We start from the raw sequence: 62,686 nt of genomic DNA on the forward strand, positions 1-62,686 counted from the left end.
TAGTGCCCACTCTTTGCTATCCTACACTTGCTGCCTATGTTGTACTGAAGAGAAAGGAAGTTTCCTGCCTTAATCTCCGAGTCAAAACTGAGTTTTGAATGATGACAGAGGTTTTGTAAGTGTATATGTTCTTTCAGAAAGGTGTGATCTTGTTGCCAAAATATTGGGACATTTTGTGTATTTTGCTGCCATATGGGGGAAATGGGATAAAATATTTGAAAGGGGACTATTCAAGAAAATACACAGAGTCACTGTACTTAGACACATGCAGATGAGCCTAATTTTCTCTATCACTCATCACTCAGATTCTATTTTCAGAAGGAATTCGCAATAAGCCTTAGACAGGACCATATAGAGGGTGTCGCTAGCTTAGTCTCTGACACAGGTGAGCATCTGAGATGGTCTTTTTCTCCATATGAGATTAGGTGTCAAATGAAACTAGGGAATAGGGGAGTTAAAAGGGTTAAGGAAATGGCCTATCACTTAAGCAGTTCCTTTGAGGGCAGTACACTTAACTACTTTATTAATGAAAATCCTGACAATGGAGTCTATTACGGACCTACAGGTGTTGGACTCTTGATTCTAATTAAGCCCCCAAAATAACGTAAGTTTCCAGAGCACTTTCCAGAAGGGAATAATAGGCCTCATGTTTCTTAGTGTGTGTGTTTTTTTTTAAACATCCTTATTAGACTATAATTGCTTTACAATGGTGTGTTAGTTTCTGCTTTATAACAAAGTGAATCTGTTACACATATACATATGTCCCCATATCTCTTCCTTCTTGCATCTCCCTCCCTCCCACCCCTCTAGGTGGTCACAAAGCACCGAACTGATCTCCTTGAGCTATGTGGCTGCTTCCCACTAGCTATCTATTTTACCTTTGGTAGTGTATATATGTCCATGCCACTCTCTCACTTTGTTCCAGTTTACCCTTCCCCCTCCCCGTATCCTCAAGTCCATTCTCTAGTAGGTCTGTGTCTTTATTCCCGTCTTGCCCCTAGGTTCTTCTGACTAATTTTTTTTTCTTTTCTTAGATTCCATATATATGTGTTAGCATACGGTATTTGTTTTTCTCTTTCTGACTTACTTCACTCTGTATGACAGTCTCTAGGTCCATCCACCTCACTACAAATAACTCAGTTTCGTTCCTTTTTATGGCTGAGTAACATTCCATTGTATATATGTGCCACATCTTCTTTATCCATTCATCTGTCGATGGACACTTAGGTTGCTTCCATGTCCGGGCTATTGTAAATAGAGCTGCAATGAACATTTTGGTACATGACTCTTTTTGAATTATGGTTTTCTCAGGGTATATGCCCAGTAGTGGGATTGCTGGGTCATATGGTAGTTCTAGTTTTAGTTTTTTAAGGAACCTCCATACTGTTCTCCATAGTGGCTGTATCAATTTACATTCCCACCAACAGTGCTAGACGGTTCCCTTTTCTCCACACCCTCTCCAGCATTTATTGTTTGTAGATTTTTTGATGATGGCCATTCTGATTGGTGTGAGATGATATCTCATTGTAGTTTTGATTTGCATTTCTCTAATGATTAATCATGTTGAGCATTCTTTCATGTGTTTGTTGGCAATCTGTATATCTTCTTTGGAGAAATGTCTATTTAGGTCTTCTGCCCATTTTTGGATTGGGTTGTTTGTTTTTTTGATATTGAGCTGCATGAGTTGCTTGTATGTTTTAGAGATTAATCCTTTGTCAGTTGCTTCATTTGCAAATATTTTCTCCCATTCTGAGGGTTGTCTTTTCATCTTGTTTATGATTTCCTTTGCTGTGCAAAAGCTTTTAAGTTTCATTAGGTCCCATTTGTTTATTTTTGTTTTTATTTCCATTCCTCTAGGAAGTGGATCAAAAAGGATCTTGCTGTGATTTATGTCACAGAGTGTTCTGCCTATGTTTTCCTCTAAGAGTTTGATGGTGTCTGGCCTTACATTTAGGTCTTTAATCCATTATGGGTATATTTTTGTGTATGGTATTAGGGAGTGTTCTAATTTCATTCTTTTATATGTAGCTGTCCAGTTTTCCCAGCACCACTTATTGAAGAGGCTGTCTTTTCTCCACTGTATATTCTTGTCTCCTTTATCAAAGATAAGGTGACCATATGTGCATGGGTTTATCTCTGGGCTTTCTATCCTGTTCCATTGATCTATATTTCTTTTTTTGTACAAGTACCATATTGTCTTGATTACTGTACCTTTGTAGTATAGTCTGAAGTCAGGGAGCCTGATTCCTCCAGCTCCATTTTTCTTTCTCAAAATTGCTTTGACTATTCGGGGTCTTTTGTGTTTCCTTACAAATTGTGAAATTTTTTGTTCTAGTTCTGTGAAAGATGCCAGTGGTAGTTTGATAGGGATTGAATCTGTAGATTGCTTTAGGTAGTAGAGTCATTTTCACAATGTTGATTCTTCCAATCCAAGAACATGGTATATCTCTCCATCTATTTGTATCATCTTTAATTTCTTTCATCAGTGTCTTATAATTTTCTGCATACAGGTCTTTTGTCTCCTTAGGTAGGTTTATTCCTAGATATTTTATTCTTTTAGTTGCAATGGTAAATGGGAGTGTTTTCTTAATTTCACTTTCAGATTTTTCATCATTAGTGTATAGGAATGCAAGATCAATTTTGACAGCCCTCCATGGATGGAAATACCTTTTAGGAAATCAGGAGTCCAGTGGAGAGAGTCCAACACCTCATTCAAACAAACAAAGAAAAAAAAGAAAAATCCATGAATAGATGCACTGAAGAGGGTAAGAAAAACAGTTTCACTTTACCCATGTCACTCCTTCCCAAAGGCAGCATAGCTTAGTGCCAGTAGGGACCCTCTCAGCCTGTGATTTCTCCTATGGGGGAAAGTGAGGGTGGAATGAGCATTCTGATTTCCCAGGCTTATAAGACATTGACCAAGAGGCCCACTTCTGCCTCACCCCATCCAAGTCACTGAGGTAATTGGCACAGCTGAATAGGTTGGGGGAGCTGGGAACAGAGAAAAGGGGTGGACACTCATGTCATCCACCATATAGATCTCAAAAACCACCTGCAGATCCTACTAGCTAGTTTGTGGACTCCACCAAGAGGGTTACCCATGAACACCATGGGACTCCTCACCTGTAGGTCACCCCCCCTCAACGGATTGACACATGCCCCCAGTACCTCACATACGCCCTGAGATGGTGCATGTACACCTCTGCAGATGGCAAGTGAAAGCCTCTTCAGACAGCTTGTAGATAGCAGCTGGCTCAACTATGTGGGAATGGGAGAAGGAACACAATCTTGAATGCTCCAGGGAAAATAAACAAGCGGCTCTCAGCACCCAGACTGACTTTGTGGGATTAAGAGAAGGCACAAAATTCCAAGCTCTCCTCAAGAGAGAACAAGAAGATAGAGGTGAGTGCACCCATTGGAAAGACCTGAAAGAACCCCAAAATCTTTACCTGGGCTGATTGGTGAAGATCTTTCACTTGTGAAGCCAGTCAGTAAAGACTGGAAGAGGAGGCTGCTTCTTTAAATAAAAAGACTACAATGCAAGAATTCAAGGAACATGAAGAATCAAGGAAACATTACACCACCAAAGGAACAAAATAAAGCTCCAGTGATGGATCGCAAAGCAGTGGAGATCTATGGGTTGTATAACAAACAATTCCAAACCGTTCTATTAAAGAATCTTGGTAAGCCACAAGAGAACATGGACAACTAATGGAAATCAGGAAAACAGCACCTGAACAAAATAAGTTCAACAAAGAAATAAAAATTATAAAAAAGAACCAAACAGAAACTCCGGAGCTGAAGAATACAATGACTGTACTGAAAAATTCAGTAGAGAGCTTCAACAGCAGACTTGATCAAGCAGAAGAGAGAATGATTGAACTTGAAGAAAAACAGTTTGAAATTCAGAGGAATAAAAAGAAAAAAAGAATGCAGAAGAGTGAAGAACATCTATGTGACTTATGGGACACCATCAAATGACATAATATGGGCATTTTGAGAGCCCCAGAAGGAACAGGGAAAGCAAAAAGGGTAGAAAGCTTATTTAATGAAATAATGACAGAAAACTTCCCAAATTAACATCTAGGGAAATTAACATCTCGGTCCATGATGCTCAAAAATTCCAAGGAGGCTGAACATCAAGAAATCTTCACTGAGACATTATAATCAAATTGTCTAAATTCAAAGACAAATAGAATTTGGAAAGCAGCAAGAAAAATCCCAAAAGACTATCAGGGGATTTCTCAGCAGACACCTTGTAGGCCAGGAGGGAGTAGGATGATATAATCAAAGTATTAAAAGAAGAAAACCTGCTAACGAAGAATATTTACCTGGCAGAGCTACTTTTCAGAAATAAAGTGGAGATAAAGACTTTCCCAGACAAACAAAACCTTGGTCACCACTGGACTTGGCATACAACAAATGGTAAAGGGAGTTCTTCAAGTTGAAAGGATATTAAACAGCAGAATGAAAACATAAGTAAGTATAAATCTCACTGGAAAAGGCAGGTATATAGTCAAATTCAGAATACTTTAATACTGTAGGGGTGGTGCTTAAATCACTTTTAATGCTAGTATAAAAGTTAAAACAAAAAATATTAAAAGTAACTATAGCTGCAATAATTTTTTAATGGATACATATTATAGAAAGGTGTAAATAGTGACATTAGTAACATAAAATGTGAGGGAGGGGTGAAAAAAATGTAGAGTTTTTGTATGCAGTTGCAGTTGTTATCAACTTTAAAAAGACATACTATAGGATGTTTTATGTAAGCCTCATGGTAACCATAAACCTCTAGTAGATACACAAAAGATAAAGAAAAAGGAATCAAAGCATACTGTTACAAAATTTCAACAAATCACAAAAGAAGACAGCAAAAGAGGAAAAAAGAAACTACAAAATAGAATGCAACAACATGGTAATGGTAATTATTGATAGTTACATATTAATAATTAAGTGTAAATAGATTAAATTCTCCAATCAAACAGAGGGGCTAAATGGATTAAAACAATCCAACTATATGCTATCTACAAGAGACCTTTAGCTTTAAGGACACACATAGGCTGAAAGTAAAGGGATGGAGAAAGATATTCCATGCAAATGGTAAACAAAGGAGAGCAGGACTAGCTATATTTATATCAGACAAAACAGATTTTCGGTCAAAAACTGTAAACTTTGTCATATAAGACAAAGAAGGTCATTATATAATGAAAGGAGTCAATTCATCAAGATGACATGACAGTTGTAAATATATATGCACCCAACGTTGAAGCACCTAAATATATATAGCATATATAAGCAGAACTGAAGGGAGAAACAGACAGCAATATTAATAAGAGCAGACCTCAAACCCCATATTCAATAATGAATAGATCATACAGGCAGAGGTATGAAGGACGTAACAGACTCGAATAGCATTATAGACAAAATGGATCTAACAGACATATACAAAACATTGCATCCAATAGCAGCAAAATACACATCCTTGTCAAGTACACACAGAATATTCTCCAGAAGAGATCATATGTTGGGCCACAAAACAAGTCTTAACAAACTTAAGACGATTGATAGCATATCATGTATCTTTTCCTACCACAATGGTATTAAACTGGAAATCAGTAACAGGAGGAAATTCTTAAAATTCAACAACATGTGGAAATTAAACAACACACTCCTAAACAACTAATATGTCTTTCTTTGAAGGACTTAAATAAATAAAAATATAAATTAAAAAGAAGTTATTACTTCTGATACCACAAGAATACAAAGATTGTAAGAGACTGCTATGAACAATTGTATGCCCCCAAAAGTGGATATCTTAGAAGAAATGGATAAATTCCTAAAATATACAACCTACTAAGACTGAATCATGAAGAAATAGAAAATATGAACAGACCAATAATGAGTAAGAAGATTAAATCAGTAATCGAAAACCTCCCTGCAAAGAAAAGCTGAGATCCAGATGGCTTCACAGGTGAATTCTACCAGACATTTAAAGAATTAACACCAATCCTCAAACTCTTCCAAAAAGTTGAATAGGAGGGTACACTCTCAAACTCACTTTATGAGGCCAACATTGCTCTCATACCAAGTCCAGATAAGGATACTACAAGAAAAGAAATTACAGGCCAATATTCCTGATGAACATAGATGTAAAAATCCTCAACTAAATACTAGAAAACTGAATTCAGTAGCACATTAAAAGGATCATACACCATGATCAAGTGGGATATATCCCTGAGATGCAAAGATGATTCTACAAATCCATATCAGTAAATGTGATATACCACATTAACAAAATGAAGGATAAAAATCATATAATGTTCTAAATAGATGCAGAAAAATAATTTGATAAAGTTCAATATCCATTCAAGATAAAAACTCTCAACAATTAGGTATAGAAGAAAGTTACCTCACTATAATAAAGGCTGTATATGACGAGCCCACAGCCAACATCATACTCGGTGGAAAACTGAAAGCTTTTCCTCTAGGGTTAGAAAAAGACAGGGAATTTCACTGTAACATTCCTATTCAACAGGATACTGGAAATCCTAACCAGAGCAATTAGGCAACAGAAATAAAAGGCATCCAAATTGGTGTGGTCTATGCACTTTCCTATTGAACTCTCAGAAACTCCAATATCTACTATTTTCTTCTCATAGTTCCGTAATTGTCCAGAAGAGAATTCATATTCTTAGAACTGGTTTCTACCTTCCCTCAAGTTTCAGGCTTCTCAATTCCTCACGGGCTCTCAGACTCGAGGCACAGTTAATCATTATGAGCACCTTAATAAGATGTGCAGCCTAGAAACCTTAGAAGACGCTTTTAACTCTTTCTTCCTGAATTCCTATAAACTCTGACGTCAAAACATCTCCTGCATACTTCAAAAACTCAAGCCAAGATTTGGTTCATTTTCTGAAGTTTTCCTGACTCATAAGCTCACAGCAAGCCTACCTTTCTTTTCTGATTTTATAGATAATATTGCCTGGGTCTCATATTCAGTCTCAAGCAGCAGATTCTGGCCCTTCTCTCCACCCCAGGGCAAGGAAAGCTTGGTTTTGGGCCTCTGGCCTTGATTTATTGCTACATTGTAGAGGACATAAGGACTTCTTAGAGAAAGTTGGCTTTGGGATAAATAAATGTCCCTTGGTTTTATACACAACTAACTCCTAGAGGAATTTCAGATTGATGCCCACCCTCTCATTAGAATAACAAATATTTCCTTTTGTTCCTTCCATTAAGGAGAGAGGATACATGAAAGTCCCAACCTTCCCCAACCAGGAAATAGGTGCAGCCATAGGAGGGATGGGAGACAGGGGACCCTGATTCTTCTCCCATAGAGAATATCCAATCTAAGGACTTTTGAAGGTCATCATTAGCTCCATTTACCTTATCTGCTGCCTGGAGGTCCTTCCTGCCTTTTGTTCTTGATCCCGGAAGACATGCTGTGCCATTTGCCCTTGAACAGAAACCAGAGACTCTGGAGGTGAAGATGGAGATAGCTCCACGTCCTGGGGAAGCATAAATGAGTAGGGGAAGAGGGCAGGTGGATGGTGAGAAGAGAAGTACTTATCTGTTGGTGAACTACCAGGACACATGTCTCAGTAGTTCAGGAAGCATCTGTGTATTGAATGGGGTCAGTGTGTTTGTGTGAGTGTGTGTGTCTGTGTGTGCATATGTGTAAAGAAAGACAAGGGTGAGAGGAAGGAAGTGTGTTTGCCCCAGGTAAAGTCTCCCGTCATCTTTTTTCAGTAAGGACCGAAATTCCAGTGAGAAGGTGGGTGGAAAAAATAAAAGAGAAACTAAGTAAAAAAATCATAGCTGGCTGGGATTGGGGGTAGGGAGTTGGCCAGAGGCTCCTTGAGGTGAAGGTGGGCCCTAAGGCAAGGATAGGAAGTAGTGTATACTGAATTCAAGACTGGAAATTTCCCTATCCCAGCCTACCTCACGGTCAGAATCTTCATGGTCAACTAAGGGTAGCACTACAGGCTGGAGGTCTGTGAGCTCCAGTCTTCAAGTGCTTTGTAGGGAAGAGGAAAACCCCACAGCTGATACTGTCAAAAACACATGGGGCTGAGAGGTCAAATCAGTGGCCCAGACAGAGATAAATCCTCCTTTGAGAAGTTACTTCCCAGTTCCCTGCTCCCATCCTTCCCCATCTCCAAACCCTAGTCAGGAACTAGGCCAATTACGTCCAGAAACTTACCCAACTGGGCTCCTCAAATCGCTCTTCTCCCCACCCCTACCCCCCTAGAATTTCTCCTCCTTGAGCCCCATCTCACAACAGCCTCATCTCATCTGCTCTACTATTAACCTAGTCCTTTTCAACTCTTCTGTGACCTCAGCTGTGACCTCATAGATCTGAGACAACTGGCTCTCTCCTCCCACCCTCAGCCCAGGCTTTGATAGTGATAAAATAGTGAGATAATATTGTGAAATTTTAATTTTAATTTCTGGGAATTTTGTTGCATCATTGACCTCCACCCATTGCCTTAGACTTCTGAGACAGTAGGAATGAGCCCAGAAGAAGAATCCATTTTTTATTTTGAATTTCAAAACAGGGTCTAAAAAGTTTGGCTTTTGATTTCAAGAACTAAGTCCTTGAGGGAAATGGTTTTGTTTTGAATTCCGAAAGTCTTTGACTTGAAGGATCAGCAAAGATTGATGAATTATTGTGGCTATAAAGTTTTAGAGGGAATGAAAACAGTTTCTGCAGGAAAAAAAATGGATATCTGCATCTATAGACGTTAAAAATAGGTGTAATATTGCCAAAAAGAAGGCAGAAAGTGAATATTAGAGAAAAGTTAGATGTAGGTGTGCAACTTTGAGTGGGACCTGCTACTTTTTGGTGGTAGTACATGTAAAATCCCCCAATATGTATAGAAATCTGAGAACAGAAGGGACCAAGGACCTACTTCCTCCCTGCAACTGGAACCATAGGAAGAACAGCCTCAGAGAGGGTGCTGTGCCAACAGGAGGAGACTGTGGTAAAATGGGACTTGTAGTGTGGTGTGTTAAGGCAGACAGGGCCTAACATATTACCTTCCAGTTCCCTACATCCTGCCCAGGTGGTGGTGGAAAAGATCCAGATTATCACTCATGCAGAAGTACAGAGTGAAGAAGGAGAGGTCTGAAATATGAAGAGGTCTCACAATGTATGAGCTCTGTAGCAAAAGGCCATGGTAGGTTCATGGATAAAGGCATGGACATTTGCTTGCTCCCTCCACCTGTTCTCAGCAGTATTTAAGGGAAGATACACTACCCACCCCTGGTTTTGAAGGGAGTTTTAGAGTTTCAAGTGCTGCTAGTGAGATGACCATAGACCTTCTCTGAACACCACCTTCTTACTATTATGAACTGCTTAAAAGATTGGTCACCAGAAGAGGTGATTAGACCGCTGATTAGAGGTTACTCTCTCCCTCCCTCTAAGAGGCCACTGGGGCCATTCCCATCATGACCGGCCTCCCTATTTGCCTCAGTTTCCACAGAAAGTCTAAGCTCCTCCCTCCATTAATCCCTCATTACAGGAACTTTTATCCTTTTTTGTCCAGATACATACCATAATCTAACTCAAGTTCCTACTTCTCTCCAACCACCCCAAATCTTTCACTGTCCAAAACTGAATTCTTGATTCTACCCAACTTGAAAACCACCATATTATATAGTGCCACCATTTATCCAGTTGCTTAATTCAAAAACCTTGGAATCATCAAGTCCTCTCTTTTTCTATTTCACATCAGAAAATCCTATTGGCTGCACCTTCAAAGTTGTATCTTGAATCTGATCACTTCTCATCCAGGCCAAGCAATATCATTTACCTTTTGGACTACTGCTGAAGCCTCCTAATTGGTCCATTATTGTCCTGTGGCAGCCAAAATGATCATTAAAAAAATTATTTTTAAACTTTTTATTTTATATTAGAGTATAGTTGATTAACAATGTTGTGTTAGTTTCAGGTGTACAACAAAGTGACTCAGTTATACACACACATGTATCTATTCTTTTTCAAATTCTTTTCCCATTTAGATTGTTATATAATATTGAGCAGAGTTCCCTGTGCTACACAGTAGGTCCGTGTTTGTTATCCATTTTAAATATAGCAGTGTGTACATGTCAATCCAAAAATCCTTAACTATCACCCCCCTGGTAACCATAAGTTGGTTCTCTAAGTCTGTGAGTCTGTTTCTGTTTTGTAAATAAGTTCATTTGTATCATTTTTTTTAGCTTCCACATATAAGAGACATCATACGATATTTCTCTGTCTGACTTACTTCACTTAGTATGACAATCTCTAGGTCCATCCATATTGCTGCAAATGGCATTATTTCATTCTTTTTAATGGCTGAGTAATATTCTGTTGTATATATGTACCGCATCTTCTTTATGCATTCCTCTGTCCATGGACATTTATGTTGCTTCCATGTCTTGACTATTATAAACAGTGCTGCAATGAACATTGGGGTGCATGTATCCCTTTGGACCATGGTTTTCTCTGGATATATGCCCAGGAGTGGGATTGCAGGATCATATGGTAGCACTATTTTAGTTTTTTAAGGAACCTCCATACTGTTCTCCACAGTGGCTGTACCAATTTACATTCCCACCAACAGTGTAGGAGGGTTCCCTTCTCTCCACACCCTCTCCAGCATTTATTGTTTGTGGATTTTTTGATGATAGCCATTCTGACTGGTGTGCAGTGATAATCTCATTGTAGTTTTGATTTGCATTTCTCTAATAATTAACGATGTTGAACATCTTTTCATGTGCCTTGTGGCTATCTGTATGTCTTCTTTGGAGAAATGTCTATTTAGGTCTTCTGCCCATTTTTTGACTGGGTTGTTTGTTTTGATGATATTAAGCCACGTGAGCTTAAACACAACTCTAAAGATGGTCATCAAACCACAAGAGAAGAGAATAAAAGAGGAAGGGAAGAAAAAAGACCTACAAAAACAAACCCAAAACAATTAAGAAAATGACAGTAGGAACATACTTATCGATAATAACCTTAAATATAAATGGATTAAATGGTCCAACCAAAAGACATAGACTGGTTGAATGGATATGAAAACAAGACCTGTATATATCTGTTTACAAGAGCAGTGCTTGAGACCTAGGGTCACATACAGACTGAAAGTGAGGGGGTGGAAAAAGGTATTCCATGCAAATGCAAATCAAAAGAAAGCTGGAGTAGCAATACTCATATCAGGCCAAATAGACTTTAAAACAAAGACTGTTATAAAAGAAAAAGAAGGATACTACATAATGATCAAGGGATTAATCCAAGAAGATATAACAGTTCTAAATATATATGCACCCAACATATGAGCACCTCAATATATAAGGCAAATGCTAACAGCGATAAAGGGAGAAATTGACAGTGACACAATAATAGTGGGGGACTTAACACCCCACTTTCATCAATGGACAGATCATCCAGACAGAAAATCCAAAAGGAAACACAAGCCTTAAATGACACATTAGACCAGAGGGACTTAACTGATATTTACAGAGCATTCCATCCAAAAGCAGCAGAATACACATTCTTCTCATGTGTACATGGAACATTCTTCAGGATTGACCACATGCTGGGCCACAAAGCAAGCTTCAGTAAATTTAAGAAAATTGAAATTATATCAAGCACCTTTTCTGACCAAAACGCTATGAGATTAGAAATAAACTAAGAGAAAAAAAAAGTAAAAAACCCAAACACATGGAGGCTAAACAATATGCTACTAAACAACCAATGGATCACTGAAAATATCAAAGAAGAAGTAAAAAATACCTAGAGACAAGTGAAATGAAAGCATGGCGATCCAAACCTATGGGATGCAGCAAAAGAATTTCTAAGAGGGAAGTTTATCACAATACAATCTTACCTCAGGAAACAAGAAAAATCTCAAATAAACAACCTAACCTTACACCTAAAGCAACTAGAGGAAGAAGAATAAACAAAGCCTAAAGTTAGGAGAAGGAAAGAAATCATAAAGATCAGAGCAGAAATAAATGAAATAGAGATGAGAAAAACAAAAACAAGATCAATGAAACTAAAAGCTGGTTCTTTGAAAAGGTAAAAAAAAATTGATAAACCTTTAGCCAGACTCATCAAGAAAAAGAGGGAGAGGACTCAAATCAATAGAATTAGAAATGAAAAAGGAGAAGCTACAATGGACACCACAGAAATACAAAGGATCATAAGAGATTACCACAAGCAACTATATGCCAATAAAATGGACAACCTGGAAGAAATGGACAAATTCTTAGAAAGGTACAATCTCCCAAGACTGAACCAGGGAGAAATAGAAAATATAAACAGACCAATCACAAGTACTAACATTGAAACTGTGATTAAAAAACTCCCCCAAAACAAAAGTCCAGGACCAGATGGCTTTACAGGTGAATTCTATCAAACATTTAGAGAAGAGCTAAGAACTATCCTTCTCAAACTATTCCAAAAAATTGCAGAGGGAGGAACACTCCCAAACCCATTCTATGAGGCCACCATCACCCTGATACCAAAACCAGGCAAAGATATCACAAAAAAGAAAATTACAGGCCAATATCACTGATGAACATAGATGCAAAAGTCCTCAACAAAATGCTAGCAGTCAAATCCAACAATACATTAAAAGGATCATACACCATGATCAAGTGGGATTTATCCCAAGGATGCAAGGATTTTTATACCCGCAAATCAATCAGTGTGATACACCATATCAACAAATTGAAGAATAAAAACCACATATCATCTCAATAGATACAGAAAAAGCTTTTGACAAAATTCAACACCCATTTATAATAAAAACTCTCCAGAAAGTGGGCATAGAGGGAAACTACCTCAACATAATAAAGGCCATATACTACAAACCTACAGCTAACCTCATACTCAATGGTGAAAATCTGAAAGTATTTCCTCTAAGATCAGGAACAAGACAAGGATGTCCACTCTCACCACTTTTATTCAACATAGTTTTGGAAGTCCTAGCTATGGCAATCAGAGAAGAAAAAGATATAAAAGGAATCCAAATTGGAAGAGAAGTTAAACTGTCACTGTACATATCACATGATACTTTACATAGAAAATCCTAAGGACACTACCAGAAAACTACTAGAGCTCATCAATGAATTTGGTAAAGTTTCAGGTTACAAAATTAATACACAGAAATCTGTTGCATTTCTATATACCAACAACGAAAGATCAGAGAGACAAATTCAAGAAATAATCCCATTTACCATCGCAAAAAAAAAAGAATAAAATACCTAGGAATAAACCTACCTAAGGAGACAAAATACCTGTACAAAATACCTGTACTCCAAAAACTATAAGACACTTATGAAAGAAATGGAAGATGGCACAAACAGATGGAAAGATATACCATGTTGTTGGACTGGAAGAATCAATATTGTGAAAATGACTATACTACCCAAAGCAATCTGCAGATTGAATGCAATCCCTATCAAATTACCAATGATGTTCTTCTCACAACTAGAACAAAAAACCTTAAAATTTGTATAGAGACACAAAAGACCCTGAATAGCCAAAGCAATCTTGAGAAAGAAAAATGGAGCTGGAGGAATCAGGCTCCCTGACTTCAGACTATACTACAAAACTACAGTAATCAAGACAGTATGGTACTGGCACAAAAACAGAAATATAGATCAATGAAACAAAATAGAAAGCCCAGAAATAAACCCACACACCTATGGTCAATTAATCTTCAATAAAGGAAGCAGGAGTGTACAATGGAGGACAGACAGTATTGTCAATAAATGGTTCTGGGAAAACTGGACAGCTACATGTAAAAAAATGAAATTAGTTCATTCTTTAACACCATACACAAAAATAAACTCAAAATGGATTAAAGACCTAAATATAAGACCAGACACTATAACACTCTTAGAGGAAAACTTTGGCAGAACACTCTGACATAAATCGCAGCAATGTTATTTCAATACGTCTCCCAGAGTAATGGAAATAAAAACAAAAATTAACAAATGGGACCTAACTAAACTCAAAAGCTTTTGCACAGCTAAGGAAACCATAAACAAAATGAAAAGACAACCCACAGAATGGGAAGAAATATTTGCAAATGATGTGACAAGGAATTAGTCTCCAAAATTTACAAAATGATAAATGCATACAGATCACATCACTTCCTTTCTCAAAACCCTGTGTTCCCTTTGCATCATGCTTTGAACAAAGCCCACAGTCCTTCCAAGTCAAGCCTGCCCCATAGACATCATTTCCTATGCACCTCTGTCCTGCTCATTCTGCTCCAGTCACGCTGGCTTCCTTGCTTTTCAAGTGTGCCCAGCACGTGTCATTCTCAGGGTTTCCGTACCTGCTGTCCCTTCTTCCCAGAACACTCTTCTCCCAAACATTTGTTTGGCAATCTCAGTTGCTTCATGTCTCCACACAGATGTTTCCTCAGAGAGATCTTCCTACATCTCTCTAAGATGTAGGCAGCAGCTGCTGCCACTGACTAGCCCTTTATTTTGATTTACATTTACTTTAATCATCACTGGACATTATAACATAAAATCCTATTAGTTTTGTTTGTTTATATGTTTCATCTCATAGAATGTAAGCTCCATGAAAGCTTTTGTCTTATTAAGTATTTATTGTATCTACAGTGCCAAGAACCGTGTCTGCAATATAGAGGCAACTCAAATGTATGTTGAATGAATAGCCAATCAACAGTACAGAGACTTCTCCCAGAGACATGGGTGAAAGCCATTGAAGATGATGCAAGAGGCATCCCACAGAGGAGAGGCACCCCTCTTCTGCCATGATATCACCTTCTCCTGCAAACAGAAGTCACCTAGAGTGAGAAGGAGAAAATTAACTAAGTTGTCAGTGTTTAATACACACTCTCTCACACACACACAAAGATTAAATTCAGACTAAATTAAATTCAGATTAAATTTTTGAGAACTTTATTGAGCTGTAATTGACACACAATAAACAGCACATATTTGATAAATTTGGGCTTATGTGTACATCCATGAAGTCGTCAACAAAAGCAAGGTAATGAGCATGTCCATGACTCAAAAGGTTTCCTTATGCCCCTTTGTAATGCTTTATCATGCTCCTCTCTGCCATCTTCACTTCTTCCATCCTCAAGCAACCACTGATATGCTTTCTCTCATTATAGTATGTATTTTCTAGAATTTTATATAAATAGAATTATACAATATGTACTTTTTTGCGTGAACTCTTGCTCAGAATTTTATTTTGAGATTCATTCAATGTTATTGTTTATTTCAGTAGTTCATTCCTTATTATTCAGCCATAAAAAAGAAAGGAATCCTGCCATTTGTGGTAGCAAGGATGACCCATGAGAGCATTGTGCTAAATGAAGTAAGTCAAACAGAGAAAGACAGATACTGTGTGATTTTACTTATATGTGGAATCTAAAAATCCAACATCAAAGAAACAGAGAATACAATGGTGGTTGCCAGGGTCTGGGGGTGGGGGGACGGGGTGATGTTGGTCAAAGGGTACAAACTTCCAGTTAGAAGATGAATAAATTCTGGAGGTCTAATGTACAGCATGGAGACTATAGCCAACAATACTGTACTGTACGCTTCAAAGCTGCTAAGAGAGTAGATCTTACATGTTGCCACCAGACACACAAAAAAGGTAACTATGCGAGGCAAAGGATGTGTTACCTAACTGTATTTTGGTAATCTTTTCACTATATATATATATATATATATATATATATATATATATATATATATATATATAGTCATCATGTTGTACACCTTAAATGTACACAATGTTATGTGTGAATTTCATCTCAATAAACCTGGAAAAATAGTTCATTTATTTTGATTGCTAAGCAGTATTCTGTTGTATGATATATTAGTTTCTTAGGGCTACCGTAACAAATTACCATAAACTTGATGGCATAAAACAACAGAAATTTGTTCTTTCAAAGTTCTGGAGCCCAGAAGTCTGAAGTCAATGTGCTGGCAGAGTTCTTTCCTTCCAGAGGCTCTGCGGAAGAATCAGTTCCATGCCTTTCTCTTAGTTTTTGGTGGCTGCCAGCAATCCCTGGAGTTCCTTGGCTTATAGATGCATCACTCCAATCTCTGCCTTCATCTTCACATGACCCTTTCCTCTGATGTCTGTCTCTCCATTTCTTGCCTATGGACACTTGTCATTGGATTTAGAGCCCACCCTAATCTAGAATGAGGTCATCTTGAGATACATAATTATATCTGCGAAGACCCTTTTTCACATTTACAAGTTTTGAGTGGACTTATCTTTTGGTGGTGGGGGGGCACCATTCAACCCCCTAATATGGATATACCACAATTTGTTTATCCATTTTCTGGCTGATGGACATTTGAATTATTTTCCCTTTGTTTCAGTCAATGTTCCCATAGATTTCCCTTTGTTTGTTTTGTATTTCAGTGATATCTGCTATAATCTTTATTATTGCTTTCTCCTACCTACTTTGGATTTTATTTGCTTTTTCTAACTTCTTAAGGTGGACACTGAGGTCATCAATTTTAGACCTTTTTTTGGACATTTTTTTATACCTTTTTTTCATGAACATGTAATGCTATAAATTTCCCTCTAATTACTGATTTAATTTTATCCCATAAATGTTGAAATATTGCACTTTCATTTTCATCTACTTCAAAACACTTTCTAATTTCCCTTTTTGATTTCTTCTTTGATCCTTGGGTTATCAGGATGTGTGTTAGTTTCCAAATTTTGGAACTGTTCCAGATATCTTTTTGCCATTGATTTCTAACTTAATTTTCTTATAGTTAGACAAAATAATTTTATGACTTGAATATTTTGTTTTTGTTTTCCAGTTGTATTGAGATATAATTGACATACATTACTGTATAAGTCTAAGGTGTACAGCATAATAGTTTGACTTACATATATTGTGAAATGATTACCACTATAATTTTAGTTAGCATCCATCATCTCATATAGATACAATAAAAAGAGGAGGCATGAAAAAAAAAATTTTTTTTTCCTTGTGGTGAGAACTCTTAGGATTTACTTTTTTAAACAATTTTCATATATATTGTACACCAGTGTTAACTATAGTCATCATATTATACACTAATTTATCTTATAACTGGAAGCGTGTATCTTTTGACCATCTGTCTCCTATTCCCTCTCCCCCTGTCCACGTTTGCCTCTGCTAACCACAAATCTGATCCCTTTTTCTATGAGTTTGATTTTTTGTTGTTCTTATTTTTTTGGTTTTGTTTTGTTTTTAGATTCCACATATAAATGAGATCATACAGTATTTGTTTTTACTTTCTGACAAATGGCAGGGTTTCCTTGTTTTTTTGTTTTTGTTTTGGCTGAATAATATTTCTCTGTGTTTGTGTGTGTGTGTACAACTTCTTATCCATTCATTTGTCCATGAACATTTATGTTTTCCAGTCTTGGCTATCATAAATAATGTTGCCAAGAACATGGGGGTGCATATATCTTTTTGAGTTAGTGTTTCTATTTCCTTTGGATATATTCCCAGAAGTGGAATTGCTGAATCATATGATAGTTATATTTTTAATTTTTTGAGTATCCTCCACACTGTTTTTCATAGTGGCTGTACCAGTTTACAATTCCACCAACAGTGCACAAGAGTTCCCTTCTCTCCCCATCCTCACCGGCATTTATTATCTCATGTCTTTGTGATCATGGCCATTCTAACAGACATCAGAGGTTAAACTCACTATGGTTTTGATTTACATTTCCCTAATGACTAGTGGAGTTGAGCATCTTTTCATGTACCTGTTGGCCTTTCATATATATCTTTTTTAGAGAATGTCTATTCATGTCTTTTGCCCATTTAAAAATAGGATTATTTGGTTTTTGCTATTATTACATGAATTCTTTATATATATATATATATATATATATATATATATATATATATGTATATATATATATATATATATATAAAATATATTTTGGATATTAGCCCCTTATCAGATTTTTTTCCATTCCATAGGTGGTCTTTTTATTTTGCTGACTGTTTCTTTTGCTGCGCAGAAGCTTTTTAGTTTGATGTAGTCCCACTTTTTAATTTTTAATTTTGTTGCTTGTGCTTTAGGTGTCATATCAAAAAAATTATTGCCAGGTCCTATGTATAACCTGAATTTTTAAAAAAATATATTGAGATGTGTTTTGTGGCCCAGAATGTGGTCTCTATTGGAAAATGCTCTATGTGCACTTGAAAAGAGTGTGTACATTATGCTGTTGTTGGGTGGAGTGTATACAAATTTGTTAGGTCAAGTTGATTCATAGGGTTTTCCAAGTCTTTTATATACTTACTGATTTTCATTCTACTTGTTCTATCAGTTATTGAGAGAGGGTATTGAAATCTCTAACAATATTTGTCAGTTTGTTTGTTTATCCTTAGTGCTCTCAGATTTTGTGTCATGATCTTTGTAATATGCACAGATATTCTAGTTATGACTTAACACTTTTATCATTATGAAATTACCTTCTTTAGCTCTAGTAATATTTTTTCCTGAATTCTACTTTGTCTGATATTAAAATGGCCACTCTAATCATGGAATATCATTTATCACTTTTCTTTTGATATATTTGTTTTTTTATATTTAAAGTGGGTTTCCAGGAGACAGCATATAGTTAGGTCTTGCTTTTTTCTTTAACCTAATTTGGTTGTCTCTTCCCTTTAATTGGGAAATTTAGTTTACATTTGTTGTAATTTTGATACATTTGGGTTTAACTCTGCCATATCAATCTTTTTATTCTATGTGTTTTACCTATTTTTTGTTCCTTTGGTCCTCTTTTTTCATGTCTTTGTGAACTGAGTATTTTTTATGATTTACTTTGATCTGCATTGTTGGATTGTTAGTTATAACTCTTTTTGTGTTACTTTAGGGGATGCTTTATGGCTTATAGTTTATATCTTTAACTTACTAGAATCTACCTTCAAGTGATACTGTATTACTTGTATAGTATAAGAATCTTACAACAATATACTTCCATTTATCCCCTGACAGCCTTTGTGCTATTGTTGTTGTATGTCATAAACCCCAAATACATTATTCTTTGCATTAAATAGTCAATTATTGTTAAAGGGGATTTAAGAAGAATAAAAAGTCTTTTGTAATTATCCATGTAAATATCATTTCTGGTGCCTTCATTTCTTTATGTAGATCCACATTTCCATCTGGTATCATTTTCTTCTCCTGAAGGACTTTGATTTAAATTTCTTACAGTGCAGATATACTGGTAATTAACTCTTTCAACTTTAGTATGTCTCAAAAAGTCTTTTCTAAAGTTTTATTTTATTAAATTTAAATATTTAAATTATTCTACCTTTATTTATAGCTTTGTTTTAAATTTCTTAATTTTTTTAGTATAGCTAGTGCTTCAAGAGTGGAGATGCCTTGGGTATATATAACAATCAGGAGAAGTTGTATGACCCCCCCCAAAGCAACTCCCTAGTCAGGAAAGAGTTAACTCAGCAGGCCTGGGTTTCTTCAATCATACATATTACAAAGAAAGGCCTATCTTCAGGACTGGTCCTTTGGTGGCTCCTGGGAGATGATCTCTGAACCCTTGGAATATTCTGCCTGATAAGAGTGTTTTCATAGCCTGAGGCTTTGAGTCATGTTGTACCAGTTTAACCAGATAAGTATATATTTATGGCAAATGTTTTTGATCTGGAGGGGGCTTGAGTCTGAGTAGCTGAGGTCAGTCATATGGGCACTACATGTGACTGACTTCCAATAAAAATGCTGCACCACATGGCTGAGGTGAGCGTCCCTGGTTGGCAATGTTTGACACCTGTTGTAACACATCATTACTGGGAGAATTAAGTGTGCCCCATGCAGCTCCACTGTGAGGGGACACCTGGATGCTTGTGCCTGGTTTCTCCTGGACTTTGCCACATGTGCCTTTTCCCTTTGCTGATTTTGATCTGTTTCCTCTTCCTGTAGTAAACTGTAACCATAATTATGACAGCTTCTGAATCTTGTCTTTCTGGTGAATCATCAAGTCTGAGGGTCTTGGGGACCCACAAGAAGACCCCCAAACCTCAGTGGCTTAAAACTGGAAAAGTTCATTTTTTGTTTACGTTACATATCCTTTCTGGGTGGGCTTAGGGGAAGAGCTCTGTTCTGTCATCCTCACTCAGGTAATCAGGCTGAGGAAGGTTCTTCATGCTTTAGCAATTTCTGAGTTAGGAAAACAGAAACATGATAAATCATGTTTGTTTTTAAAACATCTTCCCTAAACTGACACATAACTTCCACTCACATTTCATTAGCCAAAACAAGACATATAGGCACTCTTAGCTTTGAGGTAGCTGAGAAGTTCTGTCCCACCATATGCTCAGACAGAGAACTGGAATATTGGTGACAGTATTACTAATTATCGATACCACAGTGTCTGCAAGCTTGAAAAGTCATAGCTTAAGTCTCCCATATTTTAGACAGCAGGACCTATTAAGCAGAGAAGAAGTATTACAAGAAATATGAGGAAACTCAAAAAGTGTGATTTTTATGGTATTCAAGCATGTGAAGAAATCAGAGGAAGAAGAGGTAGTTAAGATTTGCCAAGAATAAGATTTTGGTGCATAAACAGTATGCAGCTCCTGAAGAGGAGGGTAGATGAAAGCCAGCTAACAAAGGTGAAACTGATAGGTGTTGTTTCAGGGGGGCTCCAAGGAGCTCTGGTCCTTTATGTTTCAGTGCAGAAAGAATTCAGCGAGAGGCAAAGTGATAGATAAGAAGTGATTTGTTTGAATAGGACGCTTGTGAGGCTTACAGGTGGGCACGTGAGAGGGTGCCTGTGCCCCAAGAACTTAGTGGCCTACAGTTTTATAATCAAAGGAAAAGTGGGGAGGGGGAAAAGACCACCTTCTTCCTCATTCTTGAGTAGATGTCACCCTTCCATCATCAGTTCCTCCTCCAGGTTGGGCAGGGGAGTTTCCCTACATGGTCAAGCTAGGACTGTCATGGTACTATAGAAAAATTATTTCAGGTCTCAGTACAATGAGTGTCTTTCACTTTGAACTATCATCTTCCCATAAATTATTGTTTTTTTATGTGTGCAGAGAGCATGTCCTAGGGATCATTAACTTACTGAGCAGGATGGGTGGATCTCATGCTACCACTGTTTTATTGTTTTGGGGCATGTCTCATGCTTCTGCTGCATGGTTTTGTTGCTAAGCAGGCCTGCTTGGTTTTGTGGTTAAGCAAACCTGCTTTCTTGAATGATCATTAGCTTACAGGGGTCTTCCATACTTTTTTCTTTACTCACAATCCCCTAGTGGGATTATTTAATTACCTAATTTGTCCCTTTACTCTGTCCCGATCATTCCCCCCTCCAGATGTTTACCCTTTTATGCTTAAAAGGGGGTAAGGGGCGATGACCAATCATTAAATGCTTCCTGCTGAGATGGGATGTAGGCCTTCCTGGGGAAGGAGTAAAACACCAGGCTGACTGTCCCTTCTCTGTTGGGAAAACTGTAAACCAATGTCACTTTGCTTAGTATCATCCTTTTAGCCCTCTTGGATGTTATACGTCAGAGGATGAGTTTACAAAAGATATAAATGAGAAGAAATACAACAAGCATTAGAAGAGTCATTAAAAGAGATTATAAGTGATATTTTGGAAATCTAAACCATTTTTCCCAAAACAGTTTCCAAATTTGGAAAAGGGTCACTTAAGGTCTCAATCTGTTTGTTTTTGGCTAGGCCCAGAGTCCCAGTGTTTTGTACTTCAGGGTCTATTAAGTCTTTTATCTCAGTTTATATATTTAATCTGTTCTTCTTCATTTTCTGTTAAAATCATTTGGTGGTGAATATGGTTTCCTTGTCCCTCGAGGAACAGAGTGGCCCCTAACTTAATTAATAAGTCCCTTCCCATTAAAGGGATAGGACAATCAAGCACAAACAAAAAGGAATGTAAAAATAGCTGGCTGGGGTGGAGTCAGGATGACAGACAAGGAGGACATGGAATCTCCACACAACTAGGACACCTACCGGGCACTGCTGGGGAACCACGGACACCTAAGGAGATGGGAGGAACCCCCAGCGACCAGGTAGGATGTGGGGGGGAGTGAGGGGGGAGGAGAAGTGGAGGTGGGATGGGACCGGCACCCCTGGGGGTGGCTGGGGTAGGGGAAGGCATCCCATGCCCAGAGGGGGAAAAGGGGGGACCATTGGGAGGACAGAGTATCAAAAGGGAACATGGCCAGTGTTTCCCCTGCCCACTTGGGCCCCTGGGAGCCTGCTGAGATCCTGGGCCTGATCCTCTGTCCACCAAGGCCCCTCCAGCCTCACAGGTCCCAAGGGAGTGGGAGGGAGGAAAGGGGGAGCAAAAATAAAGGCCAGACCTGTGGGACCAGCACCCCTGAGGGGCGGCTGGGGGAGGGGAGAAGTTCCTACACCCAACAGACCCACCCATGTTTAGAGGTCCAGTGGCGATGGGGGAGACCCCTGGGGGGGGAGGGTGGAGGAATGGAAGGGAGTGTGGCCAGTGCTTTCCCTGCCCACTTGGGCACCCAGGAGCCTATTGGGGTCCTGGGCCTAATCCTCTGCCCTCAGAGCCTCCCTCTTGCCATGCAGAGCCCAAGCCCCGCCCTTACACCCCCACCCAGGGGCCTACCTCTACACTTGGAGACCCCCTCCAAAGAGCTGGGCCTAAACCACACCCACACACCTTCACTCAGGGCCTTACCTCCAAACTCTGGAACTCCACACTCTGGAGGCCCTCCTCTGGATGTGCTGCCTCTCCCCTTCCGAGCAGGTCCTAAGACTAGGACCCGTCCCATGCTTGAGCAAGTCCTACGCCTAGGCACCGCCCCATGCATGAACGTCGTCCCACCTATCCCCCCACCCCCAAGGCCTTTTCCAGCTGTGTGGGTCCTGAGCCTATGTCCTGCCCCACCCTAAACCCCACCCCTGCCTAAGTTCCACCCCCACCTAAGCTCCGCCCCCTATAGCCAAGGCCTTTTCCAGCCTTTTATTTTTTTATTATATATATATATATTTTTGGTTTGTTTCTTGCTTTTTTTTTTTCAGATATGCTGCTATGTTTTAATGATATTCTGATAGTGTTGTAAACCTAGCATACACTTACAGAGAGGTTTTAGGTAGTCCTATTCCGGTGAAACCAGAGGCTTCTCTGCAACGTGCTCAAGTTATAGAAGTGGGAACTATAATGGCGGCTATGTAGGCAGTGATGGGGGCTTGGACATGACACAGCCCTGAGTTCAAGTTCCAGCTCAGCACATTTCTAGCTTTGTGATACTGAGCAAATTACTTAACCACAGTTATAAATGAGGATAAAAAATACTTATCTCATAGGGTTGTTGTAAGAGTTAAAACCCAGTAGTATATGTAAAGTGCTATTGTGAAAAACTGAGATTATGCATTGGTTCTAAAGCAATCTGTTGAAGTCACTTAACTATTTTACTGAAAAATGTCTTTAGGTTTGTTTCTAAACCTAGAAGGATTTTAGAAGGATTTTATAAGGATATGTATAGTCTTTCTTCCTGGTTAATTAAAAGTAGACCAAAGAAATCGGTTAATAGGTTAATTATTCATAAGGCTCACAAGAAAAACCAATCTCTTAAAACAAACATGGTTACAACTTTAAGTGAACAAATATAGTTCTCTACCACAAACTTTCCAAAATCTGTAAATTCTTATAACAAATAAAGGTTGTAAAGTCAGAAGTTCTTGGATCTATCAAAATAAAACTTTCAATATTCTATCGCTTTTCCCATTATTAAGCAGAGTCAAACATATCATTTGCAAATATATTCTGTCACTCAGTAGGTTGTCTTTTCATTTTGTTGACAGTTTCCTTTGCTGTGCAAAAGCTTTTGATTTAATTAGGCCCCATTTGTTTATACTTGCTTTTGTTTAGCTTGTCTGTGGAGACAGACCCTAATAATATTGCTAATTCTTATGTAAAAGAGTGTACTGCGTGTATATTCTTCTAGAATTTTTATGGCCTTTGGTCTTATTTTTAGGTCTTTAATACATTTTTAGTTTATTTTTGTATGTGGTGTGAGAAAATTTTCTAATTTCATTCTCTAACATGTAGCTGTCCAATTTTCCCAACACCACTTACTGAAGAAACTGTCTTTTCCCTATTGTATGTTTTGGTCTCCTTTGTTGTAAATTAATTGACCATATGTGCATGTGTTTATTTCTGGGCTCTGTATCCTGTTCCATTGATCTATATGTCTGTTTTTGTGCCAGGACCATACTGTTTTTATTACTGTAGCTTTGTAGTACAGTCTAAATTCAGGGAGCCTGATACCCTCAGCTTTATTCTTTTTTGCTGAAGAAATGGCTATTTGGAGTCTTTTGTGATTCCACACAAATTTTAGGATTATTTGTTCTAGTTCTGTGAAGAATGTCATGGGTATTTTGATAGGGCTTGCATTAATTCTGTAGATTGCTTTGAGTAATATGGACATTTTAACAATACTAATTCTTCCAATCCATAAACATGGAGTATCCTTCCATTTATCTGTATCATGTTCAATTTCCTTCACCAATGTCTTCTAGTTTTCCGAGTATAGGTCTTTTACCTCCTCAGTTAAGTGTATTCCTTGATTAAGTTTATTTCATTCTTTTTGAATACATTGTAAATGGGATTGTTTTCTTGCTTTCTCTTTCTTTCTGATAGTTCAATATTAATGATAGAAAAGTAACAGATTTCTGCATATTAATCTTGTATGCTGCAACTTCACTGAATTCATTAATTAGTTCTAATAGTTTTTGGGTGGAGACTTTAAGGTTTTCTATATATGACATCATTTCTTCTGTAAATAGTGACACTTTTTCTTCTTCCCTTCCAACTTGGATGCCTTTTGTTTCTTTTTCTTGTGTTATTGCTGTGGCTAGGACTTCCTTTACTATGTTAAATAGAAATAGAGTGGACATCCTTGTCTTGATCCTTATTTTAGAGAAAAAGCTTTCCGTTTTTCACCATTGAGTGTTATGTTGGCTGTGGGTTTGTAATAAGTGGCCTTTATTTTGCTGACATATTTTGCCAGTAGACAATCTTTGTTGAGAATTTTTATCAAGAATGGGTGTTGAATTTTGTCAGATGCCTTTTCTGTATCTATTGAGATGATCATGTGATTTCTATCCTTTGTTTTGTTAATGTAGTGTATCACATCGACTGAGTTTGTGGATATTGAACAATCCTTGCATCCTTAGAATAAATCCCACTTGATCACAGTATAATCCTTTTTACATATTGTTGAATTTGGTTTGGTAATATTTTGTGGAGGATTTTTGCATATATATTCATTAGGAATACTGGCCTGTAATTTTCTTTTTATATAGTGTCTTTGTCTACTTTTGGTATCAGGGTTATGGTGGCCTCATAGAATGAAATTGGAAGTGTTCCCTCCTCTTTAATTTTTTGGAATAGTTTGAAAAGTATAGGTATTAACTCTTCTTTATATGTTAGGTACAGTCCCCCTGTGGAGTCATCTGGGCTTGGTCTTTTGTTTGTTGGAATTTTTTGATTAGTGATTCAATTTCAGTACTAGTGATTGTTCTGTTCACATTATCTATTAATTCAGTCTTGGAAGATTGTATGTTTCTAGTAGTTTGGCCATTTCTTGGACAATAGGTTGTCCAATTTGTTGGCATAGTTATTCATAATTTCCCTTATGATTGTTTGTGTCTCTGTGATATCAGTTGTTATTTCTCCACTTTCACATCTTATTTTGTTTATTTTGATTCTCTCTCTTTATTTCTTAATGAGCCTGGGTAAAGACTTATCAATTTTGTTTATCTTTTCAAAAAACCAGCTCTTGGTTTCATTGATCTTTTCTGTTGATTTGGGGGTCTCTATTTTATTTATTGCCTCTCTAGTCTTTATTATTTCCCTCCTTCTTCTGACTTTGGGCTTTGTTATTCTTTTTCTAGTTCCTTGAGATGGTAAATTAGGTTGCTTATTTGAGAGTTTTCTTGTTTCTTGAGGTACACCTGTGTCACTATAAACTTCCCTCTTAGAACTGCTTTTGTGGCATCCGATAGATTTGGGAAAGTTGTGTTTTTATTTTCATTTGTCTCAAAGTATTTTATGATATTTTCTTTGATTTCTTCATTGGCCAATAGTTTTTTTTTTTTACTAGTATGTTGTTTAGTCTCCACATGTTTGTGTTTTTCCCATTTTTCTTCCTGTATTTGACTGTATTATAGTATCATACCTTGTGGTTGGAAAAGATGCTTGATATAATTTCTATCCTCTTAAATTTGTTGAGACTTGTATTGTGGCCTAGCATGTGCTCTCTCCTGGAGAACATTCAATGTGTAATTGAAGAGAATGTGTCTTCTGCTGTTTTTGGATGTAATGTTGTATAGATATATTAAGTGCACCTGGTCTAATGTGTCATTTAATTCCAGTGTTTCCTTATTGATTTTCTGTCTGAATGATATGTCCATTGATGTAAGTGGGGTGTTAAGTCTCCTAGTATTATTATATTAATGTTAATTTCTCCCTTTATGTCTGTTAATATTTGCTTTATATATTTAGGTGCTCTGATATTAGGTGCATATATGTTTATGAGTGTTATATCCTCTTTTTGGATTGACCTGTTTATTATTATGTAATGCCTTCTTTGTATTCAATTATAGACTGTTTTAAAGTCCAATTTGTCTGATATAAGTATTGCTACCCCAGTTTTCATGTTGTTTCCATTTACATGAAATATCTTTTTCCATCCCCTCACTTTCAGTCTGTGTCTTTAGCTCTAAAGTGAGTCTCTTATAAGAAGTATATAGATGGATCTTGTTTTTTTTTTTATCCAATTAGCCACCCTGTGTCTTTCAATTGGAGTATTTTAGCCACCCTGTGTCTTTCAATTGGAGTATTTAGTCCATTCACGTTTAAAGTGATTATTAATTGATATGTACTTCTTACCATTTTGTTACTTGTTTTCTGTTTGTTTTTGTAGTTCTCCTTTGTTCCTCTTTTCTTCTTTTAATTTTTTCCCTTGTGGTTTGATGATTTTCTTTAGTGTTATGCTTATACTCCTTTCTCTCTGGTTTTTGTTTATCTGTTGTAGGTTTTTGATTTGTGGTTACCATGGGGTTCATATATGTTGATCTATAACTATATGTGCTTATTTTAAACTGATTGTCATTTAAGTTCAAACACATTCTAACAGCTCTACGTTTTTTACTCCCCCTATCACATTTTGTGTTTTTGATGTCATATTTTATATCTTCATATCTACCCCTCAACTATGTATTGTAGCTATAGCTGATTTTACAATTTTTGTCTTTGAACCTTTGTACTAGCTTATTTAAGTGGTTGATCCACAGCCTTTACTACATATTTGCCTTTACCTGTGGAATTTTTCCCTTCCTATAATTTTTTATTTCTTGTTGTGACCTTTTATTTTTCACTTAAAGAAGACCCTTTAACACTTCTTGTAAGGTCCATTTAGAATTGATGAACTCTTTTAGTTTTTTCATGCCTAAGAAGGTCTTTATCTCTCCTTCAATTTTGAATGTTAACCTTGTGGTGGAGTATCCTAGGTTCCAGGTTTTTTCCTTTCAACATTTTAAATATATCATGCCACTCCCTTCTGTTCTGCAAAGTTTCTGGAAAAAATCAGCTGATAGCCTTATGAGGGTTCCCTTGTATGTGATTCTTTCTTTTTCTCTTCCTGCCTTTAGAATTCTCTCGTAATTTTTTAACTTTTGCCATTTTAATTATGATATGTCTTGGTGTGGGTCTGTTTGGGTTCATCTTTTTTGAGACCCTCTGTAATTCCTGTACCTGGATACTTGTTTCCTTTTTCAGGTTCAGTAAGTGTTCAGTCATAATTTCATGAAATACATTTTCTACCTTTTTATCTCTTCTCCTTTGGGACCCCTATAACTTGATTGTTAGTATACTTGATGTTGTCCCAGGGGTCCCTTCAACTATTCTCATTTTTTAAAATTTGTTTTTCTTTTTGCTCTTCTGATCCAGTGATTTTCATTATTCTGTCTTTCAGATTGCTATGTCTTCTTCTGTATCACCTAATCTGCTGTTAATTCCCGCTAGTGTATTTTTTATTTCAGGTATTGAATTCTTCAGCTCTAACTGGGTCTTCTTTTATATTTTCCAGTTCTTTATTAAAATTCTCACTGTGTTCACCTATTCTTTTACCCAGTTCAGTTAGCATTCTTTTTACTATTGCTCTGAACTGTTTATCAGGTAAATTATTTATCTGTTTTATTAGGTTTTTTTCTGGAGTTTTTTCTTGTTCATTTGAAACATATTCCTCTTTTTTCTCATTTTGTTTAACTTTCTCTGTCTCTCTGAAGTTAGGTGAAACAGTTGCTTATCCTGGTCTTGAGGGTGTGTCTTTGTGTTAGACCATCCCTATGCAGTCTGCATGTGCCCGGTAGCTTTGGTGGAAGTGTTGGATCTGAAATGAGCACATTTCATATCTTCCTGTGGGTGGCTGACAGCCACCTGCTTAGTGGGAGGTAGGGCTCGAGTTGGAGGGACCAGAGCCAGGTGCAAGATAGGGCTTCTCCTGTGCTCAGTGACTGTCACCGCCCTATCAGGGGTAAAGGCAGGGCCCAAGGGGCTGGAGCAGACACTCTGAGGTAGTTGGGTTTCTCCTGGGTGTAATGGCAGTCTCTACCTATATTTGGGGCATGGCCAGTGCCTGAGAGCTTGGGGCTGAGTTACTTCTGTGCTGGTTTCACTACCCACCCCCTGCCCCAGTGTGCACACCTTAGTTAGAAGCTGGATAGGAGCTGGAGGGGGTGATGCCACAACACTGAGCTGGGCCTGCCCTCTCCCAAGTATGCACAGGGACATGTGTTCCTGTGATGGTGGTCTCCAACATGGAGCTAGCTTCACTCCTTCCATATTGTGTGCAAGGACACACGAGCTGGTGATGGTTGCCTCTGTCCACGCAGGGCCATGGTCTGGGCTGGCTCTGTTCCCTCCCAGTGTGCACAATCTTGTTGGCAATAGCAGGGTCCCCTTTTTTGGGGAGTAGTGCCAGAGCAAGAGTGGCTGGAGTAGTAGCCCAGTGTGGGCTGTGGTGCATGCTGGGTGGTCTTGGCAAGCTGGCCAGAGCCCCAGGCAGTTTTCAATCTGCTGCCTCCATGCTGTGACCAGAAATAAACAAATCTGTGTGTGCACTCTTTAAGAGCAGAGTCTTGGTTTCTTACAGCCCTCTGGTAAACCCCATTGGTTTTCAAACCAGCTAAGGGGGCTTGTCTTCCTGGTGTCAGACCCTGGGGCTGCGGTGTCTAATATGTGGCTCAAACCCCTCTCTTCCCAGGGAGGATCCCCTAGCCTGTGATATCCCCTTCTCTTTTTGTCCCCCATGGTGGTTGTGGTTCCTGACCAGATCACTTCTCTATTCTTCTTACCAGACTCCATGTGGAAATTTCTTTACAGCCCTTGTTGTAGAAGAGCTGTTTTGCTAGTTCCCAAGTTGATTTTAGTGAGAGTTGCTCTATATGGAGTTGTAGTTTTGGTTTGTTCATGAGGGGAGGTGAGCCCAGTCCTTATATGCCACCATCTTGATCCCCTCCCAACTCCACATTTTCATGTTACTCAAGTCTTTTCTTCAACCTCTGCCCCTATGCCTGGGAGTCCTGAAAGAAAAATCTGGATAACTCTCTGTTTGTGTGTCTGTCCTAAATTTCTATTATTCTCATGTCTCTCTGAGATCTGTAACAACTCTCTTTTTATCCCAGGCCATGGCTTCTGTGACATTTGTTGTCAAAACTGTGACTTGAAAAATAAACTTCCAATAATCAGAACTTGTCATTCTGGAATTTTACCACAAGGAGGCAGTGGTGTCCTAGCCATTAGGTCTGAACCAGCTGGCATATTTACTGTTATGCCGCCCCAGATTTATAACCTTGAGTTTTGCGTATTTCATTTATATATATAAAAAAAGTAAATCTCTGTTACAATGGTTACTCAAACACTGTTTTAAAAATATATTTGGAATCAATGTTAAAAAGCAATAATTTAAATGATTAAAAAGGCAGTATTTTTCTCTTAACTCAACTTATTCTAGCATCATATGTTATCTCAATAGTGCAGAAAGGCACTCGATAAAATTCAGCACTTGTTCATTATAAAGGTCTTTGCAAACTGGGAATAGTAGGGATCTTTCTTAATGTGATAGAGTAATTACAAAGCCTACAGTAAACTTTTGCTTAAACAATACATTTTAGAAATTTGTCTTCAATTAAGATAAGACAAGGATGGCCACTATCACTTCTACAATTTAATATTGTATTGAAATTCCCAAGATAAGGAAGTGAAAGAAATTAAAATTTAAGAATTGGAAAGAATAAAAAAGGTTAGTTATTTGAAGATGATGTGCTTTTCTACATAGAAAATCCTATAGAATCTACAGATAAACCAAAACATATCCAGATTCATCACATGTGCTCTAATCTTCTGAAAAATAAATAGAATGTGGTATACCTATACAGTAGAACACTATCTAGCAATTAAATGAATGAACTATTTCTACATATCAACCTGGATAAATTTCTAAAACATGCTGACAAAATAAAAACTAATTTCAAAATGTTTCATGTAGTGGGAGACATTTATGTAGAGTTTAAAAAACACAGACAAGTGTAATAAAAAAATATAAAAGCATGCATGAAGAAGTGTATTAGTTTCCTATTGCTGTTGTGAAAAATTACCACAAATTTAACAACTTAAAGCAATGCTTATTTATTATCTCAAGGTTCTGTAGCTCAGAAGTCCAAGTACAGCATGCTCAACTGGGTCCTCTGCTTAGAGTCTCAGCAGGTGGAAATCAAGGTGTCAGCAGGGCTACATTCCTTTCTGGAAATTCCGGTGATGAATCCACTTCCAGGCTCAGATTGATGGCTGAATTCAGTTTCTTGACATTGTAGGACTAAGGTCCCTGTTTCTTTGCTGGCTCTCAGCTGGGGGCTTGGCTCTTCTTCTAGAGGCTGGTTGCATTACTTCTCATGCTTTCTATGTATCCCTCCCCAAGAGATGATGAGCCAGGTCTTCTCATGCTTCCACTCCTCTTTGACTTCCATTTCTACCTCAACTTTCTCATGCCAGTGAGAGAAAGTTCTCTGCTTTTAAGGACTTGTATTATTAGATTGGGCTCACCTGGATAATCCAAGATAATCTCCTTATTTTAAAGTCTGTACAAAGTCCCTTTTGCCATGTAAGGTAACATATTCACAGGTTCCAGAGATTAGAGAATGAACATCTTTGGGGAGCCATCTTGTCTACCACAGGAGGCTACATTCTGACTTTAGGATGGTGGTTATCTATGGGTAGGGAGGAAGGGATTGGGAAATGGTATAAAAAGAAGACTTCAAATCTATAGTGTCCTATTTTTGAAAAGTAATCTGAAGTAAATATGGTAAAAGTTAAGATTTGCTAAGTATGCATGGTGTGTAGTGGATGTTATTTATGTTTTTCTAGTCTATGTATATTTGAAATGTTACATAATAAAAACACTTTTTAAAATAAATGAAAACAAAAAACATTAAAAATACTACAAATGGTGTTTTATGCATCTCGGTGTTTTAGAACAAATTCATTCTTGTGTCAGAGATCATAAATAAACCATAGAGAAGCTTTAGAAGAGTGGTTGGTGCAGAAATGGTTGCCAGGTAATATAGTTATTACTTCAGTACATTTGGGTGTGAGAAAATGCAAGAATTAAGTCAGATGCTGTAAGGGTATGTGGGACTAGGAAAGTAGTTTTAGAAAATAACATATGCTATGAAAATACACACAAATAGAGAAGATAGTTTGAATGTGCTAACTGCTAAATGTAAAAGACAAATGGAGAGGAAAAATTGAATACCAACTAGAAAAATAGCAAGTTTGAGGGAGCTTGGTCCCAGAGGAAGCAGAATGGAAAAATATCTAAAGCATAGGTGGAGGCATTTGTCTTGCATTGAGAAGGACATCACCTCTACTGTATTAGCTCAGTACATATTTTTCATAGCAAAATGCTATAGTCTGAGTGGTGGAGATTGAGAGAGAGCAAGCTCTCTTGTGTCTTTTCTTGTAAGGACACTAATCCCATGATGAGGGCCCCACCCTAATGACCTCATCTAAACCTAATTATCTCCTGAAGGCCACATCTCCAAATACCATCACATTGGGGCTTAGGACTGCACCATGTGAATTTTGTGGGACACCATTCAGACCATAGCATCTATCAAATTGAAGGAGGGAGTAAAAATAGTTCTATACAGAAGTATGTAGTCATAGATAGGAAGATAGGTAAACATGTTCTTATATATTGGATACCAAAAAATGCATTCAATGAAGTATCCAAGCTCTTAATCTATAACAAAAAGAAAAGACAAATAGAAAGGTAAGTGTATCAGTGAGAATTCTAGCATACTACAGTAAAGACGTTCAAAATTAGGAAGGAAAGAAACATGCCATTTGGGAGGGGACACCATGGCTTGCCTATTTTATTATTTTGCTTTTTTACTTACTGACATCTCTCATTTTATTTAGATACCCAATAGTAAGGGGTACTTTGTTATTGTCCAAACCATTCATGAAATTCCACTCTCCTTTCCCAGATAATCAGCTTTCCAGTCTTCCTTGCAGCTAAGGGTATTCATGTGACAGTATTAGCCAATGAGTCTGAGGGGCACCCTCTAGAGGAATAATCTTTGCACTCCTCTCTGACTTGAGGACACGGGGAGGGGGAAGGGTAAGCTGGGACGAAGTCAGAGAGTGGCGTGGACATATGTGCACTACAAAACGTAAAATAGATAGCTAGTGGGAAGCAGCTGCATAGCACAGGGAGAGCAGCTTGTGCTTTGTGACCACCTAGAAGGGTGGGATAGGGAGGGTGGGAGGGAGACACAAGAAGGAGGAGATATGGGGATATATGTACATGTATAGCTGATTCACTTTGTTATAAAGCAGAAACTAACACTCTATTGTAAAGCAATTATACTCCAATAAAGATGTTAAAAAAAAAACTTACACAGTTAATAAAAAAAAAAAAAAGAATGTGATGCTAGGAGCTACAGAACCTGTAGTGAGACTATGAGGGAAAGGGAAAAATATCATAGTCACATTGAAGCAATAACTTTACTTATCATGGAAATGCTGAATAAAACCCCAAACCTCATTACCCACCCCCCATTCCCAGACTTCTCAAGTAAAAATAAACATTCTTATGGATTAGACTATGGCTATTTAAGTTTTCTCTTATTTTCATCCAAATGCATCCTAACTGATATGCAATGCTAAGATAGAGGAAGAAACCAATCTTGGAAAAAAAATAAACTAAGAAACTTCAAATTCTTTGCATATACTTCTTTTGATAGAAATATGTAATAAGAACATCCATTGCTTTTAAAAAGGTAGGGAGCAAAGAAAGAATGATAAAAATTGAGATTAGAGAAAAAGCAGACAGAAGAGTAAAGTATTATAAAATATGTAAATTAGCAATAGCAAATAATAATAATAGAATAGGAATGGACTAAAATTATCAGGGACTTCCACTTCGGGTAACTACTAACTAGATCACTTGGGCCAACACACAATTAAAAAATTTTTAAAAAGCTGAACAGCCTATTTTTTTTTTTTTTTAATTTTATTTATTTATTTATGGCTGTGTTGGGTCTTCGTTTCTGTGCGAGGGCTTTCTCTAGTTGTGGCAAGTGGGGGCCACTCTTCATCGCGGTGCGCGGGCCTCTCACTGTCGCGGCCTCTCTTGTTGCGGAGCACAGGCTCCAGACGCGCAGGCTCAGTAGTTGTGGCTCACGGGCCTAGCTGCTCCGCGGCATGTGGGATCTTCCCAGACCAGTGCTCGAACCCGTGTCCCCTGCATTGGCAGGCAGACTCTCAACCACTGCGCCACCAGGGAAGTCCTGAACAGCCTATTTTTAAGATCTGCTCTAAAGATATTTGAAAGCTAAGGAGGCTGTGAGTAATTATGGAGCTGTCATCCCAAAGAAGAAGAAAACCCAGAGAAGCAAGCTTTGCATTTAGGGGTCTCTTTTTCCTGTAAGGGCATCTTGAAGAGGTGGTTGAAAATGTGAAAAGTTATTTTGACAGTTTCCTAAAGTTAGTGGGGAAAATGGAATTCAGGGACCACAAGGGTGGGTTGGAACCTTAAAGGGCAATACCCTGAAGTAAAGGTGGATTGGAAGCAGACCAGCTTTGTGTGGGTTGGAGCCCAGCTTCATTTCAGTCCCCAAATTACATGAGGGTCATCCAGTATTGCTGATGCCCATGGTTGTCAGACAGAAGCAAGTAAAAATTTTCTCTGGAGAAAGAGAATATAATTCAGAGCCTTAAGTTACCTCCATAATTTTTTATAATAATATCCTATTCTCAATAGAAAAAAATTTAACAAGAATATGGGGAGACAGAAACTAGAGACAGTGGAAACAGATCCAGATGCTTAACTTTAAAATAAATATTTATAGAGATTAAAGAAAAGATTGAGAATTTTGGCATAATATTTCTGGAAACTATAAATAATCTAAGTGAAAATCTTGAAAAAGAAAAACTCAATGGCTGAATAAGATCTTAATGGATAAGTTTAAAGGAACTTAGTGTTGAGGAGTATACTAATAACTTATAGGATAGGCAAGAAGAAAATATATACAGTAAGGCACAGAAAGAATAAAGAAAAGAGTATGAGATACGTAATGCATAGATGCAGAAGGATAACATACATTTACATGGAGTTGTAAAGAAGAGAGAGAATTAGGCAATACCTAAGAAAATAGGGCAATGTGTAAGACAATGAATGAAAATATTCCAAACTGAAAAATTATATCAACTGTAAATGCTAGGAATTCTATAAATATACCCCAAATATGATAAATTAAAAGAAAGTCACACTTTGTCCCATCATAATAAAATTACTGAAAGTCAAAACAGAAAATATTAAGAGTGGCAAGAAGGAAAGAAAAGACAAATTAGCTCCAAAGAAGTACAATTAGACTAACAACTGACTTCTCAAGAGAAACATTAGACCAACAAGAAGACAGAAGACAATGAGGTAATATCTTCAAAGTACTGGATTTAAAAAAACAAAACAGCCCTCCCCCATTAGGATTCTGTGCCCAGTAAAACATCCTTTAAGAATGAAGGTGAAATAAATACATCACTAGAAGACTTGCACTAAAGGGAAAATTAAAAGGAGTTCTTCAAGGAGAAGGAAAATGCCCACAGATGGAAGTTCTTATTTTCTTCTGGCCTATCTTCTGAGTCACCTCTTCAGCTTTGTCTAATTTGTGTTAAACTTATCCATTGAAATCTATTTTCAGGTATTGAACTTTCAATTCTAGATATAGAAAAAATTGAGCAAAAAAAAAGTCAAACATGTAGGTAAATTTAAATGACCATTGATCATATAATAGTGATAATGTCATGTATAATAATTATGTCTTAATGTGTATCATGATAAAACACTTGACAGCATTAGCAAAATTATCTAAAGGTAAGCTATGGGTCACTTAGCTTCAATGGTAATTCCCAGAGGGATCATCCAGTAACTGTTTTTAGCTAATAAGTCCAAAGTATACTTCAGGCTGAGCTTTCCAGCAATCAGGAAGGACCTAGATGCCACCTGGGCTTTCAGGTTACACCTTGCCATCCCATTGGCCACCTTAACACACAGGCCCTTCTGGTAGACCTGAGCCTCCTTTGTTAGGATGCTGCTCGTAGCAGTATATCAACGGTAATAGAGATATATAAAGAAATGATTGTGCAGCTATGCTAGGGGAAGTATGAAAGAGGTTGCTTTATTCCTTGTTAGGAATTTGAAGTTCTCAGTTTTCCTTTTCTTTGTTATTTTATGGAGTCATAAAGGATAAGAGCAAAATGCCATCAAAGTTCAGAAGAGTTTTCTGAAGTCTTTATTTGCAGGGGCTTTTAAGGACTGAGCTTATACACTTGTCTTTATGCACAAAATGTCTAATAGAAAAATCAATGTCAGTTTACACGATGGGACAGTTGTGGTGCATTTTCTATCTTGTGAATTTCTCCTGCACTCAGAGGCATGCCCACCAGCTTAGAAAACCAGGATGTATTCTGCACCAGGAAGAGAGAAACTTGGTAATGTTTTCCTTCTGTTTTCTAATGTTGCTTTCCTGCTCTTGTGCTCCCCGTTTCCCCTCAGTTCCCGCCACTTCTTACCCTTCCCTCATCAGGCCCCTCCTTTCTCCTGCAGTTCTATCATCTTACCTTTGTTCCCCTGGGCTGAGATAGTGCCCCCCTCAAGTCTCTCTGACATGGTATTCATTTCTGTTACCTAGACTGTTGGTCTGTTCCTCAAAATTACTTCTTGTCCTCCTTTTGGGAAAATTAAACACTTGGGTTAGAGGTGAAGAAAAGAGAATCTAATGGTTCTTCAGCACCTCAATTGTTTTCAGCACCACACTTCAGTTAGTAAGTCATCACAACATTCCAAGCTAATTATTTTTAGCTTTCATTTCACATATGGGACAATTAAGACAAGAGTTTCCCTATATCTTACTATACTCCTTGTTTCTGATGCTGAAAGCCCACATTATACCAGAAACGTGGAAGCTTGGGGAGGCTAATACCTGAGAACTGTCTATAAGAGGGGGGAGGAGATCAGGAAAATGATAGACTTTGGACACCTCATGACTCAAAAATAACCCTCTCCAAGCCCTCCAAACATATAGGGTCCAGAAACTAATTGTACCTTTAATTATAGGTATTCCCTATAATTATATACTCATAGGTATGTGGAAGTTGAGGGCACGAGACACTGCATTGGGGCAAACCTCTCCTGTTGGCAGAATTTTTCTCCTGTGCCCTTCCCACAACTGGTTTCATGCAAGCTCAGGATGTCTAAATCTGTTACTGGTTCCTAATTAGATCTGTTCTCTTCTAGTAGTAAAGCTCTAGACTATTCTCTTTCTGAGTTTCCTCCATTCACTTACTCATTCAGTCATTTGTGCATTTATTTTAATTGTTAAGTAACATTTTTGAGCAACTCCTTGGGCCAGTCACAGTGCTAGGTACTTTTGTATGTCCCATTCTAAAATGGACTCCTCTCGGGCCGTCTTTCTTTGGAAGTGATCTAGTCGGCTAACTCCACCTAATTATGATAACAACTGAAAACTTATAGTGGTAGCATTCTCAGAGCTGTTTCCATTCTCAATTTGGAATCTGAAGCATCGATTCTGAATAAATGAAGTATCAAGGACAGTGAAATTGCAGCACCAGGCAAAAAAAAATAAGTGATTTTATTTATTTCTTTGACTGCTTCAAGTAACTCTAACACAGTACACCTCTACCTGTGAGGAAGTATGGCTCCTGATGGTGTACAGTTTCTAGGTTTGTCCTTCATGAAAATGCCCTGTGCAAGATTTTCACTCTTTTGCTTTTATTTATAGGAGAATAAGTTTCCCCAAAGCTTAAGGAATTTCTAGTGCTAGTTAATAGGGCTCCATTTAGAGATGAGTAAAATGGAGGGGACCTTTCTTTTTGCTGCCCTCCAAAATTATAATGGGTGCTTCTCTGTATTTCATGACTTGATTTTCCTGTGTCTTCTGCCAATGATGTGATATTCTCAGGATGAATCCATGTTGCTGTAGCTAGAGCTACAGTGGTGAGTAAAAGAAAAAAAAGTAATAATAATAGAAAATTATTATAATCCCCACATGAGAGGAAGAATTGAGGTTTTTAGAAATAATATACACAACTTATCCTTTTATTTTCCTCCTTTAGAAATCAAGGAAGAGGTCTATATCCAACAGGAATTTTCAAACTCCATCTTAACTCTGAATTCTCACACCGACATTCAAATTTAGTCATCTTCTGGATCACTGGATTTGAAAAAGGTTTTGTTTAATTCTGTGCTAGATATCGCTCAACTAGGTGAGAAATACAGGTAATGTGAACTTGATTTCTAAGATAGCTCTAATTCTGGGTGTTGTTTGGATATACATGAGAGAGAAATCATATTGGGTGGTGGGTCTTGCAGTGTGAGCACAAAAGATAGAGCAGGTCAGGAAGGGTCGAGATGGTGGAGTCAGTAGTGTTGAAGCGTTATCCTGAGTCTTTGGATGTAATTTGGATTGTCAGTTTAGAGTAGAGAAAAAGAAGGCCAAACTTTAGAAAGTTAGTGGGTAGTCTATACTTACAAATGGCATGAAGGCACAGACAAGAGCTGAATCTGAATAGATTACCCAAGCTAGGCATGGAGATTATGAGCAGAGTATGTTCTCATACTGGTCAGCAGTTTCTTGTGATCAATTATATAACATCTAGGATATCTCTGTTCTACTTTCTCTCTAATTAATTCCCTTTCTCCTCACTCTGCAAATCTCCAGCCACTACCCCTCTTCACTTTCCATTAATGACCCTATTTAAATATTTAGTGGAAAAAATAAAAGCCATTAGATGAGAACTTCTTCCTTCCTAACACCAGATCTATGGACTTCATGCATGTTTGATGAAGTAAACCCTCTCCTGCCTTTGGCCATGCTCTGCTTCTGCTCTGAGACCCAACTGCTCTCAGAGACACCATTTAGGCAATTTTCTCTTATTCCTCCTAAAATTTCTCCCTCTCTACTAGTTTATTATCAACAGCTTACAAACATCCTCCAGTCACTTTAATAATAAAACAACAAAAAATAAGCTCTAAGACATCAAAGAAAGAGCAGTAAAGGTGGAGAGGGAGTTGATCTAGTGTTGGGATCCCACAGAAAATATTATTACAGGTTTTGGTAAATCTAGAGACTTAGGGAAGTTTATCATTTCAGAACGTACATTTTTTTTTAACATCTTTATTGGAGTATAATTGCTGAATGTACATTTTTGAGTAGGCATGAAACTTTGTGAATGGAGAGGGTTAAAACACTTGGGTATTTGTTAGACATCAGAAGAGACTTCACCTGACTTTTTTCTTGCATTCCAAAGAAAGTACTGAAGGCAATGAGAAACCGCAGTGTTGTCTCTGAGTTCATCCTCCTCGGGCTGTCTGCTGACCCCCAAATCCAGGCTCTGCTCTTTGTGCTGTTCTTTGTTATTTATATCCTGACCCTTATGGGGAACCTGATGCTGCTGCTGGTGATAAGGGTGGATTCCCAGCTCCACAACCCCATGTACTTTTTCCTGGGACAACTGTCCTTCCTGGATCTCTGCCACTCTTCTGTCACTGTGCCCAAGCTGTTGGAGAACCTCCTGTCTGAGAAGAAAACCATCTCAGTAGAGGGCTGCATGGCTCAGGTCTTCTTTGTGTTTGCCACTGGAGGCACTGAATCCTGCCTACTTGCTGTCATGGCCTATGACCGCTATGTTGCTATCAGTTCTCCTCTGCTGTATGGCCAGATGATGAACAGAAAGCTGTGTATGGGGCTGGTGTGGGGCTCATGGGGCTTGGCTTTTACGGATGCTCTCATCAATATCCTTGTAGCTCTCAATTTAGACTTCTGTGAGGCTCAAAATATTCACCACTTCAGCTGTGAGCTGCCCTCTCTCTACCCTTTGTCTTGTTCCGATGTGTCTGCAAGTTTTACTGCCTTGCTCTGCTCCAGCCTCCTGCATTTCTTTGGAAATTTCCTCTTGGTATTTTTCTCCTATGTTTGCATTTTTTCCACCATCCTGAGCATCAGCTTAACTAAAGGCCGAAGCAAGGCCTTCTCCACTTGTTCCTCCCACCTCACTGCAGTGAGCTTCTTTTATGGCTCAAGTTTACTCCGCTATCTCATGCCAAATTCAGGATCCACTCGAGAGTTAATCTTCTCCTTGCAGTATAGTGTGATCACCCCCATGCTGAATCCTCTCATCTACAGCCTGAAGAACAAGGAGGTGAAGGCAGCTGTGAGAAAAATGTTGAGAAAATGTTTCTAGTGTTTCAAATCATAGATTAAAAAATCAGAATGATGAGGAAATTGGGTAGAATTGCAATAAATAGTGCCTGCATATTAAGGAGAATTCTCTGATATAAGAATCTGCAAGATGCCATACCTCTTTTCTTGAAAATACTTAAGAAAAGTTGAAGTTATTTTCTGGAATGATACCAGTTCAGTCCTAATCAGAGGAAGGTGGATAGATAAACATTTTGTCTAGCAATTTTTCTTGCAAAAATATTTAATTTATTACACGCAATATGGTAGACATTGTTATTGCCTGCTTAAGCTATCTTTACCATTCTTCCAGTAACTAAACTCCATGTGTTCAATGTGGTCCCAGAGAGACTGTTAATCACAGTGTCCCCAAATCCTCCCCCTCCCCTTCTCATTATTCACTCATTCTTCCTGGCACAGTGGCTGGTACAGGAGTGAGCACATGGTCAATGCTGGACCATTCACTCTCTTAGGATATTTGAAATTGTTTATTTGACCTACACGTGTCCAATAGAGACTACAAATAAAACATTTTTTTTATCATGCTTCAAACCATTTACATAGTGGCCAACCATCTCCAGCTGTGAGGGGGCCCCATAACAAGAGAATATTCCCTGGCTTGTACACACTGCTGGACGAATAGCTCTGCCGCTGAGCTCTAGTGGTGCTGCAGAAAAGGCAGAATGTGAGCAAATCAACAACAGAGCAAGTACTGTACAGGGCCTTTGATAAACACCAGGAAGAAACCAAAGGGCTTTTCAACAAAGGCCCTTTAGATCATGAAACACAATTAGAGCACTAGTGAGAAGGAGACTTAGGTGAGGTATATGGATTAAAATTATCATGGTCAAAAGTTAATTATTATTTCTTTCTGAAATTACCTTTTAGTTTTTACTTACTTACAAACTGTCAACTGTCATCCTCCCCTTCACTTTGCACTCCGCAGGAGCAGAGAATATAAACTCAAAGAGAGCAACGACATTTTCTGGCATCTTCACTACTTTTTCAAGAATATTAAAATAGTTTCAAACATGCTTGTTGCACAATAAATATATTTTGAATGTATGAATCATGAGCAAGTAACAGAGAATATATCTAGGATGAATTCTCAACCAGAGGGCCAAAGCAGTTTGAAATAATTCTGTGAGTAGAATAGCCTATTATGTGAGTGCCAGTCTTTTCCTTCCTGGTGAGCCTAGGTCTGGTCCGTGGATTCACAAAGAGTGTGGCCATGGCTGGGCAAGGTGGTGGTTATGCAAAGGTTCAACAACATTTTCATTCACCAAGGCCGATTTGCTGTTGCCACTGGTGAAAATTATTTTGCTAAAGGTCACACACAAATTTTGTTAGATATATTATCAGATACCTTCCACTGTTTGTTTCTATTGTGAATTAACAATCCAATTACATTTACTACTTGGTTATTTCCAGGAATGCTGTGGTATTTTGTACACAGATCTTGTATCTTGTTGAACTTGTATCTTGTCGAACTATCTTCCTAGTTCTAATGGCTTGTTTATATATACTGTTAGATTTTTAAAATTACATTTTAATTATTTTATCTTACATAAAGGGAAACAATTTTTTTCTTCTTCTATGCAATTTTTGTATATCTCATTTTTATGCACTGTGCATAATTAGTGCAGTGGCCAGGGCCTCTACTACAAGCATCTTTCTATTGGGATCAGTAAGAAAGCTTCTAATATTTCAGCATTAAGGATGATTGTGCTGTTTCTGATCAATACCTTTAACTTATTATAAGAGTTCTCTTCTAACAATATTTTCCTAAGAATTGGTGTGAAATTTTATCAAGTGCTTTTATTATTTCTATTGAGGATCAGGACTTTTTCTCTTTTGTTTACTAATGTGTAGTGTCCATCACATAATAAGCATGCAATAAATACATGTCGAATAAAAAATAAATTTATTGAAATAATCATATGGCTTTTATTGTTTAGATTTTTAATAGTAAATTATATCAATAGGTGTTCTGGTGTTGAAGAATTGTTACATTCCTGAAATCACCCTACTTAGGTAGAGTGGTAAAAACTGAATTAACTTTTGCCAATATTCAACTTAGGAATTTCCTGTTGATGTTCATAAGTGAGATAGTATAATTTTTTTCTTGCTTTCATCTGGCATATTCTTTTTTTATTTAAACATCCTTATTAGAGTATAATTGCTTTACAATGGTGTGTCAGTTTCTGCTTTATAACAAAGTGAATCAGTTATACATATACATATGTTCCCATATCTCTTTCTTCTTGCATCTCCCTCCCTCCCACCCTCCCTATCCCACCCCTCTAGGTGGTCACAAAGCACTGAGCTGATCTCTCCGTGCTATGTGGCTGCTTCCCACTAGCTATCTATTTTACATTTGGTAGTGTATATATGTCCATGCCACTCTCTCACTTTGTCCCAGCTTACCCTTCCCCCTCCCCGTATCCTCAAGTCCATTCTCTAGTAGGTCTGCATCTTTATTCCCGTCTTGGCATATTCTTTTTAACAGCTTTATTGAGATATTTCACACATCACAAAGTTCATCTATTCAAAGTGTACAGTTCAGTGGTTTCTAGCATATTCACGGAGTTGTTCAACCATTACTATGGTAACCCAATTTCAAAACATTTTCATCACCCTCAAAGAAACCCCATGCCCATGGCAGTCACTCTCCATTCCTAACCCCTAACCCTGGCCCTAGGCAATCACTAATCTACTTTTTGCCTATATAGATTTGCATATTCTGGACATCTGATCTTGGCATCAATAGTATGTTTTCTTTCATCTTTGTATTTTCTTAAAATATTTGCATAAAAAAGGACTTATCACTTCCTTGAAGGTTTTATAAAACTCGCCTTTAAAATTTTAGGGATTTCTTGTCCTGTTGTGGAGGAAAAATTTTGATTACCAATTTATTTCCTTTAATAATCAGTGGTGTATTTGGGTTTTTTATTAATTCATGAATCAATTTTAGTGATTTGTAATTTTTGTCTATTATTCATATAATGTTTTTAATTTCATTAGTATTTTGTGGCTTACTATAATAATTTTTAAATGTTTTTTCAGCATTCATTTAATTTAAAAATAAATAATTTCAAACATACAACAAAGTTGAAAGAATTCTATGATGAACATCCATATAATCACATCTAAATGTTACTATTAACATTTTAGTATACATACATGCCTCATCACCTACCTATCCATCTATCCATTCATCAATCCACCTTTTTTTTTAATTGGGGTATAGTTGTTTTACAATGTTGTGTTAGTTTCTACTGTACAGCAAAGTGGAGTTCCCTGTGCTATACAGCAGGTTCTCATTAGTTATCTATTTTATACATATTAGTGTATATATGTCAATCCCAGTCTCCTAATTCTTCCCACTCCCCCTTTCCCCCTTTGGTGTCCATACATTTGTTCTCTACATCTGTGTCTCTATTTCTGCCCTGAAAACCAGTTCATCTGTACCATTTTTCTAGATTCCACATACATGCATTAATGTACGATATTTGTTTTTCTCTTTCTGACTTACTTCACTCTGTATGAGATATTCTAGGTCCATCCACGTCTCTACAAATAACCCAATTTTGGTCCTTTTTATGGCTGAGTAATATTCCATTGTATATATGTACCACAACTTCTTTATCCATTCATCTTTTGATGGACATTTAGGTTGCTTCCATGACCTGCTATTGTAAATAGTGATGCAATGAATATTGGGGTGCATGTGAATTTTTGAGTTATGGTTTTCTCTGGGTATATGCCCCGTAGTGGGATTACTGGGTCATATGGTAATTCTATTTTTAGTTTTTTATGGAACCTCCATACTGTTCTCCATATTGGCTGTATCAATTTACATTCCCACCAACAGTGCAAGAGGGTTCCCTTTTCTCCACACCCTCTCCAGCATTTGTTGTTTGTAGATTTTCTGATGATGCCCATTCTAACTGATGTGAGGTGATACCTCATTGTAGTTTTGATTTGCATTTCTCTAATAATTAGTGATGTTGAGCAGTTTTTCATATGCCTCTTGGCCATGTGAATGTCTTCTTTGAAGAAATGTCTGTTTAGGTCTTCTGCCCATTTTTTGATTGGGTTATTTGTTTTTTTGATATTGAGCTGCATGAGCTGTTTATATATATTGGAGATTAATCCTTTGTCAGTTGATTCATTTGCAAATATTTTTTCCCATTCTGTGGGTTGACTTTTCATCTTGTTTATGGTTTCCTTTGCTGTGCAAAAGCTTTTAAGTTTAATTAGGTCCCATTTGCTTATTCTTGTTTTTATTTTCATTACTCTAGGAGGTGGGTCAAAAAAGATCTTGCTGTGATTTATGTCAAAGAGTGTTCTTCCTATGTTTTCCTCTGAGAGTTTTATAATGTCCAGTCTTACATTTTGGTCTTTAATCAATTTTGAGTTTATTTTTGTATATGCTGTTAGAGAATGTTCTAATTTCATTCTTTTACATGCAGCTGTCCAGTTTCCCAGCACCATTTATTGAAGAGGCTGTCTTTTCTCCATTGTATATCTTTGCCTCCTTTGTCATAGATTAGTTGACCATAGGTGCGTGGGTTTATGTCTGGGCTTTCTATCCTGTTCCATTGATGTATATTTCTGTTTTTGTGCCATTACCATATTGTCTTGATTACTGTAGCTTTGTGGTATAGTCTGAAGTCAGGGAGCCTGATTCCTCCAGCTCTGTTTTTTTTTTCTCATGATTGCTTTGGCTATTCGGGGTCTTTTGTGTCTCCATACAAATTTTAAGATTTTTTGTTCTAGTTATGTGAAAAATGCCATTGGTAATTTGATAGGGATTGCAGTGAATCTGTAGATTGCTTTGGGTAGTATAGTCATTTTTACAATATTGATTCTTCCAATCCAAGAACATGGTATATCACTCCATCTGTTCCTGTCATCTTTGATTTCTTTCATCAGTGTTTTGTAGTTTTCTGAGTACAGGTCTTACCTCCTTAGGTAGGTTTATTCCTAGGTATTTTATAATCCACCTTTTTTAAATGCATTTCAAAAAAAGACAGACATCAGTACACTTTACCCCAAATACTTCAGCATTCATATCATCAGCTAGAGTTCAAGATTTGACTACACCTTCTGTTTTTCTTTTGAGGTAATTCTACATGCTGAAATAGTAAGAGTGTCATTCAGTAAATTTTGATAAATTCAAACTCCTGTGTAACCCAAATCCCTATTCAAATATAGAGCATTACCAACATCCAAGCAATCTATCTCCCGTCCCTTTCCAGTCAATTCTTTTCCCACTTCTCCACTTAACCACTGTTCTGCTTTTTCCACTATACATTAGTTTTGCCTGTTGCAAAACACTATATAAACAGAATCATATAGTATGCATGATTTTGTGTCAAGATTCTTTCATTCAGCATGTTTTTGAGATTCATCCATGTTGTTCATGTGTCAGTAATTTATTGTCTTTTAATTTTTTAAATTTATTTTTAAATAGGGTCTCTTAAAAATTTTATTTATTTTATTTATTTATTTTTGGCTGCATTGGGTCTTCATTGCTGCCCGTGGGCTTTCTCTAGTTGCGGTGAGTGGGGGCTACCCTTCGTCGTGGTGGGTTCACAGGCTTCTTATTGCTGTGGCTTCTCTTGTTGCAGAGCTTGGGCTCTAGGCGTGTGGGCTTCAGTAGATGTGGCACTTGAGCTCAGTAGTTGTGGCTCGCAGACTCTAGAGTGCATGCTCAGTAGTTGTGGCGCAGAGGCTTAGTTGTTCCGCCCTATGTGAGATCTTCCCAGACCAGGGCTCGAACCCGTGTCCCCTGCACCAGCAGGTGGACTCCCAACCACTGCACCACCAGGCAAGCCCTATTGTCTTTTTATTGTTGAGTAATACACCATTGTATGAATGTATCACCATTTGCTTATCCATTCTGTTGGGTTGTTTCCAGTTTGGGACTATTAGGAATAAAGCTACTATAAACATTGTAAAAGCCCTTTGTACATAATTATTTTTATTTCTCCCGGGGATATCTAGCATTGGAATTATTGGGTCATAGTAGGCATAAATTTTATAAGAAATTGTCAGATTTTTTCCAAAAGGGTTATATCATTTGATAGTTCTACTAACACTGTTTGTGAGTTCTGGTTGTTCCACATCTTACCAACATTTGGTGTAGTCAGCCTTTCTAATTTTAGCCCTTTTTGTGGATTTCTGGTGAAATATCCATGTGATTTTCGTTGGCATTTCCCTGATGGCTAATGATGTTGAATACTACTTCAGGTATTTAGTAGGCATTCATGTATTTTATATGAACTGTTTGATCAAGACTTTTGCTCATTTTTAAATTATATTTTTTTATTAAGTAGTAGGAGTTTTTAATGTGTCTTGGGGACCAGTCTTGTCAAATCTAAATATGTTTTGTCTTTTCTCTCAGTCTGTGGGCTTTTAAAAATTGTTTTGTATTGTCTTTTAAGTACGATTCTTTAAAAACTGGCTTCATTCACTTTATTTTTCTCATATAAAATTATGTGGTGGCTACAGCTGGAGCCTGGGTCCTCTGCATGGAAACTCTGGTGTGGGTCTTTACAAGATGGTCCTGATATGGAGGCTTGGTGAACACTTTCTCTTTCCAGAGATCAGGAGTGAGATAACTGTAGGTCTTAGAAATGGCATCAAAAGTGGGCTTGCCCCTGGCAGAGGTGTAGCAGTGGTCAATTTCAGCCATCATCAGTAGCTTCTTGGGCACAGGGGCCAGTGCCCCTGGGGGCAGGGATGAGGCATTAAGTGCAAATTTTAAAATTTTGATAAAATCTAAGTCATTTTTTTCTGTTGTACTTCCTGCTTTTTCTATCCTAAGAAATCTTTGCCTAACACAAGGTCACAGAGATTTTCTCCTATGTTTTTTCCAGAAGTTGTATTTTATTGAGGTATAGTTGATAGATACCATTATATTAGTTTCAGATGTACAACATAATGATTTGATATTTGTATCCAGTGAAAAATGATCACCACAATAAGTTTAGTTAACATCCATCACCATACATAGCGACAAATTTTTTTTCTTGTGATGAGAACTTTTAAGATTGACTGTCTTAGCAACTTTCAAATATGCAATACAGTATTATTAACTATAGTCACCATGTTGTACATTACATCCCCATGACTTATTTATTTTATAACTAGAAGTTTGTACCATTTGACCCTCTGCCCCCATTTTGCCCACTCCCCATTTCCTGACTCTGGCAACCATCACTATTCTGTGTATCCGTGAGCTTGGTGATTTTTTTGTTTTGTTTTGTTTCTTTTTTTAGATTCCACATATAAGTGGGTTCATATGGTATTTATCTTCGCTGTCTGACTTATTTCACTTAGCATAATACCTTCAAGGCCCATCCATGTTGTCACAAATGGCAAGATTTCATTCCTTTTTATGGCTGAGTAATAGTCCATTGTATACTTATACCACAGCTTCTTTGTCCATTTGTCCATTGATGGACACTTAGGTTTTTTCATATCTTAGCTATTGTAAATAATGCTGCAATGAACATGGGGGTACATGTATTCTTTTCCAGTTAATGTTTTAGTTTTTTTGGATAAGTACCCAGAAGTGAAATTGCTGGATTGTTCTATTTTTAATTTTTTGAGGAAACTCCATACTGTTTTTCATAATGATTGCACCAATTTACATTCCCACCAACAGGGCACAAGAATTCCCTTTTCTCCACATTCTCGCCAACACTTGTTTTTCATTGTCTTTTGATACTATCCATTATAACATGTATGAGGTGATATCTTATCATGATTTTGATTTGCCTTTCCCTGATGATTTGTGATGCTGAGCACTTTTTCATGTACCTATTGGCTATTTGTATATCTTCTTTGGAAAAATGTCTATTCAGATCTTCTGCCCATTTTTTAATGGGTTGTTTGTTTGCTTTGGCTATTGAGTTGTATGAGTTCTTTATATATTTTGGATATTAACCCTTTATCAGATATATGATTGGCAAATATTTTCTCTCATTCATTAGCTTACCTTTTCATTGTGCTGATGATTTTCTTTGCTGTGCAGACTTTTTAGTTTGACATAGCCCCACTTTATTTTACTTCATTCTTGATATAAAAAGTCTTCCATCAATTTATTTCCTTGTCAGTAATATTTCTATTCTCTCTAAAAGCTTTAAATATTAAAAAAATCTTTGATGCTACTACTTCACACCCATTACAACGGCTATTACCAAAATCAGAAAATAACAAGTGTTGACAAGGATGTGGAGAAATTGGAACCCTTCTGCACTGCTGGTGGAAATGTAAAATATTGCAGCTACTATGGAAAACAGTATGGATGGCAATTCCTCAAAAAAATTAAATATAGAGTTATCATATGATCTAGCAATTCCAATTCTGTCTATATACCCAAAAGAATTGAAAGCAGGGCCTTGAATGGATTATTTTTACACCCATGTTCATAGCAGCGCTATTCACAGTAGCCAAAAGTTAGAAGCAACCCAATTGTCTGTCCACAAATGAATAAACAAAATGTGGAGATACATACAATGGAAAATTATTCAGTCTTAATAAAGAAGGAAATTCTGACATGTGCAACAACATGGATGGACCTTGAGGACATAATGTTAATAAGCTAAATAAGCCAATCACAAAAGAACAAGTATTGTATGATTCTGCTTATATGAGGTATCTAGAATAGTCAAATTCATAGAGACAGAAAGCATAATGTTAGTTGCCAGAGGCTGGGAGAAGGAAGAATAAGGAGTTATTGTTTAATGGGTGTGGAGTTTCAGTTTGGGAAGATGAAAAATTTCTGGAGCTGAATTGTGGTGACAGTTGCACAACTATGTGAATGTACTTAAGGCCACTGAACCATACTTTTCAATAGTTAAAATAGTTTAAAACAATCTTTGGTATTCATCAGTTTCACTAGAATATGCTTTACTGTTGATTTATATTTATTTATCCTGTTTGGTGTTAATAATACACTTTCAATAAATAAAATACATCTTTATTTATGGAAAATTCTCTGGTTATTTATTAAAGTATTCTCTGTCATTCATTTCCCTTTTGGAATATTTGGACAGTCTTGATAGGGCTCTATAATATATGTAATTTCTCAACGTAACTTTTGTTTCTTAAATGCTCTTCCTTTTTATATGTCTTATTTTGCCATGTTGCGTCCTGAGAGAATTTTGTAGTACTATCTTCAAAATTACCCATTCATTTGTAACCAATGTAGTGTAGAGATTATTCCATCCATTACAGTTTTAATTTTAATGAAAATAGTTTTAAAGAGATCTAATAATTTATTTCATTAGCTGTTTGATCTTGTTTCATTTTTACCTTAATTTTTCCAGAAATTCTTTTTAACATTTAAACTGTTATTCATTTATTCCTTCTAGTATCCTAAAAACATCTGTGCAAAGTTGTGTTATAGTGTTCCAAAATCATAGTAAATTGACGATTTTGTTGGCTTGATTTTTAGTACTAACTTTTTTCATACATTTTGGAATTTTGATTGGCAGGCTTATTTTAAGAGGCAGGATTTGATTCCCTCCCTTCTTCCCTCCTTTCCTCCCTCCCTCTTCCTTCTTCATTCTTCTTTCCTCCTTCCCTCCCTCCCTCTTCCTTCTTCATTCTTCTTTCTTCCTTCCCTCCCTCCCTCCCTCCTTCCTTCCTTTCTTTCTTTCTCTTTCTTTCTTTTTCTTTTTTTTTTGCCATCTGTCCTCCCTGTCTGGCAGTTTGTATCCCCGCTTCTCCCCACCACAGACTCCATTCCACAACTGGTCTCCATCCCCTTTTGGGGCTCCTGCTTCATATTAGGCTAATTGCAACTTCTGTCGTTGAGTCACTGAGCAAGTTATCTCGGTGCCTCCTAATAAGGTTTTTTCTTTTTGGTTTCCTAACGTGCTTGTTCCAGAAATTCCTGTAAAGTTATTGGCCAGAAAGTTGGCAAGAGTTTCATTTGTTCGTAGCGTTCTATCAAGAATAAGGTAACCTCACCCCACACATTCACTTCTAGCTTTGAATTAGTCTCTTGTTCTCCATCTCATACTGAGCACATTCAGTTCACAATATTCTGTATGAAATTAATCAGAGCTATACTTAGAGCCTGGAAGACATAGTTTCAGTGCTGCTCAACATTTTGCATTTCTGTTCCATGGATATGCTCATTATGTGTTTTGTTAGACTCTGCCATTTTATCTGCCAGATACTGTGTTGGAAGCAGGGTGGGTCTATCAAGTCCACAATTAAGGTTTACATAACTTAAGTTCATTCTCCAGAAGCAGACCCTGAGATGAAGATTCATATGCAAGTGGTTTATTTAAGAAGTGATCCCAGGAGAAATTAAGTGAGAAGAACAGCGATATAAATTTCCAGGTAACTACAGCTTTCCATGTATCTGAGTGAAATGGCTTCTGTGGCCCAAGAGAGTCCTTTAAAGGTTAGAAGTGCAAGCTGTTAGCAGGAAAGCACTCAAAAGCTGATAAAAAGATGCAGATAACAGGTAACAGGAATCTAAGGGGTTCTTAAGAGGTACATGAAAATATCCACTGTAGGGTACACATTACATCACTCAGATTTACATACTTCTCACACTAACTTAATTCCATGATGTCAAAGCTTTTTCAAAATTATTTTGGTCAAAATTTCTAGAGGGAAAATTTACATCACAATTAGGGTTTTCCAGAAGCAGATGCTGAATTGGAGTTTGGAGCACAAGGTAGTTTATTAGAGATTAACACCTGTGAAAGTAAGAGAGTAAGCATGATTGGGCAGAGGAAGGAGTTAAACTGTGATGCAGGTGTGATGCAGCTTTAGACAATCCACAGGAAACCCTGGAGTGAGTATTGACCATCAGAGTTGTCTCACATCAGGCCAGAACAGCCAGGCCTTTTACAACTACCTCACTTAATCATGGTGCGATCTATCCCTAGAAGAACATAACCTTGGGCAAGGTCGCTCCCTGCACCTGAGGCAGACACTGAAGGAGCTAACAGCTGTCTGCTAACTGCACTCCCTGCATCTTGGCAGCAGGTCTTATTAAAGTGGAATCTGGGCAGTTTATCTCTGTGTCTGCCACAATCTACAAAAACAAGGCTAGTGGGAATTACAGCTCTTGCTACTATGGTTAGTCTCTAGACCATAACTTATATTCCTCATCTCCCTTCCCTAACACCCATTAGAGCTTCCTTTCACCATCAGCTCACATTTCTGCTAAGTGAACCAGGACTTCATTACTGAGACATATGAGACTTAAATTTCTGTCCTGCACAAGATGTGACTCCTGTAACTACAGTGCCAAGAGATATTCCAGAAGATTACCTGAGTGCTGCATGTTTTCTCCATTATTCCTATGATTTAGCAACAACCTTACCTCATAATGATCATTGGTAATCACCCTGCCGTTCCTTCCTGCATCTCAGATCTTTCACCTAGGATTAGTTCCCTATTGCTCTATGCACATTTTTAAGATAAGACTTTTAGCGAGGAGCTGTTGGTTTTTAGGTTCTCTGATGTATTGTGTTTCAGAAATTGCCTATAACTCCCACTTGAGAGAGAGTTGCATTGAGTATAGAATTCTAGGTATTTAGTTTCTCTCAGCTCACCATCTTCTGGCTTTTGCTGTTGTCATGGAGAAGAAAAACTCCAATCTAATTGCCATTCCCATGTAAATAATTGATCATCTATTTTCTAGTTGCTTTTCTACACTCCATACGTTTGGTATTCTGTAGTTTCACTAACATGTGGCTGTATTTATATTTATTTTTTATTAATCTGCTTTGCATTTATTGGAATTCCTGGAAGATATTTTAGAATATTACCTCTTCCTCATCATCTTGTGAACTTCTGAAAGTCTGGTTAGGCATGTTATGTCTTCTCATTCTAGCATTCACATCTGTTACACTCTTCCCAGTATTTTTAATCTATTTGTTCTTAGAACTGCAAACTGGTTAATTACTTTGATTTAATAATACAGTTTATCAATCCTCTCTAAAACTGTATTTAGTCAGTTGTTTAATCCATCCTTGAAATTTTGAGCTTCAATTATATATGTATGTGTGTGTGCATATGTGTGTATGACATTTCTACAATTTCTGTTTTTTTGGTTTCTCAAATGACTTCATTTTGCTCAATAAGTCTTATTCCTTGATTATATTGCCAATTTCTCTTATTTCTAAAAATGTATTAAACTAAGCTATTTTATATTTGGTAACTAATAATTCCAGTATCAAATATCTTGGTATTTCTGATTCTGGATTCTCATTCATAGTGGGGTTTTTCTCTATGTGTTTGACTTTTTTTTTTTTTAAATTATCTATTTATTTAGTTATTTATTTTTGTTTGTGTTGGGTCTTCGTTTCTGTGCACGGGCTTTCTCTAGTTGCGGCAAGCGGGGGCCACTCTTCATCGCGGTGCGCGGGCCTCTCACTATCGCGGCCTCTCTTGTTGCGGAGCACAGGCTCCAGACGTGCAGGCTCAGCAATTGTGGCTCACGGGCCCAGCTGCTCCGCGGCATGTGGGATCTTCCCAGACCAGGGCTCGAACCCGTGTCCCCTGCATTGGCAGGCAGATTCTCAACCACTGCGCCACCAGGGAAGCCCTATGTGTTTGACTTTTAAAAATATCTGTGGCTCATTTTTCTTAGAACTTTGTCTGTGGGAATACTTTGAAACTTGAAGTTGTATCCCTCTAGTAAATTTGCATTTGTCTCTACTACTTCTCTCAGAGCACAGCCAACTTGGAAATATTTAAAAGTAAATTCCCCACTTGATGTATTTACAATCACATAAAGAAGCTGGAATTTAGAAATCCTCTTTAATGTTATGACCATAAAATTTTCCTTTCCACTCAGAACCAGTGGTGATACTGTTGCTTACTGAACACCTTTTGGGACCCAGTTTATACATAATTCTAAACTAAAATCCCCACCAAGAGGATTACCCTAGGCTAAGTGTAGTCATTAAAGTGGAGCATCTGGAGTTCAACAGAAACGCTTGGGATAAAAGTCAGATTTGGCACTCACATCAGTGGGTTCTGGCTTTCATTTTGTTTTTGACTTTGCAAAATCCTTCTCTTTTTGCAAGTTCAGAAATGTATGTGAAATGGTAATTTAAAAAATACTATGTCCAGTGATATAACTTTTCCAGTTTCAATGGTCATTGAGGGTATCCAGTCTGCTATACACACAAAAAAGGGATCCCTCAAATTTCTTTACTTAACATTACTATTTTTCATGAAAGTGTTTTCATCTACATATAGATTGGGTACATTCTTTTTTGATAACTGCATACTATACTTACATGATATACAGTAATTAATTTATCTACTCCACTTCTGCTATTTTTAGGTTGTTTTATTTTTATTTTATTTATTTATTTTTTCAACGTGTTGCAATCAATTTTTAAAAATTTTTATTGAAGTACAGTTGCTTTACAATGTTGTGTTAGTTTCTAGTGTATCACAAAGTGAATCAGCTGTACATATACATATATCCCCTCTTTTTTTTGGGATTTCCTTCCCATTTAGGTCACCACTGAGCATTGAGTAGAGTTCCCTGTGCTATACAGTAGGTTCTCATTAGTTATCTATTTTATAGATGTCAATTTTATATACATGTCAATCCCCATCTCCCAATTCATTCCACCCCCCCTTTTCCCCCTTGGTATCCATATGTTTGTTCTCTACATCTGTGTCTCTATTTCTGCTTTGTAAATAAGATCATCTATACCAATTTTTTCAGATTCCACATATATGTGCTAACAATATTTGTTTTTCTCTTGACTTACTTTACTTTGTATGACAGTCTCTAGGTCAATAGGTTGTTTTTAATTATTATTATTACAAACAGTAATGTACTTTGACCATATACCTCTGTAAATATAGGTAAGTATTGCTTTAGGACTGATTTATAGAAGTGAAATTTCTGGGTCAAAGTTTAAGTCTTGCACAATGTAAATTTTTTACAGCTTTATTGAGGTCTAATTTATATATAATAACTAAATATATATAAAGTACACAATTTGATAAGCTTTAACATGTGTATACACCTATGACCAACACAATAAATATAATGAACAAATCCATCACCCCCAAATGTTTCCTTATGCTGCTCTGTGATCCCTCCCTCTTAACCACAAGGGAGAGACTAAAAGAAAAATAAAAGAATAGAAAAGAACTACAAAAAACAACCAGAAAAAATAACAAAATGGCAATAAGTACATACCTATCAAAAATAGCTTTAAATATCAATGGACTAAATAAACAAAAGACATAGGGTGACTGATTGGATAAAAAACAAGACCTATCTGTATGCTGCCTACAGGAGACACACTTCAGAGCAAAATCACACAAAGGGTGAAAGTGAGGGAATGAAAATAAGATACTCCATGCAAATGGAGACAAAAAGAAACCTGGGGTAGCAATACTTATATCAAACAAAGTAGACTTTAAAACAAATTCTTTAATTAAGACAAAGAAGGAAGGGATCAAGACAAGAAGCGGATATAACATTCATAAACATATATGCACCTAATAGAAGAGCACTTAAATATATAAAGAAAATATTGACATTAAGGGAGAAATTAACAGCAATACAATAATATTAGGGGACTTTAAAACCCCAGTTACTTCAATGGACAGATCATCCAGACAGAAAATCAGTAAGAAAACACTGATCTTAAGTGACACATTAGATCAGTTAAACTTAATAGATATCTACAGAACATTCCATCCAAAATCAGCAAATATATATCTTTTCAATTACAAATGGAATTTTCCTCAGGATAGATCATATTGTAGGCCACAAAACAAGTCTCAACAAATTTAAAAGGATAGAAATTATATGAAACATTTTTTCTCACCACAGTGTAAGAAACTAGAAATCAGTTACAGAAAGAAAAATGGGAAACAAAAACAAGTGAAGACTAAACAACATGCTACTAAAAAAACCAATGGTCAACAAAGAAACCAAAGAGAAATCAGAATATACTTTGAGACAAATGAAACTAAAATACAACTTTCCAAATCTATGGGATGCACCAAAGCAACTCTAAGAGGGAAATTTATAGTGATACAGGCCTACCTAATGAAACAAGAAAAATTTCAAATAAGCAACATAACCTACCATCTAAAGGAATTAGAAAAACAAGCAAAGCCCAAAGTCAGTAAATGAAAGGAAATAATAAAGATCAGAGAGGAAATAAGTAAAATAGAGACCCCATCAAAAAATAGAAAAGATTAGTGAAACCAAGAGCTGGGTTTTTTTTGGGGAAAAGAATAAAAAAACTGACAACCCTTTAGCCAGGCTCAACAAAGAGAAAGGACCCAAATAAACAAAATGAGAAATAAAAGAGGAGGAATTACAAGTGATATCAAAGAAATAACAACAATCATCAGAGAATACTATGAGCAGTTATATACCAAGCAAATGGTACGATGTAGAAGAAATGGATAAAATCTTCCAAGATGGAATGAGGGAGAAATAGATAATCTGAACAGACTGATTACTAGTATTGAAATTGAATCAGTAATCAAAAAGCTTCCAATAAACAAAAGTCCAGGGCTGGTTGGCTTCACAGGAGTTTTACCAAACATATAAGGAAGATATAATACTTATCCTTCTCAAACTATTCCAAAAATTGAAGAGGAAGGAACACTCCCAAACTGATTCTATGAGGCCACCATAACCCTGATACCAAAACCAGACAAGGACACTACAAAAAAGAAAATTACAGGCCAATATCCCTAATGAATATAGATGCAAAAATCCTCAACAAAATATAACCAAACCAAATTCAACAACACATAAAAAGGATCATACTGTGATCAAGTGGGATTTATTCCAAGGATGCAAGGATGGTTCAATGTCCACAAATCAATCAATGTGATACACCACATTAACAAAACAGAGGATAAACACCACACAATCATATCAATAGATGCAGAAAAGCATTTGACAGAATTCAACAACCACTCATGATAAAAACTTTCAACAAAATTGGTATAGAAGGAACATATCTCAACATAATAAAAACCACTTATGACAAACCACAGCTAACATACTCAATTCACATATTTTCCCTGGTGAGAGAAACAAGTAGAATGTATGTCCATTATTCTGACTTTTAGGGGGGCTGCCTGAGGGACCATTTTCTGTCTTACTTGAATCCAAGTACATGTTAAAAAGTTTATACTACCCAAATCAGTCTACAGGTTTGATGCAATTCTTATCACAATATCCATGATATATTTCACAGCACTAGAACAAATAATCCTAAAATCTGTATGGAATCACAAAGACCCCAAATAGCCAAAACAATCTTGAGAAAAAAAAAAACGATCAAACTGGCTATATCACATCCCACAACTTTAGACTATTCTATGAAGCTACAGTAATCAAAACAGTATGGTACTGTTATGAAAACAGACAAAAATCAGTGCAACAGAATAGAGAGGCCAGAAATAAGCCCCATGCACATATGGTCATTCAATATATGACAAATGAGGCAAGAATGTACAATGGGGAAAAGGCCTACACAGGTGTGTAGAAGAACTAATATGATAACCTGGGTAATTGAGATGGTAAATTCCAACATCTTTGAAATTTTCAGATTCTTGGAAGAATTAACTTAATTCAGTATTTTATTTTGATAGTGTAGCATCCCAATTCAATAGAATTTGACAAATGCAGAAATAAAAATAATTCTTTAATATTGATTGGTTGGTTGTTCTTCTTTGTTCCTGATTATAATTTAATTGGATTTAACATCTGAGGCTGAATATTACCATTCTGGTAAGAATGCAGATGTTACTGGACCTGTGAAAAGATGAGAGGATAAGCATTTAACAGGAATTGTGTGGGAAAGGGAATGAAGAACTGAGAAGTTGCCTGGAATGGCAGGACTGGAACTGTGAGTCCAAAGATTCAGAGTTTGTGTTGTCAGCCAAGGCTGGTATTATGAACAAGCCTCAGAATTCCAGTAGACAGGTCAAAATATTGTTGAGAGTCCCCCTGCCAATGTGAGGCCATGGAAAGGAGCCCAATCTGAGCCACAGAGCAGGATTAAATCTTGGTGTGAAGACATGGATGGACAGATTTGGATATTGGTGTACCCTAGTGTGCTGACTAAGAGATAGAATTTGGAGTTTTGGTTGTGGCTTTATCTCTTAGAGCCATGTAACCTTGAGCAGGATTTTTAAACCTTCAGTGATCCCATAATAACATGATATTTCAATGGGGACTAAATGTGTTAATTCTTGGAAAATATTTAGATGTGACTGACACATACAATGTACTATATAGGTTGTTTTTTACATTTTAAAATTACATGTTAGTTCAACAAAGGCATATAGAATTCTCTGACCTGTGTGTGCCTTATGTGGTGTCTTGCACATCAAGAATTCAATAAATATTTTTTGAAATAATCAACACTCAATACAATTCAAATAATGAATTGCTAAAAGAATGATTGGATATCTGGATGGGATGAGGGAAGGAGGAAGGAAGAAGAGGAGAGATGTATGATAATTGCCTCTGTAGTTTATTGGTGGTGCTGATAGCTTTTCCAACCCATATAGCTGAAGCTCACTGAGTGACATGGAATAAAATCATCTGGTGTCAAACCAACAGTGCAAGATTCAGAGAATAAGTCTGGTGCACCTCAGGTTTAGGAATAAAAATGAATTGGGGAAGAAGTGCCTGCAGGGAAGAGGAGAGCCAGCCCAGTGAGATGCAATGTCCTAAAACAGAGGAGCATGGCCAGAGAGGAGGATGAATAAGCAGTTTGTTACCAACTGCTACTTGGGAATGAATTCAGTAAATTTCTTATAAGGTGAAATTCAATGCATCATACAGGTAACAATACATAAAATTTACCCTGTGGTAAATGTAATGTAATTCTCTTCTTTCTCTTCAAGAAGAGAATTGTGGAAAGAATAAGACCTAGTATGAGGAGAAGAAAAAAAGGAGATGAAGGACAGGAATAAACATATGAGTGGAGGAGGATGCTTCAATTAAGGTCAAAAATGTGAAAGGAGGATAAACAGAAAGTACAAAAAAGAATGTTAGAAATTAATCCAAATAATGGTAATCATTATAGATATAAATGGCTTAATTATATTGTTTAAAGACAAAAAATATTAGGCTTTAGAAAAAATATACATATTATTTACAGGAGACACTTCTAAAACATAAGGATGAATAAAATTTGAAAGTCAATGGATGGAAAAAGACATGAGACACATATGAATCAACTTATTATATTAATATCATGAAATACAAATATTATGGCAAAAAAAACTTTACGAGAGATAAGGTGTGTCACCCATAATGATAAAAGTTCAGGTCATTGGTTAGAAAATCTAATTTTAATGAGATTCAAAAATTTTAATCTACAGGGAGAAGGGAATCAAAACTGAGGCCTAAGATCACTGGTGAAAATGCAATGTTACTGGGGGAGAGGAACAGAAAAAAAAGTTCTATTTATAGGAAAAGAGCAGGGATATGTGCTAGGCAGCCAGAGAAAAAAAAACATACCTTATCTACAGAGGACCACATTCTTACACCATATACAAAAATAAACAGACTCAAAATGGATAAAAGACAAATGTAAGACCTCATAACATAAAACTCCTAGAATAAAACATAGGCTGTAACCTCTTTGACATTGATCTTAGCAATATTTTTTTGAAACTGTCTCCTCAAAAGGGAAACAAAAGCCAAAATAAACAAATGGAACTACACCAAACTAAAAAGCTTTTGCACAGTGAAGAAAACCCGCAACAAAACAAAAAGGGAAGCTACTGAATGGGAGAAGGTATTTGCAAGTGATATATCCAATAAGGTGTTGATATCCAAGGTATATAAAGAACTTATACAATTCAATATGAAAAAAAAAAGCAACTTGATTAAAAAATGGGCCAAGGACCTAAATAGATATTTTTCCAAGGAAGACGTACAAACAGCCAACAGGCAGATGAAAAGGTACTCAGCATCACTAACCATCAGGGAAAAGCAAATCAAAAGTACGAGATATCACCTCACACTTGTCAGGCTATTATCATAAATATAAGAAACAACAAGTGTTGGAGAGGATGTGGAGAAAAGGGGACCCTCGTGCACTGTTGGTGGGAATATAAATTGGTAGAGCCACCATGGAAAACAGTATGGAGGCTCCTCAAAAAACTGAAAATAGAACTACCATTTGATCCTGCACCTCCACTTCTGTGTATCTATCTGAAGAAAATTAAAACAGTAATTTAAAAACATATGTGTATCCCTACATATGTCATTGCAGCACTGTTTACAATAGCCAAGATATAGAAGCAAGCTGTGTCCATCAGTAGATGAATGGACAAATTCTTTTCCCATTTAGGTTGTTACATATATTGAGCGGAGTTCCCTGTGCTATACAGCAGGTCCTTGTTACTCCAATATAAAATAAAAAGATAAAAAAATAGATGAATGGACAAAGAAGATGTGATACATATATATACATATATACACATATGTATATGTATGTGTGTGTGTGTGTGTGTGTATATATATATATATATATATATATATATATATATATATATATATATATATATATAAAATAGAGTATTACCTAGCCATAAAAAAGAATGGAATCTTGCCATTTGTGACAACATATATAGGACTGGAGGGTATTATTCTAAGTGAAATAAGTCAGACAGAGGAAAATAAATACCTTATGATTTCACTTATATATGGATTCTAAGAAACAAAACAAATGAACGAAGAAAACAAAACAGAAAAAGACTCCTAAAAACAGAGAACTGACTGGTGGTTGCCAGAGGAGAGAGGGTTGGGGGCCAGACAAAATAGATGAGGGGATTAAGAGGTACAAACTTCTAGCTATAAGATAAATAAGTCACAGTGATGTAATGTACACATAGGGAATGTAGTCAATAATATTGGAACAACTTTGTATGGTGACAGTTGGTAACTGCTCTTACTATGGTGATCATTATGTATAAAAACATCAAATCACTATGTTGTACACTGAAACTAATATAATATTGGATGTTGATTATAACTCAATAAAAATCATAAAATAGCAACGATTTAACAATTTAAAAAAGAATTGCAGAACACTTCTTGTCAAAAACCATGCAAGTAAGAATATAGAGTAAAAAATTTTAAATGTTGAAAGAAATTGTCAGTTGAGAATTCTCTGCCCAGCAAAAATAACCTTCAAGAGCAAAAAGTTAAGAGACTTTCTTAGCAAACAAAACATGAGAGTTCCTTGCCATCAGACCTACGCTGTAAAAAATTTTCAAGGAAATCCTTCAGACAGAAGAAACATGAAGTAAGTTAGAAATTTGGATCGACACAAAGAAAAGGAGTATAAAACTGGAATAAAGAAGGCAAAATATAACCTTTTAAAATGTTTAACTTCTCTAAAGTGTAACTGACTGTTAAAAGCAATACTAGTAACAATGAACTGTGTGTCTATATGGATGTAAAGGTGAAATGTATGACAACAATGGCAAAAGGATAGGAAGAAAGAATTAGGAATGATTGTGACTAGAAGTGGCAAAATATTTTTGAAGGTAGATTCAGATTGTTTAAAAATGTATATGGTTACACCCTAGGGGAAGCACTAAAAAAAGGTTTTTAAAGAAATATAAATAATAAGTTAAGAAAGGAGAAAAGATGTATTCTGAAAAACAGTCAAACCAAGAGAAGGCAGAAAAAGATGAAAAAAAGACACAAAACAAACAGAAAACAGGAAAGTGGTGTATTTTAAGCCAATCATATTAAAAATTATTTAAAATGTGAATGGTCTAAAGACATCCATTAAAGCACAGATATTGTCAGATAGATATCCATTAAAGCCATTGTCAGATAAACATCTATTAAAGCGCAGATATTGCTATCTAACTATATGCTATATACAAGAAACCAATTTCAAATATGTGACACAGATAGGTGGGGGGAAAGTGATGGAGAAAGATATACCATGGGAGACTAACTAAAAGAAGCCTAGAGTCACATATTAATTGCAAGTATTCTTCAGAATAAGAAAGATTATTAGCAGTAGTGTAAAAATACATAATGATAAAGGAGTCAAATCTCCAAAAAGATGTAACTCCATAAATGCATGTGGATCTAAAAGCAGAGCTTCAAAAATAAATGGGGTACACAGAAATTGGTGAAGTACAGAGCCATTGAGTGGGTCTCTCCACTGAAGCAACCATTAAGCTGGCAAAAAGTGACAGAATCAACTTTGTTGGAACTCTTTGAACTAGTCAAAGACTTATGGCATCCAGGGGAGTGAAGAAATTAAGAAAATGGCTGCTAAATTTCAGTAAGAATGTATTGTGGTATTTTTGCTTTCCTGCCTACCATTTCCCATCCCCAGCTTACCAGTGGCTGGCGGGTTGGGGCACATGATTAGGGTGCAGCTAACTGGTGCTTGGATGGGACCACATAGACCTTGTTTTCAAAAAATTGTGGTTATGTATTTTGACTTGCCTGGTGGTTACTTTTGGGACTTTAACATGTGCTTGCCTTCAATTTGCCCCCTCTGACTGATGCAGCTTTTCAAGAACCTTCTGTCAAAGCATTTAAACTTTTATGCTACCTGTAAACACCTGGGGCAATGGATGGTGGACAGAGAAAGCATAAGGCAGACCAAAATGTCTGGTAAGATGGAAGCTGAGGAGGAAGATACTTGAGCAAATAAGGGTTTTGAAGGGCAGCCATATGTACCCAGAAATATGGAGTGCAATACACATTTCCAGGGATGGATCAGTGCACAGAAAAAATCTGAGAGGACTCCAGGCTTACACCTGTGGCTGATCTTTGGACTTTGTTCAAGCAGGAAGTGAAGGCCAAGGCAGAATTGTAGGCAGTTTGGCTAAGTGTTGAAGGATACCTAGAAGTAGAAGGGAATTCCTTAATATGATAAAGCACATTTATAAATAAACCACAGCTAACATCATATTCAGTGGTGAAAGACTGAAAGCTTTCTCTGTAAGTCAGGAAGAAGACGGGATGCCCACTTTCACCACTGCTATTCAACATCTGGCTTGAAGTTTTAGTCAGAGCAATTAGGTAAGAAAAGGAAATAAAATGCATCCAAATTGGAAAGAAAGTTAAATTGTCTCTTCTTGGAGATAATGCAACCTGATATATAGAAAACCCTAAACACACCATGGATGATGTGATCCTATACATAAAAAAATTCCAAAGAACCTACACAAAAAATTATTAGATCTAATAAACAAATTCAACAAAGCTACAGGGTACAACATCAACATTCAAAAATCAATTGTGTTACAATAAGCTAGCAATGAGCAATCTGAAAAGAAAATTGAGAAAACAAATCCATTTACAGTGGCATTCAAAAGAATAAAATACAAGGAGGTGAAAGACATATATGCTGAAAACTCTAAAACATTGTGGAAAAAAATTAGAGAACACCTAAACGAATGGAAAGATATACTGTGTTCATGGATTGGAATACCTAATATTGTTAAGATGGCAGTACTACCCAAAGTTATCTATAGATTCAATCCAATTCCTACCCAAATTCCAATGTTCTTTCTGCAGAAATGGAAAAGTGAATCCCCAAACCATATTGAATTGCAAGGGACCTAGAATAGTCAAAACTACATTGAAAAACAATTGAACAAAGCTGGAGGACATACTTCCTGATGTCCAAACTTACTCCAATGCTACAGTAATCAAAACAGTGTCACACTGGCCTAAAGATCGACTTACAGATCAATGGAATAGAATTTAGAGTCCATAAGTAAACCCATTCATCTTTGGTCAATTGATTTTCCACAAGAATGCCAAAATTATTCAATGAGGAAAGAA

At 36.9% G+C, this 62,686-nt stretch overlaps 1 protein-coding gene across 1 annotated transcript; it reads left to right on the forward strand.

Annotated features, from left to right (window-relative positions):
- The first annotated feature begins 38,932 nt into the window (after positions 1–38,932).
- Positions 38,933–39,850, forward strand: LOC103002746 (olfactory receptor 8S1-like). The gene has a single exon (XM_007179788.2). The coding sequence runs from the start codon at positions 38,933–38,935 to the stop codon at positions 39,848–39,850; it is 918 nt and encodes a 305-aa protein (XP_007179850.2).
- The last annotated feature ends 22,836 nt before the right edge of the window (positions 39,851–62,686 follow it).

The sequence above is a fragment of the Balaenoptera acutorostrata genome, chromosome 11 (genome assembly GCF_949987535.1).
Source record: "Balaenoptera acutorostrata chromosome 11, mBalAcu1.1, whole genome shotgun sequence".
NCBI classification, from domain to species: Eukaryota; Metazoa; Chordata; class Mammalia; order Artiodactyla; family Balaenopteridae; genus Balaenoptera; species Balaenoptera acutorostrata.

What these genes read in the sequence shown, in the direction of transcription:
- LOC103002746 (XM_007179788.2), top strand. Translation starts at nt 38,933, where the DNA reads ATGAGAAACCGCAGTGTTGTCTCTGAGTTCATCCTCCTCGGGCTGTCT.